At 37.9% G+C, this 72,089-nt stretch overlaps 1 pseudogene; it reads right to left on the bottom strand.

Annotated features, from left to right (window-relative positions):
* Positions 1-29,975: 29,975 nt before the first annotated feature.
* On the bottom strand, positions 29,976-51,095 carry LOC125171732 (tigger transposable element-derived protein 1-like; annotated as a pseudogene).
* Positions 51,096-72,089: the final 20,994 nt, after the last annotated feature.

Below are 72,089 nucleotides of genomic sequence, written 5' to 3'. Positions count from 1 at the left end.
CCTAGTGTAGTATTCACTAGCATATGAAGTTATTCATTACTTGGTCAGAAGCAGATTCTAATGCACAGACTGGAGGAGGAATATGTGTTTAACCTGCTTACTAGCAAAGGTGTATGCTTTACAGATGACATACCTGGATATCTTCTGTGAAAAATACTTTCCCATTTCATCTGGTCTTCTGCCCACATGCCTGCCTTTTCCTTTTAATTAGCCAAATTCCCATTCCTGACCTTTTCTCTTTTTGCTTTGTTTACCTACTCTAGATGCATCTTTTCTCTTGTGCTGCAATAAATCCTTGAAACTGCCTCCTAATTAACACATGGTAAATCTCCTCTATAAAAATATGTATTTACTAAATTATACACAGGCGTTTTGTTCTGTAAATCTCCAAGGTGGTAAAGGGTCTCTATTATCTGTCACTTATATATGACAGTACAGTTAATTACAGTTGCCCTATCACCTGTGGCATTGTTCTATCATTATTCGTTATTCATTTACACCCATGCTATAAATTTCTGTGGATAAGCCCATGTTGCTTTTCTTTCTGGAAAGGAAGGTGCCAGTACTCTGTTATTTCTCTTCCTGCTCCATCTTTCACCAATGTCTAATTGAGATAGAAATGAAAAGATAAAAAAAAAGTTCTTTGAATAAATCTATTAATTTAAAAGCATTTCTCCCAGTGGTTTTTTTTTTTTTCTTTCCTTCAGCAGTGGGTCATGCTAAACATTGATTTACAGAAAAACAGCTGTAACTGCATCTGTAACTGTTTTGCGCCATCATTTTGGCTCTGAAATTATAGCTTCCATATAAGTTAATTATTAATATGGCAGAAATTGAGATGATGTTGCTTAATTAGTGAATGTGGTATAAACTAGCTTAGTTTTCAGATACCAATACTTCTACGACATAGCAATGCATAGGCCAGTGAATATCCCCAACCAGTCTTTATATAAGCTTATTGCGGCAGCAATGTAAACGAATATAGCATAAATGGAATTTCACATCATATCTTCATGATCCATAATTCCATGGTTGCAGAAGCTTGGTTTCAGCATTATTCTTCTGTGTTGTTTTCTCTAACTTCCAAGGCATGAGTAACCCAAAATTAAATGGCAAGTGCCCAAGAACAGTGCAACCAAAATGAAAGAGGAAGGTGATTTCCATGTAGCAAACTCTGTAAGTGTGAAATTATATTATACATCTAGCTAGATATTTCTGTTGCCGAATTTATTCTCTCAAAGCTAAGCTCTTCACTCAATGACAGACTTACTTGCAGATATTACCCTACCTTGGAAAGTTCAGTTAAAGGTGTTAGGGCCTAAAACGAATACCTTGTGAAACTCAGAGCATGTTCCTTTTCTGGTTGGAAAACTTGTAGTGATTTATCCCATTCCTTATCTTTAATATAAAATATTGCAGTCCAGGCGCCTGGGTGGCTCAGTCGGTTAAGCGTCCAACTTCGGCTCAGGTCATGATCTCACAGTTGATGAGTTCAAGCCCCGCGCCAGGCTCTGTGCTGACAGCTCAGAGCCTGGCACCTACTTTGGATTCTGTGTCTCTCTACCCTCCCCTGCTCACGTACTCTCTCTCTCTCTCTCTTGCTCTCAAATATAAATCTTAAGAAAAAAATTCGAAAAAAATTGCCATCGAGTTTTAAATTTGGTTTAAAACATACATTTTTAGGACAAAAGATACATTTTAGCATGAAATAAATAACATTAACATTTGATAGGCATAAACATCCCATTTAAATTTTTTAAATTATTATTAAAATTACAGTATTTTTATTAAATAAAAAGTGGCAGAGGAAGCAATAGTGTGATGATAGCATATTAGCCAAAAAACAGTTTAGAAGTTTCTCCTTTGTGTGTAGTAATATAACAAATTCTAAATTTATATTCATTTTCTCATGGAATTACTTCCAAGTTACTTCTAATTAAGACAAAAACTAAACCTACAAAACAATTCAGAATAGGAATGTGAAATTATGTTGCAAAATTAAATGAATCTCTTGTAGGCCAATAAGTTTGCCATATAATTAGATTAAAAAATGAATACCAAATATACGATGTCTATTTTCAAGCAAAAATCCCAAGATAAATCATACAAACATAATTAAAATATGCATTGCCCAGAGTATACTGGAGGAAATTAAAATCTATTAGTTGTTAAGGATTTAAAGTGTTGTATAGCCCTGGAAAGGAAATTCCATAGTTTTGAATCTTTTAACACAATGATAAAAAGGACGTATGCATTGATAAAAGTTACTTGATACCAGAAACTTTCCCCAAAGAAGAATTTTATTAAATCAAGTGGATAATAAAGAGAGAGTCTTTGAAAATCCTGTGTGCCTCCTAACTCAGACAGCCAATAAAACTTACACATCATGGGATAAGCAAGGTTTGGTCTAATGTAATTACTGTTACTTTCATTTGGATGGAAAGTTAGTAGATAATAATGGTATTATCATTGGCAAAAACATATCTGAAAAGTTCCAAATTAATAAACTTGTTTTCTATAAAAAAATAAGTCATATATGGGGCACCTGGGTAGCTCAGTCAGTTGAGTGTCTGACTCATGGTTTCATTTCAGGTCACGATCTCGCAGTTTCGTGGGTTTGAGTCCCGCGTTGGGCTTTGCGCTGGCAGGACAGAGCCTGCTTGAGATTCTCTCCCTGTCGCTCTGCCCTTCCCCCACTCACTCTGTCTCTGTCTCTCTCAAAATGAATAAATAAATTAAAAAAAATAAGCCATATATATATATTTATAGCTATAGGTATATATGAAATTAATTTGTTTGCCATGGATGTTTGAATTAAATAATGTGTTTTCAAAATCTCATAAAATCCATTTTAACTTCTCCTTAACAAGTTTTTCTGAAAAGATGAAAAAAAAAAAAACCTCTTAAATACCTAAACTGTAAAAAAAAAAAAAAAAGATTTATATGTTAGAAAAGTTTGCTGTCTTTTATCAAGGCTGATTGATATTTGGATGCATGGGGTTTTCTTTTTATGAGCATGTGACTGAGTTTTGGAAAGCTCTGAAAAACTCCACAAATAATTACATAAGAATAATGAATAACGATGTGTTGCTCAGGTGCACATTTACCAAGCATCTACTCTGTACCAAACACGTTACCCCCTTCCAAGAATACAGGCAGTCACACACTTGTTGAACCATGTTCAAGACCAATATCTTTTGAAATCATTGTATGAAGATCAGTCTTCGGACACTGAAGTTATATTTAAGCACCCTCCTTTAATAATAGGAGATAGTTTTCAAATCAGATATTTTTATTGATATAGTTCATACGACATCTTTTTACTTAAAAAAAATTTTAACATTTATTTGCTTTTTGAGACACAAAGAGTGAGTGTGAGTGACGGAGTGGTAGGGAGAGAGAGGGAGACACAGAATTCAAAGCAGGCTCCAGGCTCCGAGCCACCAGCGCAGAGCCTGATGCAGGGCTTGAACCCATGAACCGTGAGATCATGACCTGAGCCAAAGTCAGATGCTCAACTGATTGAGCCACCGACATACCCTTTAAAAAAAAAAAAGAACATTTATTTATTTTTCATATATAGAGACAGAGCATGATACGGGGAGGGGCAGAAAGAGAGGGAGGGAGACACAGAATCCAAAGCAGACTCCAGTCTCTGAGCTGTTAGCACAGAGCCCAACGCGGGGCTCAAACTCACAAACCTGTGAGACTGTGACCTGAGCTGAAGTCGGAGGCTCAACTGACTGGGCCACCCAGGCGCCCCAACATCTTTTTACTTTTAAGAATTACTTATTTCTGTTAAGATTCTTAGGCAGCAGATCTAAAACCAAAGAAAGAAATCGTTCCCCTCTATGGACTGCAAAAGCATTAGATTTGGACTTAAGTGCTCTGAGTTAGTGATATACAACTGCCACCTACTCCTAAGCAATCTTAGGCAAACCACTTAAACTCTACTCCGGGTTCCTTGTCCTTCAAATGAAGATGTGTCATTTACCTCCCAGGGTTGTTGTGAAGAGTTAATGAGAACACATATATTAGAGCCTTTTTGCAAGCTGTAAAGAGGCTATTTGAATGTGAAATATTTTAAGTGTCTTGGTTGTAAAAATGTGAAAGATTCCCAACATTTGTGGAGAAAAGTGTTGACTTTTCTGAGATAAGGGTGTGTTGAGAAAGGAGTATGTGGCTTTGCCAGTTCTGTAACTGGAAACGTGGATTGTGAGCCAAGACTTCTGCGTAAGGGGGATGACAAATGTGAATGCAGCAACTGGCAAGAAAAAGACAAAATATAGTGATGAGATTTTATTTTATTGTTGATAGAATATTATTTACTTGGGAATTAGGTTCATATTCTCTCCATGAATGCCATACTCTCATAGAGCAGGTATTTATACAAATTGATTAAATTACAAAGACCTCATTCTGGACCATGAAAACTTAAACATGAGAAAGTTGGACAGATTTCTAAGGAGACACGTAAATACAATTAAAGGGCTTGGGCATGGGACCTGTGGGGAAAAGGTTCTGGGATTATTCAGTTTGCTAGGGACAAGGCTAAATGTAGAAATGTGGGAATGTGTAATATACTAAGGATAAAAGAACATCTGTTTTTTATGTCTAAGAAAGATCTAAAAGGAACTGGGCTTAAGCTATAGGATAACAAATTTAAATTAGCAACAAGAAAGAATTTCCTGACAGGGTTGTTGGGCATACAAGGACTTGCTGGAATCTCCTTTGCACATCTTTGAAAAAGTGTTTCCATTAAAATAGAATGGTATAGGTGTTCACCTTCCTGAATGTAGAACAATGAATCAGATAATTTTTTTTTTTTTTTTTAAAGTAGGCTTCATGCCCAGTGCAGAGCCCAACGCTGGGCTTGAACTCAAGACCCTGAGATCAAGACCTGAGCTGAGATCATGAGTCAGATGCTTAACCAACTGAGCCATCCAGGTGCCTGGATCAGATAATTTTAAAATAACATTTCTAATTCCCTGATTCTTAAGTATTGTTACTCTGGTAAAACAAAAGAGAACTCTGGCAAAAATTGTCCAAGATAAAATGTTTTTATTTGCATAGAACAAAGAGAAAATGTATTTTGATCACAGTTATCCTATATTATCTCATTGTAAAATGACTAAATTATTTCTTGGAATATTCTAGAATGTTTAAAAACATGTAATAGAAGACTCTTTAGAAATTCTGTGCATCTGGGGGTACCTGGGTGGCTCAGTTAGTTGAGCGTCCAACTTCGGCTCAGGTCATGATCTCATGGTTTGTGAGTTCAAGCCCTGCCTTGGGGCTGTCGGCTGTGTTGACAGCTTGGAGCCTGGAGCCCACTTTGGATTCTGTGCCTCCCTCTCTCTCTGCTCCTCTCCTGCTCATGCTCTGTCTTTCTCTCTCTCAACCATAAGTAAACATTAAAAAAAAAAAAGAAATTCTCTGCATCTGAATTCTTTCAACTCTGGAGTCACATGGAATAGGACATACAAAGTGTGGGAAAGATCTATTCATAAAATACTTATTTCTTATTTTTCCTGTGCTAGACTAAATTGCCCTCTTTTGATCTGATGTGTTACAGTATGTTCGAGTTCCAGCCAATGGAATGTGAATGGGATAGATGTTATGTGTGCCATTTTGGGGCCTTTTAAGGAAGGGTATGGCCACTTTCACTCTGTTTCCCTTTCTTCCAGCTGCAAGCAGACCATGATGAGCTACTAAGGGATGGCTGAGCCACAAGTTGGCAGGGGCCTGGGTCTCTGAGTTACCACATGGGGGCACCTGCTAACCTGGAACATCTGTCTCAGTCTGTTATGCAAATGAGAAAGAAACTTCTGTTTGAATCATTCTGCTTGTTTTAGATTTGTTTCTTCTGCAGACTTGAATGAGACATTGAGTAGCCAGGCCCATCTTATTGTAGTTATTTCTTCTCTGATCTTGGATAAAGACTTTTCTTCCCTGGTTTTGGGTTCTCTTCCATAAAACAGTGAGAACAGTGAACTCATTCTGTGTGTGTGTGTGTGTGTGTGTGTGTGTGTGTGTGTGTGTCTTGGAATAATGAATGATGTTTCATCTTGAATTGTAGTTTTGTTATTTAACCTAAAGTATGAAAAGATTTTTCTAGTAGATGAATAATATCAGAATGCATTTGTTATAATATGGTGATTTATAATTCACTTTGCTCTATCTTCAAAGAAAAACAAAGGAAAAAGCTTTAAAATTTAGGAAGAGGGCCAAAGATTTACTTCAAAGAATTGTTTGCAAATGAATTCTTCAAACTCTGTTAAAAATATGTTGTCTTTTTTACTGAAAAGATTTTCTTCAGTATTCAGGGACAATTTCAATTAATACCTTTACAGAGAAAAAACCATTTTAAGCATGATACTTAACTATGTTTCTGTGAAATTGAAATACAAACTACAGGAGATTTAGTGAATTTTCTAATTATTCTTCCTGTCTATAGACACTGGAGGTCACAACTATGTAGAAATATTTGTATGCTAATTAGTGGAATAAAATACTCTTCGGTGTCTTATTCTTCAGGATTTTGAAAACTGGTAACAGAAATTTAATAAATGTGGGTCTATATATCTAGTTCTAGATAATGATATAGGAACTTGTTTTAAGATTAAAGTATATAATAAATCATCTCTTAATCTCTTCTGGCTGCCTAGCTCTGTTTGAAATCAAATCATTCATTCATTTGGAGGTAATATTTTGTGTCATTTGGAGCTTGGGCTGTGGAGCTAGAATACCTGAGTTTAAATTCTGACTCTACTGTTTCCTGACTATTGGATCTACAGAAGCATTTCACTTCACCTGTCTGTTCTCAGGTCTTTATCTTTCAAATGAGAGCTATAATGGTACCTACTTTATATAGTGTTGTGTGAAATAACACCTTAGGGCCTGGTACACAGTAAATAATCAGGAAATTATAACTATTATTCAATAAATATGTATTGATTACCTGCTATAGTAAAAACTACAATATATTAAATCTCATTGGTCAGACAATGTACTTGACACTTTAAAAGTTGACTCAATAAAATCTAACAACTCCGCTGTGAGGTAGATATTATTATGTTAATTATACCCGTGGAATAACTAAGACTCTGAGAGGTTAAGTAACTTGCCCAGAATCACACAGTTAGCAAATGGCAAAGCCAGAATTTAAAATCAAGTATGCTAAACTCCAAAGTACTGTACATTGAATAACAGGAGTAGGTGCAAAGATAGAAATGATGTAGCCCAGAAGAAATTAGTTTAGTCATGGCAGAGATATTAAAAAGTATATATCTTGCTAAGTGTTAAAAATATCAATGATGTGCTATGGGAAGAAACCTATTTGTTTTTCCATTGCAATTATTACAAAGTGGTATATTCTCCTGACATTGGTTGGTTAGAGATTGTTGCTAATAAGATAATCGTTGGGACTTAAATCATTGACTGGTCTACTTTGTGTTCCTTGCGACCATTTTCTGTGCTTGCCCTAGCCCTTCCAATTGTTTCATGAGTATGTCTTGAATCCAAGAAGACCAATGTAGGTGTCTATGGGTGGGAATGAGCAAGGGCATCACTGCTATTGGAAAAGCCATTCGATATGGACAAGTATGTCAAGAGTTGAATACTCATGCATATAGACTTGTCACTTGTGACCCAAACCTGACATAGCTTTGGCTGGACTTTACACTGGGACTAACGTGGATTCTAGATCAAGATGACAGTTATCGGTCTCTGCTTACACACTCCTGGTGTGTACAAAAATTTCCTGCCACTTAATTTGATCCCTCTGCATGCAGATGAGCTAAGATAAATTTAGTCATTTCTTTAGCTAAATTATTCAGGGAGGTGAAAGTGCTGGTGGCATTAATCATAAAATTATGAAGTCAGAAGAGACCTCAGGAATTGTCTGATCCAGTGTCCTCACAGTGAGGGTCCTGAGACCTCGTGAGAGTCGATATATTAATTTGGGTCACACAGTCAGTTGTGTACAGAGCTGGATACAAAAGCTAGATCTTCTCATCATTTTGCTCATGTGCCATATCAAATTAGGCAACACGTCCAATTATTGATTCTATTTATTATTTCTGATATCCAAAACCTCTTCTACATTTTCATAGTCTCTGCTCTTGTTTTAGCTGCAACAGAAAAGCCAGTTGGGTGTGCGCTAGAGAGAACAGAAATGGCTAAAATTAGCAAGACTGTTTTTGTTTATAAAGTAACTCCAGTACTGGCTTCATCTTCAGCTGGCCTTAGTAAAGCAACTCCCTCTCCTATAGCAGTAAGACGTTTCTCCTTTGGATTGGAGCTGGGTCTTGGTTGTAGCTCCAGTCAGGTTCTGTGCTGGATCTGTTACCTCTATAAAAATTTGATGAGAGAAAGTGCTTTTGAGACAAGAGAAGGAAGATGGTGAGGAGAAGTTGAAACAAAATTTCAGAATTTAAAGCTATCAGGAACCCTAGCAATCAACTCATCTAGCGGTCTTATTTTACAGAGGATAAAATCAAGTCCTGGATAAGTTAAGTGACTTCTGAGGCTTTACAGAATATGGGCTAGAATTGGGTTCCTTATTCCTAGTGATTCCTTCAGTATAATAGAGCCATAGTTGGTAAATTTTTTGAGCACGTATTTTGTGCCTGACATTATGCTAATGCATGTGTTATACATTATGTAAGATGATATATATTACACCATATAGTAAGCACTAAACTCTTAAGGATGGTCCCACTGACAGTGGAGTATATTGAGGCTCAGAGAGTTTAAATAACCTTCTTAACATCACATAATTAGTAAAGAAAAGAACTAGGATTCCAATATGGGCCTTGTCAAGAGCTATGGAATCTGAGACTAACTTCCTTGCAAGCTAAACAAGTTAGCCTCTGTCATGGATGCTGACAGAAGACTTGAAACACTTGGATCAGAGACAGAGGCCTTTATTATTCATACTAATAATAGTACTCATAGTATCAGCATTTCCTTGAGCCCCAGTTCCTACAGAATGGTGAGAAGAGGGCCAGGTGTCACTTGCATATGCAATGAGCTGCATTATAGGACAGGAACCCTGAGCCGAGGAAACTGATCTTTTATAAAAGACAGTAAGGAGGGCTAGCCTTTATTCTGGAGAGAAATGCTATCTCAGTCTCCCAAGGATGTTTGCTATTTAATCATGCTTGCAAAGATAGCTCAGAACAAAGTCAGTCAGTACCATTGCTTGAAAGACGTGCAGAAATATGAGACACCCAGAGAGAATTGTCTCCCAATATACTTTGACTGTAAGACTCGTGTTATCAACCACTGTACCATGCTGACTCCGTCAGCAGGGAAATATATTGAAATGGTTTGCTGTTGAAATGGAAGCATTTCAGCAATATAAATTTCCCCCATTGAAGTGACATTGGTAATCAGGCCATTAAACCTTGAGATAAATCACACCGAGTGAGGTAAATGTAGAGCCACAGATGTATAATTGGGGCTGGGTTTTTAAACTTCTCCTGTGTTTAGGCATCTTTCCCCCTTACCTAGCAGCCTACTTGAAGGAAGGAAGAAAGAGAGAAGACAGACTCTAAGCTCGGTTTGAAAAGAATAGCATCTCTAGGCTTTGCATTGTGCGCAGGTATCATTGCATGTCAGTCTTCATAGCTTGTTGCTGAGGCCACTTGAGTCTGTTCATAACATCAAAAGGGATGTAGCTACCAAGGTGGAAAGGGCAGTTGGGTCTCCTGAGTTTAAATAAATTCTGCTTACTCGCTGGTGTCCTTGGATAAGTTTCACCCCTGTCTCTGGGAGTTTCATTAGCTCTAAGATGAGGGTGACCCTTGTCAAACTCATAGGACAGTACCTGGCCAGTCGTAAGCAATCAGTCAGCATTCGTTGTTATTATTAAAAGTAGCAGAAGTTTGACATGGCTAAAAGAAGTACTGAAAGATGCTTTTAATACCTGGAAACCCCACAAGAAATATCACTTTGAGCTAAAATCAGTACAAGGAGGAATTTTAAATTGACAAGGTGAATTTTTATTATTTAAAAATGTAGAAATAATATTTGTGATGATGATGTTAATGCTGCTGCCTTTAAATCCCAGAATGAAACTCAACTACCTTCATTTATGCATTCCCCCAAAAAGGAACTCTTTTGTTAAGCCTCACTTAGTCCGTCTTAAAGCACCTTTCAGTCAAAGAACAGCTTCTCATTAAGGGAAAAATGATTATTAACATCCTCATTTTGCTTCCTCTCGTGAATTATTTGCATTCAGAAATGGCATGGCATTAGTTTCAGGGTAAATGCAAATATTACAGCGGGATTTCTCACCAAGCTCTTTTTTATTATTAGCTCTTTTTATGTACTCCATTTATTATTCCCTCATCATTTTTCACATTGTATTAAAATGTTAGATTTCTTAAAATAACAGTATTTCTTTCATTTGGTAATTGTCTCGGCCCTGTCTACAACAGTCTACATCACAGAGTGCCCATCTATAATTTGGAGTGGCTTATACTGACTGTTCGTCTTTGCTTCGGGGAGGTCCCAGAATTAGCTATCACGGTAACTGAATCCCCTCTCTCCCACTGAGAATGTGATTACTCCAGGTGAGGTTCATGGGCTTGGGAAAGAGGGCGGTGGTGTGAGAAAGGCTTCTGCTGTGAGTGCTGGCAGTATATTTAGTCTGGGGCTTGAAGATAAATTAAGATTTCTTTCTCCTCAGCTTTGAGCAGTGTCCATCTCCAATGCTTTTTAAATACAATAGCTCACACTTTAGTTTTCTCTTGATGTCCTGAATTTGTTCTATGAGAAACCTTTGTTTGCTGCTTCCAATGGCCTCCCTATGAGGAGCGAATGAATTAGGAGACTAAGTATTCTTAATCCAGGGGCAGTGGTTATAGTTTGGCTGGAGTGGAATCAGGGAATCGAGTATACTTTTCCACCAGGGTCTGCCTTGATAAACTGATTATAATTATTCTGTTTTTCTCTGATCATAAAAAAAAGGTAATAGATCTGACTAATAAAACAAAACTAATAAAATCATTTGATCATTTTGATTCACAGCACTTCACTGTACAAAGCTTCCCTGTTGACTCACAAATTGTTGCTGTCAAATCATTTTATATTTGTTTCTTTTGGATATGACTTAACGTCTCCTTTTCTCTCCCCTTGTTACTGTCCATCATTTCCCTTCTTCCTTCCAGGGAGCAGGGTGATGATCAATGATGAAGTCTTAAAGCAGGCTATTCAGTAGATCATACAAATGTGTCAGTTTTTCAGATGGCTTGTGATGTAGCATGTAGCTATTTCTAAGGCTCTTACCATAGGATCTGCTTCTTGGTGCATCACAAACTAGAGAATATAGTGATTAGCTTCTCCACTTTTGTTGTGTGATATGCAAATTTTTACTTTGTAAAGGATGAGATGAAACAGTATTACCTTCCCTGTGACCTAGAAGTCGGTAACAGAAGCAAGCGTCCAACTCAGAATTCTGCTGGAACAGGCCTGCAGTTAGACTAGTTCTTCTACATATTTAATAATGCCAACCTGGCACCAATTTTATTAAAAATCCTCTAGCGAGTAGTGGGTTAGCATATACCAGTTGCATTTGGCGGAGGAAAAATGCGGACAGTGTTTCTCACAACTGCTAATGGGCTATTATTGGGCAGCATATATCATTCAGCCTAAAGCAGGTAATGTCAGTTTTGAGTGGTTATGATGTGCCCAGCACTTTGCTAAGTACCCCATGGACATTATTTTATTGGTTGAGAATCAAAGATGTTAATCAAAGTTGCCCAACTTTTTCATGTCATGGAACACCTAGAATGTTCTAGCAGTGTGGTGCACTGAGGAAGGTGGTTGAGGATGCTTGCTATTGGAGCCAATCAGCCAAAGGTTCCAGGCAGGCCTAGGTCTGGGCAAACCTGGAACCCATTCACAGCACAGCAAGGTGCATATGATGGGAATTTGCAGATCACCATTATTGATGAGATTTTTTCTTTTTGGGGGGGGGGGGTTGGCGGGGGCTATTTGTATTCTTTCTGAAATCATCAATTCATATGCTTGGCCTTTTTTTCTCCCTAAAGAGATGTTCATTTTTTTGTTCCCTAATTAATTCCGAAAACCAATTTTAGGGTTTAAAAAAGACAAGATGACAGATTTTGGATTCAAACTTCCTGGGTTCATGTACTGGGACTGTTCATGCACTCCTCTCATGTTCATGTTCTGTTTCTTGTTAACTGTGACTACTGGCAAGTTACTTACCCATTTTTCCTTTAAGTGATCATTGGAATAGAACTACCCCTTGGGTTTGTTATGAAATAGTAACCTGTAAACCACTGAGAACAGTGACTGTTACACAGGAAACACTCATAAATGTAAACTATTTATTGTATCATGAATCTTAGCATTTTGTTACAGATTTACAGATTTTTTTCCAATTTATTCTCTCCTTGTCAACTTTATTTGTGAGGTTTTTCATATATATAACTTTTGGTGATGAATGACTTTGAAACAAATCCACAAAAATTAAAAGTAACATTATCTATATTTTAAAGTTTATTCATTTATTTTGAGAGAGAGTGTGTGCAAGCAGGGGAGAAGCAGAGAGAATCCCAAACAGGCTTAGTGCTGTCATGGGGCGGGGATTGATCCCATGGCTGTGAGACCATGACCTGAGCCAGTATCAAGAGTCGGATGCTTAACTGACTGAGCTCCCAGGGTGCCCCAAAAGTAACTATAAAATGCTTGTTTAAAACAGGTATGCAGTTAACAGCAGGGATAAAAGTACGTTTGTAAAAAGACACAACTATTTTGATGACATTTCATTTTAGTCTTGTATCTATATATCCCAGTGATTCCCTACAATGGAAGAAGCAAATAATCCGTGTACATTTACCAGTTAATTTCTTCAGGCTTTCCCGTCCTATCTATGTTCATCTTTTGACAGTCTGAAATGGAAGAAGCATTTTTATCTCAGAGGAACTGCAGGGCTCGGGAATGTTTGACTTAGATGTTCTTACCGTAAAGGGACCAACTTCACTAAGAGGGACTCAGTGTCATCACTTAAGACCTTGGCCAATTGTATTAGGAATCCTGGAGCACAGGGGTTACAGCAACTATTTAACTGCCACCAGCCAACAACTCAGGGGGACTGGGTCACGAGATTGAGAGATGGAACTGTTGTTGAAGGATGGCCCCTCTATCAGTGTTGCTATATGTATTATATGAATGACAGGCTAATACAATTCCTCATCCACAGAGAGTTGGTGAGAACAATGTAGTGCAAATGGAACCAGTAAGAACCATCATTTGGTCAGAAGATAAATTACCATCATTTTTTAACCTGAAGTCATGGTCTGTTTCTGATTTTTTAATATATATGTATATATTTTTTGGAAGAATAATGCCTCAATTAAAAAGGCAGGCTTGACAGAATGGTCCTGTTGTTTTATAAGCCATACTATAGATGATAATTTTCCTATTTGGATTATCTGGTGTTTGACCACTGAGGAGAGGTCCAGTTCCCTTCTCCCTACTCCCCCAAAAGAAGGAACTCAGCAATGAAAAGCATAGATACCTCAGATCTCTGCAAGTGGTGATCATGTTGGCTTGAATTTTAGTAAAATAGTTTATTCTTTAGGGACCCCAGGGAACTTAAAAAGGCTCATATCACCACAGTGTCCAGTAAGGTACACATGATTTGTATTAACAACTATACATGACAATAAAGAAAGCTGTACATGCCCAAGTTTTACATGCCAATAAAGAAAATTACCACATTGGGACGATTTTAAAATATGCCCATAATAATTAAATGTAGCTAATCAACAAATACAGTTAATCAACGTTTGGAAGCCCAGGAAGTTATCCGTATGTTCTCAGTTCCCTAGGTGATTCTGGCATTATTGATCAAACTCTGGGCCAAAGATTCCTTCAAGTCACATGCATCTGCCAGACAGGAACTGGCAAGGATCTCCTCACTTTGTCATAGCCTGGCTGAGGACCAGTGTGAAAAGCTATATGGATTAACATATGAATAAATCTACTGTTTATACCAAAAAAGGGTAGCTACCATCAGTATAATTTTGGGCTCTAGGCAGTGCCTTAATAGTATGGCTGGTGTTCAGAAGAATATTTTGGCTGGTTGTGTGCTAAAATATAGTCATTTATATATTAAGAATGTAAGGGATATTATAATTATTGAAATAACTCAATAAACATTCATCTGGATTGATATTAAATGCTTACTGGTTTGTGCACATCTAAGTTAAATATAAACAGATCCCGAAACCTCTGAAAGCTTAATATGAACATGTGCATCAACAGATTAGAAGATACACGGACAAATGCCAATACCAACCAAAAAAGTAAATTGAACCAAATACTTATGCGATATACAATTGCTTGCACATTGCTTGGCAAGTGAAATTTGAGACACAAAATGTGCCTATCAGAACTGCTATTGAGGTGGAAATCATTTCATGAATTCCAGTTACTCAGAGAATTTTCTAAGGCGATAATGTCACTCTTCCCTTTTCTAAAAATAAATGTTTCTATTTTGAGGGGCTAAAATGGCATCGAGGCTGTAGTAGACGCTCAGTAAAATTTTTGTAGAAGGAATGAAAGAAAGATAAGTTTGAAAAGAGAGAGCGTTTCAGGTATGTGTAGGGAGAAGATTTAGGACGTAGGAAAAAGGGACAATTTGAAAGTCCTGAGAAAATATCTTGGTTAAACAAAACAAGCAAAAAGCCATGCAAATAAGAAGAACCATAGAGAGATGAGAGGTGGAATGGGAAAAGAAAATTCAATGTTAGTTAGATGCTTCTCAGACTTTGATAGCATACTTTTCAGGTTGATTGTATAAAAACTTGTATTTGACAAACATAATAATGATTAGTTGATTAATTATAATGGAAAACATGGAGTACTAATCTTTTTATTTTTAATTTTTTTTAAGTTCATTTATTTATTTTGGGAGAGAGAGAGAGTATGCAGGAGTAGGGGAGGGGCAGAGAGAGAGGTAGAGAGAGAGAATCCCAAGCTGGCTTCATGCCATCAGCACAGAGCCTAATGTGGGCCTTGAACTCACAAACTGAGACCTGAGCCAAAACCAAGAGTATTCCTAACCAACTGAGCCACCCAAGTGCCCCTAATTTAAAATTAAAGTGAATTCTCACTGGTTTGGAAAGCAAGAACCTTTTTGCTTAGGGTGATATAGGAGTGATCTCAGGACCTTTACATCCCCCTGTCTGATGTCATGCCTTTAGGAGAACCCATCAACAGGAGTCAAAGAGAGTGAGAACGATTAATTTTGTCAGTTTTTACCTTTGTTGTGATGTGTAAGAGCTTTGTTCCACACCGCTGGAATCATGCACCATCGGGTCAGAAGTTTGAATTCCAGCAGGATTGTGCTCAAAAGGAAGTGTGGCTAATCATAATGCCGGGGTTGTCTTGAGTGTGATGTTGACACATTCAATCTGGCCAGACAATAGGGACAGTGAAAGCTCTGAACTGTTTGGTAGGCTCCTTTCAAAGCCCTGAAGGGACATAGTAAAAAAAAAAAAAAAAAGGTGGAGGAAACCACCATAACCACTTAGAAGAAAGGAATCACAGAAACCACCCCATGACCCCAAACAAACAACAAAATCCCACTCCTCAAAGTAGTTATTTTGAAAACCATGTGTTTTATGATCTAATTTCTCACTTTCTGCTGCCTCTTAGATTAGGTTTTCAGTATTTTGTAAAGGAACTGACCATATAAGCTTTTCCCAACCCAAAAGAGCTTGTGACCTGCTCTAATTAAGAGAACATGGTCTTTGGATTCATATCTAAGTTTAAATTCTGGTTTTGTTTGTTACCAGCAATGTGACTTTAGGCAAAGCTACTTAAGAGTCTCACTTTCCTTTTATTTTTATTTTTTATGGATATGATAGGATCTATCAAACAGGATTATTGTGAGGATTATAAAATCACCTACGCTAGCACCTGCAAAATGTTAGGTTCCCCTCCAGTAAAGTGGGGAATAAAGAAGAGTCTATATTTGAGAGAAAGAACAGATTAAAGTTTCTATGCATTTTTATAGTTTCAGAAATACAGTGAAGCTGAATCATCTACCAAATCTGAAAATGCAGCCAAATGATACAATCATGATATTGTACAAATATATGTTGTTTGTAGTTTTGTTCATAATGGAGAAAATTAGAAATGATCTACACAGTCAACATGGGATTGCTTAAACAGAATATGGTAGACCCATTTGATGTAATAATAAGCAGCCATTAAAAATATCTCATATCTGGATACTTAAAGTTCTTAGATTATTTGCAGCATTTCACAAAACAAAACAAAACAAAACAAAAACCTAATTTCATCACTAGAGGAGTCCAGTTCTAAAATTGAAGATAATATATGCATTAATAAAACAGAAAGTAATACATCTACATACCTACGTGTAAAGCTGTTATGTTTTGGGGGTGATATTATGGGTGACTTTATTTCTTAATTTTTAAAAATATTTATTTATTTTTGGGAGTGCACAAATGGGGGAGGGGCAGCGAGGCAGGAGCAGAGGATCCTAAGTGGCTCTGTGCTGATAGGCTGACAGCAGTGAGCCAGATGTGGGGCTTGAACTCACCAACTGGGATATCATGACCTGAGCCAAGATAGGACCCTCAACCGACTGAGCCACCCAGTGCCCCTAATTCTTAATTTTTGGGGGGGTCATTTTTGATGTTTCCTGATCACCAATACTAAAAATTTAATTTTGTAATGGTAAAAAAATATTTAAAAATAATTAGTCTTTGGCTTATACTTTAAAATTTTTTTTTTTTAACGTTTATTTATTTTTGAGACAGAGAGAGACAGAGCATGAATGCGGGAGGGTCAGAGAGAGAGGGAGACACAGAATCTGAAACAGGCTCCAGGCTCCGAGCTGTCAGCACAGAGCCCGACGCGGGGCTTGAACTCACAGACGTGAGATTATGACCTGGGCCGAAGTCGGACGCTCAACCGACTGAGCCACCCAGGCGCCCCATGGCTTATACTTTAAATAGTAATACAACTGATTAGTGTCACAGTTCTTTGACACTTGTTGAGTCAAAAGATAATAGTGAAATAATTATTTAGTGGATTATATTTCAGCATATGTCTCAAGAAAAGCAGGTGAATCTGTAGAGTTGATGATATAATAATGATACCTGGCTTATTTCTGGTTTATACAGATATTTTTATGTTATACCTTTCAGTAAGCACAAACATTTTCATTTACATTAGAATTAAACTCTTCTAAATGGATCACTATAAAAAGCTTAGGTAAAATACTTCATTTTCATTTGATCATTTATACAGAGAGATATTTTGTTTTTTTGACCGAGAATGTTAAGAAAATAGGTATTGTTTTTATTTAGAAAATAAATTCATGTGAAATCTCCTAACACAGAGGCTAAATGATTATTAATGCATACTATTGAATATGACTTTAGTAAAAAATAATAGTGGTCTCTAAAATGCATTAATCTATCTACTCATTTACTTATCCTCTCATCAATTATACCTTTCTTCTATTCAAAAGTAGCTGAAGTTTAAAAGTATCTAATAGAACAATTAAAATATAGTTCTAAGTGTAATAAAATAATCTGGGAACAACAATGTTCCTACTATATTTCAGCCTCATTTTTAGACTAAGTCATACAACTAAAAGAAAAAAAACTAGCTATGCATTTGCTTAAAATTGATTCCGTTAATATTTTATACTAGTGGCCTTTGTTGTAGGGAAACTATTCCATTAGTCCTATTAGGATAACTAATAATTTGGAGAATTTAGGGGACCAGATTTCATTATGATACTAAAATTATAAGATCCATCTTTTAATTTGAATCTGGAGTTAGATGATATACAGCATTATTTGTTAGTATCACTGGGGCAATATGTCACATACTTTGCCAAAAAACTTGTCTTCACAAGTTGCTGAATTGATTATTTTTAGATACTTCTTTTCCTAGGCAATCTCATGATTCATTTCTGCAAAATCACTTTTACCAACTGTGAAATGGATCTGATATGTCCACTTGGAAGACTGAAAACAGATGAACATTTTGAAATTCAGTACATTGGTGTAGACCTTAAGAGTAAAGAAAGTGATTAGAAATGCACATGACCTTAAATAAGAGGCGGGGGCAACTGGGTGGCTCAGTCAGTTAAGTGACTGACTCTTGGTTTCGGCTCAGGTCGTGATCGCACAGTTTCATGAGGTCAAGCCCCTTGACAGCTCTGCATACTGACCACGAACGGAGCCTGTGTGGGATTCTCCTTCTCTTTCTCTCTGCCCCTCCCCTGCTCACACTCTCTCTCAAAATGATTAAATAAACTTAAAAAAAAAAATGCACGTGGGCACTTGAGTGGCTCAGTCTGTTGAATTTCCAACTCTGGATTTCTACATCATGATCCCAGGTCGTGGGATCGAGCCCCACATTGGGCTCCATGCTTGGAGCCTCTCTCTCGCTCTCTAAAAAAAAAAAAAAAAAAAGCAAAGCACAGCCAGGTATGTGGACATGGCCCCTAATAAATATCCTATCACATCATCCTTTGATAGTTGAAACAAAAAAAGAATTCATGGGGAACATAACTCTGACTACAGTTGATTTCAATAATCATAGATGTCTTGCTGCTGTCAGATGTTTAGTGGACAATTAAATGCATTCTAAAAATTACTGAATTTTATATATACTATATGTGTTTATATACAATAATTCATAACATTTATTAAAATTTAAAGTTTACTTTTGAGTTTTAAAACAAAATATTAATATTTGAGGAAAATGGAGAAATACAGTAAAGTATGAAAAAGAGAAAATATTAAAGGGAGAGAGTAATCATACAGAGGTAATCTATTAACATTTTGTGTGTGCCCTCAATCTCTCCCCCTGCAAGTAAATAAATAAACAAATAAATAAACATGCACATGCATGCAGATACACATATACTCATCAAACTCATATACACATTTTAAATAATTCAAGTTGAATAATTCAAGTTAAATAATTCAATATTCTATATAGAATAGTAATTCCTGTTTTTTATCCACATATTGTATCATTTGATCCACTATATATTATCAACCCATACTATTAAATATGTTATTTTTCACTAATTTTTAATGGCTGCATATTAGTCCATTATATGGATAAACTAAAATTTACTTAACTATTATAGTTTGATATCAGTTATTATTTGTTTTATTATTACATATAACATATTCTCTTTGACATAAATCTTTTAATATTTCTTTTTTAAAATTTTTCAACGTTTATTTATTTATTTATTTATTTATTATTTTTTTAAATTTTTTTTCAACGTTTATTTATTTTTTGGGGGACAGAGAGAGACAGAGCATGAACGGGGGAGGGGCAGAGAGAGAGAGGGAGACACAGAATCGGAAACAGGCTCCAGGCTCTGAGCCATCAGCCCAGAGCCTGACGCGGGGCTCGAACTCACAGACCGCGAGATCGTGACCTGGCTGAAGTCGGACGCTTAACCGACTGCGCCACCCAGGCGCCCCGATCTTTTAATATTTCTAATGATTTTTGCGTCAAATTTTTTATGTGTGTATAAATGTGTTCAAATACATTCTCAGGGTCTAAATTAATCTCTCTTTGAGGATGACCAACATGGGATATGTGTGAATCACTTTAAAATAATTTTTTAAAGTCATTTGTGTGTGAATCACTTTTAAATGTACTTTACGTGGAATGATCATGCTCCTTCATTCATTTAGATGTCTGTTGAGTACCTGCTGTGAGAAGAGTGTGTTAGCACTCTTCTGGATGCTGGAGATCCATCTGTGTTTTTTCAGGCCCAGTTTATCCTGAGGCTCTTGAGACTGCTTTGTCAAGGTCATTGTTTACCTATATGTTGCAAAGTCCAGTGATCAAATTTCATATTTTTAATGGACTTATCAATAGCATTAGAAACAATTACTTAACCACTTTTTTCGGAACACATTCTTTTCTTTGTATAGGAGACACCATTCACTCTTGCCCCTCCCTTTCATTGGAGATGGCTGCTCTTTCTTTGCTTATCTTCATTTTCCTGATCTATACATATTCAACTGACCTAGGGCTTATTCCTTAAACTCTTCTCTTCTCTAAGACATTCACAACCTAGATGATCTCATCTTCCCCATAGCTTTAAACACCATCTATTCGCTACTAAAAGACAAATGTATTCCCTATCTCTGATTTCCCTAAGTTCCAGACATATACTACCAACTTGATTGCTCCTCTTGAGTATCTTGTAGACAATTTAAATTTGCAGTGTCCAGAACTGCACTATTGCTTCACTCTCCCACTAACAAAACAAACAAACAACATACCTCTGCAGTTATTCCTAGTCCCCTTCAATAAATAGTAACTGTAGTTTCTCTGTTCAAAACCTTGGAGGCACTATATTTATTCAACAGTTATTGAAGGACCATTATATTTGCAGTCTCTATGAGAAACGCTGGAGATCAATAAGTTGGACACACACACATCCATATGTATACACCCTCTCAAAGTGGAGTTTATGTTCTAATGAACTTGATTTCTGTCTCTCTTAGCCTCATTATTCCATCAGCAAATTCTCTTGATTCTCTTTTCATAATCTATCCAAATCTGACCACTTTTCACAATCTTTCCACCCATTCCATGCCATCATCAGCCTTCTAACTGATCTTCTTTACTTCTGTCTTTGCCTCAGCAAAGATTCTTGTCAACACAGCATCCAGAATGATCTTTTAAAGCCAGATCATGTCAGTCTTCGATTTAAAATCCTTCCCATTTCCACCAGTTCAAAAAGCTATATGTGCCCCTAAGTTTATTGCAGCATTATTTACAATAGCCAAATTATGGAAGCAGCCCAAGTGTCCATTGATGAATTGATAAAGAATTTGTGGTGTGTGTATATATATATATATATATATATGCACACATATATATATACACACATATATATACATATATATATACACACATACATTATATATATGCTGTATATATGTATATGTATATACACACACACACATATATACACACACACACACATATATATATACACATATATATATATACACACATACATTATATATATGCTGTATATATGTATATGTATATACACACACACACACACACACACACATATATATACACACACACATGTATATATATATATATGCAGTGGAATATTACTCAGCCGTAAAAAGAATGTAGTCTTGCCATTTGCAATAGCATGGATGGATCTAGAAAGTATAATGCTAAGTGAAATGTCAGAAAAAGAAAATATCATACAATGTCAGTCGTATTAGAATTTAAGAAACAAAACAAACTAACAGAAAAAAAGACAAACCAAAAAACAGACTCTTAACTACAGAGAACAAACTGATGGTTACCAGAGGGGAGGTTGGTGGGGGGAAGAGTGAAATAGGTGAAGGGGATTAAGAGTACACTTATGATGAGCACTGAGTATAATATAATATAATATAATATAATATAATATAATATAATTGTTATATCACTATATTGTACACCTGAAACTAATGTAACATTATTAGCTATACAGGACTTTTTTTAAAAAAGCATAAAAAAAAAAATAAAATCCTTCCCATTTCAAACCAAAACCTAGAGTCCTTACCATAAAATCCGTGACCATAGTAGGAACTCAACAAATATCTAAGATGAAAGGCTGGATGTGAGGGTGAAAGGATTTGACCTGCGGGCCCTGTACAGACTGACTCTTCCCCCACCCCCAACTTCAAAAGCCAAGATTAAGCTTGTTAATATGGTTGTCTGTGGTGGAAGAGGTGGACTGCACGGACACAGAGGTCTGAGTATTTGATTGACAAATAGTCAATCTGGTTTTTGACAATTAAGACCAATCTGGTTAGACATGGCTATGGCTGCTCTAGGAAGAAGAAAATTCCCAAACTGAATCTTTTCAGTAGGAGGAGGGAGATTGATTTGACCTAAAGGTTTTACTCTTAGCCTTTTACCATCCTCTTTTATGTGGCATTGAAGAACTATGAATTCAGATGCTCAAGTTATGATTTAATCTATTCATATAAAATTCTTGATTTATTTGAATCATATGTATCTATTGCCCAATAGTTATGGGTATCAGTCCCTCTGCACCCACCTCATCTGTTATCGTTAACAGTAATCAGTTGACCAAGCTTGGCAAGCTACCCAGACTTTAATCCATAAGTGGAAACAAGGAAAAAAAAATCAATTCTTTTTGGTTTATATGTGTGAAATTAAAACACTTCTAGTTTAAAACTCTGCCTGGGCTAAAAGAACTAAGTTTGCCTCAGTATCGTTTTTTTAAATAGAACCATTTGTTACAACTTTCCTGTTAATGTGTTGATCAGTAGCAAATTTCTCTTAGTGGTATTCAAAATTAATTTTAGTAGCTAAAATTAGTGGCTTTCCTTACTAAGGGGCTATTTGCTGCTTTCTTTCTTTTAAAAAATGGGAGCAATTATTTGTGCTTATGAGAGCGATGGGAGCAACCAAACACTAAAAATAGAAATTATGAAATTAGCCACAGGCAAATTACAGAGCAGGGACAAGCCATGAATGTTCCCTCCGACTGGCCTGCTGCTGACCTCCCTCGTGAAGTGGACAGGCTATTTACTTGAATGGATGACATGTTGGAGAAGCATCATCTCTCACCTGGTTCCATGTCTGTTTAGCTCAAAATGCCAGTTGAGGGCTTAGTTTGATGCTGTATTTTGGTTCCAGAGACAAACCTATTAGAACCATAGCTGAGAGTAGAAAATGCATTATGTCAGGGCCACCTGTTAAATTTGAGCCATAACCTTTGGACTGGGTGGCAATTTTTTGGTTTTTAATTCTACTTTCATGTCTTTGAAGTTAAAGCTGTTTCTGTACAGAGTTACTCTCAGTTGATATATTTAATGCAGGAAAATGTTTTGAGGTGGAGAAGTGCTATTTGTTATTACTACCAAAAAATACATATATCCATCCCCCGCTCCCCTGCAAAATAGCCAACAAAAAGGAATCTGATTCATCTTTGGAGAAGAAAAAGAGAAAAAAATAATACATCAGGGGAAAGGCTCTAAGCAAAATCACATTTAGTGATCAGATTCTCTGTTTTCTTGGCTGCTGTTGCCAAGGCATCTGCAATTATTATCTTTTTTGTATCAGGATGAACACATGGAAGCAAATAGAACTTGCACGTAGCGAATGAAATATAAGAATCGTTTGGGTGTAGGTGGAAAGGAACTGATAGGGTTCAGAGGAACAGATGTTCTAAGAGTTATTAAAACTTTTCAAAATGAGATCTCATACCCTGTATCTAATTATTGCATTGCTCTTCTCGTATCCTGATGAGTCAGACCTGTTAAAAATCTTGGGGAGAGTGAAGAGTAATGCCACATGGAGATGAAAGCAACTTGCACCACACCACTGACAACTTTCAGCTCAAGCCGTGTTGACCCTCTCCTCAGCTGATCATCTGCAGTGGCGTAGCACTGCCCACAAAAATGCCAGAAAAGAGCCCTTCTGGCTGCAATGTTTTGCATTCTTCGAGTACATTATTTGAATTCCTTCTCCGAAACCCCCCTGTTACGTTATTGTTCTCAAAATAAGTGCTCTTTGATTTGTTTGACTTTGTGTTTGCAATACCCTAAAACAGATCTCATTTTGTTCTCCAGTTGCAAGTTATCTGAGCATGCATTTTCTTTCCATGCAAAATTAGGCTTTCTGCACCCATAGATTGGAAGCTAAATGCTTCATATTTATTATCTTTAAGGTGCTGTGTTAATGAAAGAATTTTAATCATTGACATTGCTCTGTGAATTATGTATTACAAAAACCCCTGCTGGTGAGTTAGACAAAATTAACCTACTGTAAGGGGCATTAAAAAAAATCACAGCTAATTAGTAAGCCAACAGGAACAAAGAAAATGTAAAACAAAGATGTTGAGAGTAAGACATTTAGGTAGTAACTGCTGTCTCCCTTTCAGATGTGGCTCTTTCATTCAGGCTGCATTTGTAATACTGCCTGCCATTGCTGGAATCCTCCTCCAATCTGATATGTTCCATTAGACTTGAGCATTTTTATGTTTTGTAATTAGTTTTCTAAGCTACAGTCTCTTCACTCTTTCAAACTGTGGAAATCCAAAGGCTCATAATAGAAAATGGAAGATATTTTTAAATGCTTTTAAATTATTTCCCAGGCGATCTATATTAGAGATGTAAGGCAATTCACGGGGATTATAATGGGAAATGATTTCCATTGCTTTTTTCCCCTTAAATTACTCTGTATGCTCATCATATATCCCGTATCCATTCCTGTATTCTAAAGTAGCAAAGCTTTGTCCAGGCTCCCTTCCTGATGCAATTCCATGCAGAGCGGACAAAAGCAGGCATGGGTTTAAATCACAGGCCGCTTGCCTCCTCAGTTCCTCCTCATGCTGACATCCAGGGGCCATGCATCACTCTGCTGGTGCGGGGAACTGGGGAGGAGACAGTTGACCCTGAGAGGCTGGCAGAGAGGTGCTCACGCTGGGGCCCATTTGTTTATAATTGCTCTTTCTAAGTTATAGGTGGAGATAAAGCAACCAAAATGGGGCAGGCAGAGGCAAGAGATGACACTAATGTCTATTTCAATGTTTCTCTGCTCAACAGAGGCCCCAAGCATTAAAAGCAGTAGGACGATTCTTTGACCTTTCATTTTCTTCTGGATTATTTCTTTTCATTTTCTCCATGTTAAAATTTCTCTCCTTGCCTGATAATATCCACGACCTTTGTTTTACTGATGAGAATCTGATCTGTTGTTCTTTAGGGAAAGCGTCATTAATCCTTCCTCTTCCACCCTCCTAGCTTACTGTTGGAGTAACCTCTGACTCTTGGAGGTTTTAAAAGAAAAAAAACAAATGGAATAAATAATTTTGTAAAAATCTTGGCTTTTTTTTTTTTTTTTTTTGGCAAAGGGAAATGGTCTAAGAATGCACAACGAGGAGGGGTTCCTTCTTTAGAAGTGACATAAAGCGTAAAGGATGCAGGATGTCAACCGCAGGATGTGAGAGCTTGATGTGGGGATTTTGGCTCCTGCTACGTTCAGCTTGGAGTAGCAGGCGTGTCTTTCATGTTATTCTTCTGGACTTTTCCCCCCTGGATTTAGAGAACTTAAAGGATTGTTCTACCTTCCAATTCAGATGAATTTTCTCTTTTATTATAAGCTCAGTGAAAACAGGTCGGGACACTGTAGTAAATTTGAATGTTCTTGAGAGTCTGAGAGAACCTTCTTTCCACAGTTTTCTACTTCCATATTCATGGCTAAAAAAGGAAGCCCTAGAAACACCTTCCCCACCACAGCCTCTCCATCACTGACTCCCTTGAACCCATCATACTTTTTCCCGATTATGTCAGTCACCTCAAAAGCCACCAGGGTGCAGGTCACCCCGTTCTAACCATACTGTAATCCCCACAAGGTTCACCTGTGTCCCACAGCGTTCCTGAAAACACCTGGCCTTCTTCCAGTGGGAATCTGATCTGATATTTGGGAAATACGCTGCGTTCCCAGCGTCATCTCTAAACATTCCCTTCACGGTTGCACTTGAATGGAAATCTGGTTCTGTTCTAAGGACAATGTTCCTTACATCCCTCTCACGGGGGAGCCCCCCCTTTTTTTCTCTCCAAAGCCCCCTTCCCACTGGCCTGCAGGTAGAATAGGTTCTCTTGCTCCTCTTCTGCCTGCCCACATCAGTCTGTCTCTCCTCCCCTCTAAAAATCCCATGTTTGATCTCATTTGTCGCCACTCATCCATTGTTGCTCACGTCAGCTAACCTCTGGGTGATCCCCTTCTTAGCACAATGATTCTCGCCCCTGGCTCATTGCCACTCCTTCCAGTATTACCTCCAACTTCATGACTTCATGATGATTTAAATGTGCACGGAGTTGATCTTCCTAACACCAGGCTCCTCAACACCTTGCCCCACTCTTGTTTTGTTGTATTCACTTGAGAAAAACCACAATTTTGATTCTGTACAACTTTTGGCTTACTTTCTGTCTTTACCCATACAGCTGAATACGTTTAGAGACAAGCAGAACATCACATAGAATGGTTTCACCTCAGACTTCTAATAAAGAACATCAAGTGGGTTTTTAGTGCTTCTGGTAAATAATACCATAATATTATAATACTGTGATACATTTCTAATATATTTACTTTCCCACTCTCTTGGGTGATTCACAGTCTCTTCCTCTGCTGTTTAATCTCATGCGTAAGTATTAAATTACATCAGACCCTTGGCCAGTTCATAAACATGTTACGATTTTTTAAGCTTTCCTGAGAGGTCTACCACCTTATAACTATATGATCTTGGACACGTTGCTTGGCTTCTTTGTATCTCAGCTTCCTCATCTATAAGGTAAATAAATATATTATACCTACAATCATTGGATTGTTGTGAGGATTAGTTGAAATAATACCTGTAAAGTTTGTTACTTGACACATCTTTGGGGCTGAAAAACAATTGGATACTATTATTACTACATTTAATCTTTCAGGCCAGTAATTTCCTTTTTCCTGCTTGCAGAAACTCCTACTTATCTTTAAAAGCCAGGGCATAATTTTCCCTTCTGATGAATGTGCCATGTCTTGTTCTGTATTACCATAGCACTCTGTGCTGGTCTTTTGCAGTAGTTATTATACTGCATTATAATTGTTTCTTACATGTCTGGCTCCTCAGCTAAAGTGATTCTTCCTTGATAACATTTCATATGTCTCATTTAAATTTGCATCTGGATGCTCTTGCCTAGTGACTGGCAAATATATATATATATATATATATATATATATATATATATTTATGTATATATATATAGACACACACACACACACACACACACACTAGTTGTGTGAATAAAAGAGGTAGTTAATATTTTAGTATAATATAATACTTCTCCTGTGTCTAGATATATTGCCAAAATTGTTCTTCAATTAAAAAATTCCTTTTTTTTTTTTTTAAATTTTTTTTTTTAAATGTTTTTTATTTATTTTTGGGACAGAGCGAGACAGAGCATGAACGGGGGAGGGGCAGAGAGAGAGGGAGACACAGAATCGGAAACAGGCTCCAGGCTCTGAGCCATCAGCCCAGAGCCCGACGCGGGGCTCGAACTCACGGACCGCGAGATCGTGACCTGGCTGAAGTTGGACGCTTAACCAACTGCGCCACCCAGGCGCCCCTAAAAAATTCCTTTTAACGAGAGTTATTTGAAAACAAAGACCACAGTGAAATTTGAATCCTGCTCAACATCCACACACAGAAAAATCACATGTAATTATTCAGATAGTTGCATGGGTATTATCAATTAAATATGCAACTGGTGCCCAGCTCTGAGGCAGGACCAAAGACTCTACTTTCTAACTGAAGGCCTGGTCAGACTGGCACAATCTTTTTTTTTGTTTGTTTTTAAGTTCTTTTAAAATTTATTTTGAGAGAGAGAAAGCATGAACAGGGGAGGGGCAGAGAGAAAGAGAGGGGAGAACCTCAGCAGGCTCCGTGCTGTCAGCACAGAGCCGGACCTAGGGCTCCATCTCAACGACTGCAAGATCAAGACCCGAACCAAAACCAAGAGTTGGATGCTTAACCGATTGAGCCATCTAGGCGCTCCAAGACTAGCACAGTCTTGAGCCTGTGGTTGCTGAGATGTGTCAGAGCTTAGCTGTTCCTAAGTTTATTCTGCAACAGACCCGACACACCAAGGCACAAATTCCTTCTCTACATAAACTCAATGTGGGACGTCAATGTGAGAGGTGTTATCTGTTTTTCTTTTGGGGTTCTGTGATGTTCTTTCCTTGAAAAACTCTTTTCCTCCTTCAGAGTCATCCAGGATTATAAGAAGCGAAGTAAATTAAAGGTTTAGTTTAAGTCTGGCTGGGAAAGCAGTGTCCTGCTGCTATTCTTTTTGATGCATTTGTCCTGTAAATTTTTATGTTTGCCTCTTTCTGAAGATTAATTAATAAAAGTCATAAGAATCAATGTTATTGTATGCATTTAGCTGATGAAATGTGAAAAAAAGAGTGGTATGTTGTTTGCCTTCACATGGAAGTAAGCCATCCTTAGGTCTGGGGTAGCTGTTCCAGAGCCTTGCCACACTTTACTTTGGTGTTTTGAATTTTCATCACTTGGGGCTTGACTCATGTAAAAAAGAACTACTATTTCAAATTTATGTTTGGACATATCACTTTTTTAAAGGGAAGGTGGGAGAACAGCGAACAAACTGTAGATGTTGTCACCATTTATAAACAGTTTTGCTGAGGGCATTACAAGGTGCGAAGAACTGTCAGCTGAAAGAAAATCTATTGGTTCTCTGGCTTTCCAGCATCTGGGAAAGAACTGAGCAGCCAGTTGAAACCTCATACCATGCAAAATTGTATTAGATTTTTCATAGTTAGCTCACTCCCGTTTCCCTTCTGAATAGAGAACCCCTACAGGGCCTTTTCCCACCCCCTCCACATGCAGCCTGATGGATCATCTGAAACTCTCCAGGGCTACTTCCTAAGGAATTACACAAAGAAATATTGTCCGAGTAAAAATGCTAGTAGGGGACCATGCAAATATCTGCACGCATGTCGGAACTTGAAAAGTTGGGGAAAGCTGCTGCCCAGACTTGAGTCTATTAAGTAAGTTTTAAGAAACTGACTAGTCCTTATGGTTGATCAGTTAATCTGTGTTTCCCAGTGAAAGCAGCCAAGGAGCAAGTAATTCTCTACCATGCAATCCTTTGTTACTTGTAAACTACTGTCTTTCACCTTGAAACTGCAGTCTGTGTACAGTGAACCACAGGGTGACGAAAAGACCGTGACTCCTAACATTGGCCAACAGAAATCCAGGGCGACATGCCACAGACTTCAGGCCACTCATCTCGACACAATGAGATTAACATTATTATTAGTGATCCCTGTTGTTTACTCACTTAGTTCCAAGTACCGGCCCCTGTGCTAAACAATTAAATGCACATAGTTATCTCATTTAATCTTTCCAAGAACCCTGAAAGGTTGCTCTCTGATTACTACTTTACAGAAGTGGAAATTGAAAACTCACAGAGATCAAGTCACTCGCTAAAGCCATGTAGAGAGTAAGGGTGTGTGATACTGACCCGAAAACTGTATTTGCAGCATTTTTCTCTTCCCATGTTTCAAATCTGTTCCCAAAGCTACAGAGTAGATATGCTCCGTGACCAGGAATGGATTTGGAGAGCCCAAAGCAGCAGGTACCCTCATGAGACTGTACTTACAAGATGGTAAACTTTAATGTCCACGAACATTGGGACAGAACCTATGTACTGGATACTGATCACAAGCCCAGTAATGTGGTAAACTTTGGATGAGATTAAGTGTTTATGGGTGTGGAGAAATTTGGATCACTCTATTACTGTCTTCAGTCCTCTGCCAAACAGCAAAGAATTCAGCTTCCCTCCCATCCCCAACCATCCGATAGTACATTTCCCATCCCCAAAGACCTAAGCATTTGTTTGGTAGGGGGACCACAAATTCCAGTGTTGCCTGGTGACACTGACTTACACCCTTTCTTTTGGCATATTTAATAGCACCTGTTCGCACTCTCAAGAGCGTCCTGACTTGGACAGTAAGTTACATAAGCATCCCAACTTTAGGTGTTTGTCCCTAACGTAGGGAAACAAAAAACTCAAATCAGCCTAGCAGTGTTTACTCTGAGGCAATGAGTTTTTCCCACACGTTGTCTTGTCCCTGGCAAACCATGTGGGGATGACGCTGTAGGTGTTTGAGGACTCATGGAGTCCCTGGACAGTCTGCCTTGCTGGGTCCTCTTCTGGCCCTGCACACTGTTCCCCCGGGGTTTACTCCCCCTGGGCCGATACGTAGGAGGGTGTAGGGAATCGCATGCCTTTTAGCTTTCAAAGATCTGTGGGAGACAGCTACTGCCCAGCTAAGGTGGGATATTTTCATTAAATAAAAGTTCAAAGTACAGTTTCTGATGAACCATGCAGGACTCCAAATCGACGCTGAGAACTCTTTTGAATTTGAAACTTTGGCAGCATCTGTGCTCGTAGAGACAAGCAAGCTAGTCCACATTCCACCCCTTCCGCAGAGCAGCTGACACCGCAGCTGGGAACACGCATCCTGCCTCGGCCTCCTGTGCCGGGCGGTGGCGGCAGATGGAAACACTTGTGGGGTTTTCGAGATACCTTTCTCCTTCCTTTCCCCGCTCGGCTATCCGCCCCTCGTTCTTCATAAAACTCTGAGGACGCTTGAAAGAGACAACAACTTCTTCTATTCAGAAGGAACATAGGATTTTGTACATTTAGAAATGACTGTCTGAATTAAAACTTAGTTTGTGAAACTCAAAATCGTCCTGGTTTTGCCAAAATGCCACCTTCCTCGGAGGCTTAGGCTGAAATGTCAGGATTCTGTTTGTAGTCCTGGTGCGTATTTTGAACTGTAACGAAATCACCCCTGTGACTGTTTCTAATGTGTTTTCGTAAAGCCTGGCAAAATTATATAAATAAAATGTCTTCAGATTTTCGTCTTTGCTCAGCTGTGTTGCAAAGGGGTAATCGGACCCCGCTACAAGTGCTATGGAAAAACACAGCTTAGCTGACAAATTAGTGGTATTTGGTGCTAATATTACTAATTCAACATTTGGAAGCGTTGCTCACTGGGGAAAAATAACATGTTCTATAAGTCACAGGAGAAACTAGGGAGATAGTTAATGGGTGTTGGCCCCACTGCACACATTGCTCACAATACTCTTCAAACTGCTGCTGACTTCCTGCCAATAGACGTGGAAGTAATTGTCAACAAGATTTATTGTTCCTTTCACATTTACCCAGTGAGGGAGGAAAGGTTGAAAGAGTTCTGTGAAGTTCAGTACCGACTTCTGCTGAACCATAGCAACGCTCCCTGATTATTGCTAATGTGTGCCACAGAAAGAATTTTGCGTCATTTGAAGCCTTAAAATCATTTCTTGTCGGGACCAAATTCCCCCATTGTCCTCAGTAATTTCTTCGAAGATCAATGAGCTGAGGGTCCGTTTTGTTTGTTTTGTTTTTTTTCCGTGGCAAAACAGTTGTTTTGCACGTGGTGAGGCAGTGTCCTTCAGCTACAGAATTAGGAGTTGGATTTAGAGTGTGACCAACTAACCCCACCCTCTGGAACCAACACAAAACCTAACTCAAGAAAGAGAAGGGGGATATTAATTTTGAAATGGAAGGTTTTGCTTGCCAATTTAGAAGATGTCCGTGAAGGAGTATACGTGGTTAAAGAAGCTGATGAATATTCAGGAGCTCATGTAGTAACCCCTTCTTTCCATTTCAGTTCTACTGTAGGGACACCTGGTTTGTGTGGACTTATGAAGGAGTTTCTCTTTCTTCAAGTGGCATCTAGCTCTATAAGAGTGAAGATTATGAGATTGCATTTCCTGTTACTTAGGTAGAGTTTTCTAAGAGCAAGAAGCAAGCCTATGAGGGTTAAGAAATGCATCAACTGAGTGTAGACTTCTCAAATCATGCATGCAATGAAACCCACACACACCACTAACACACACAGAAGATTATCTCTTCCTTGGATTTCAGATGGCATTTCCAGGCACAAGGGGCACCTGTCGGCAAAATTTCTCTCTGTAATGAAGGTCATCTGGATGGGAGACAACAGTAGGATGTGAGGACTCCAGTAAGTGGAGAGAGAGCCTCTAGGACTGATTGAGGCAGCAACTGCTGTGAGGACTGTTAACAACTGTGGGGGGAACAAATACATTGGACAAGGAGTCATCTATCTAAGCAGTATTTACACAGGCAGCAGGCATCCGAAAAGGAATGGATTTGGATTATGAAACCCCTTTTTTTTTCCTGTGCAAAAAATAGGCGTGATGCAGGAAATCTGAACCTCCTGGCATCCTCCTTGCCATTTGGACATTTACCATGGTGCTTGTTTTCATACCATTGAGTGCTTATCCCTTGATTACTTTTTGGAGAGGGAGGAGAACAGATATAAAAGGGACCTATCATTTTTAAATGCCACCTTTCAAAATGTAGATAAAAACGGGGCAGAAGCAGTGTTACGAATAATGCCAGTAATATTAGATGTCAGAGTAGAACATAGAGCTTGCTGTACTGAATCTATGATGCAGCCTATTCAGCTTTGTATTTTGTATCTTAGAGTGGCACAAAGAAGTATTTCCTGGGAGGCCACGGTAGCTTTGCACTACAGGAACCTTGATGTCGAAGTAAAACCCTCTGAGGATTAATTATCCAAGAATTCATGAACACTGTTGTTGTTTGAGTATATATATTTTTTTCTTACAGAGCTCCATACCTTTACTAGAAGATATTCATTAATTTATTTGACAAATATTTATTAAGCATCTGCTCTGTATCAAGAGCATTGTTCCAGGCACTGAGGAGACCAGGTAAAACTCTCTCTCCTTGGGCTTATATTCCAAAGGAAAGGTCATCATAACAAAAACATTAAAATAAATGGAGGTGAATGAGCTATGGGGCAAGTCAAGCAGGGAAGGTAGCATTTGGGGTATGGGGAGAGAGAGATGATGGTTCTACATTGGGTGGTCAGATTAAGCTTCATTGAAAAGGTGGCATTTGAGTAAAGCCCCAAGGAAGGTGAGGAGTAAGCCATGTATCATCTAGGGGAAGAATGTTCCAAGTTGAGGGAAGAGGAAATGCCAAGGTCCTGGTGATGGGGCAGGCCTGGTATTTTCAAGGAAAAGCAAGGAGGCTGCATGTAGTGGGAAGAAGTGGGAAGTAACTGGGGGCCTGTATGCAGCATCATGTTGGCCATTTAAAGGACTTTGGCTTTTGCTTTGCGCTGGAACTCATTTGAAGGTTTTAAGAAAAGAAAAGACTTGTTTTAAACAATTCACTTGCCATGTTGAGAAAAGTCTGTAAGGAGGCAAGATTGGCAGTAGAATGACAAATTTGGTTACTGAAATAACCCAGGTGAGAGATGATCATGACTTAGACAAGAATATTAACCATGGAGGTGGTAAAAAGTGGTTGGGTGCAGAGAATACTATAAAGGCAATGGGCCAACAAGATTTGCTGATGTATTGAATGTGGAGTGTTTACATAATGAATTGTCCTTAAATCATCCCTGTACAGCATCTACATGTGGACTCGTTTGCCTTTATCTATACTTTTCCTGATTTTGTAAGCTTTGATTGAATTTCCCACCAAGATCTTCACCTTTCTAGGCCAAAGACTTTGAACATTGTCCTCATACAGTGACCTTCTAACCTCACAGGCATTATGTCTGCCATCCTCTTGACTTCAAGTTTGTTACGATGGTGTTTAGGTGAAAGCAGTGTCCCACGTGAGCTATACTGTGTCTTGATGTGCAAACTCATATTACATTTATCTAGAAAAATTATTACTACTTCTCCTTCCTAGTTCTATGTTCCCTCCTCCCTCCAAGGCATAAGCAATGTATCTAAATGTAAAGCTAATCTGTCAGTCTCAGTACTGAATATGCGTTAGTTACTTAATGGATAGTGTGGGCACCTCTGTCAGTCAGGATTCCTTCAGTAATTCTAATAATAGTAATTTTAAATTATATTTAAAAAGGCCTAGTGGTAGCAAGGAACTGTTTGAGTGCATCATCCTTATCTTCTCATTGAATTTTCACAGCCTTTCTCTGAAGGAGGTACTAATGAGGAAACTGGGTTTTAGAGAGAGTAGGTGCTTTGCCTAAGGTCAGGCAGCTAGTAAGTTTTATCTCTGGGATCTGCAACTAATTCTATATCTACTACATTTCTGCCCTCAAGTTTGGTATCCTTGGTGTGATAGTTAATTTTATGTGTCATCTTGGAGGGTGTTTTTGGATCATATTAACATTTGGATCAGTGAACTTTGGGGAAAGCAAATTGCCCTCCATAATATGGCTGGCAGTCATTCAATCAGTTAAAAGCCTAAATAGAACAAGGTACTGGCCTCCCTGAGCAAAAGAAAATTCTCTAGCAGAACTGGAACATTGGCTCTCCTAGGTCTAGCCTATCTGCGTTTGGACTGGAACTGCACCATTTTCATAGGTCTCCAGCCTACTGGCCCATACAATAGACTTTAGACTTAACTAGAGTCTCTAATCAAGTGAGCCAATATGTAATTTCCGTGTATATTTTATATGCAAACACACACACACACACACACACACATCCTATTCATTCCATTTTTTTTTTTTTGGAGTTTTCTAATACACTTGGAGTTATTTTTAAATTTTGATTAGTTAAGAGTTACCTTCTAAAGTGCAATTATCACCAGAGGTTCAATTTAGGACTATTGAAGTCTAATGCATGGCATCAGCAACTTGCTGGGATATAGGATTTCTGCTCACATAAGAACAGTATCTGCCTCCTCTCCATCTTGTCCCTGTGCTAATTTGGGTCCAAATTATCAAGCTCTCACACCAAGTATGACACCATTTCCATCCTTTCTAATGGCGACCACTCTGCATAGCACCACTGTGTTAATTAAAAACAACCCATTTCCTTTTATTCCTTTTTCTGCTTAATGACCTATTATGCATTTCCCTTTTCATCAAGTTGATAGAACATTTTCTAATAGTTTTTTTGAAGAATAATAAAAGTGTGGCTAATTCACCATTCTGGAAGTGTTGTATAATGTTCCAGCTAGAAAACTTAAGCCATGGTTTGTAATTACTATTGGATATGAAACTGTAAAATTTCCCTTTACAAAATTTTTAGATAAAAACCAAATAAAACAAATCTCTACCCCCAGGGGCTATTATCCTTTCCACAGATAGGTATCTAGGTGAAGTTTCCAGGATATTGTTGCATCCCACCCACCACTAAAAAAAAAAATAGTTCAAGTCTAGATTTTCAAAGCAGATGTCTTTCAAAGGTGACCAACTCTGGGTTTCTCAAGAGAGATCAACAAGTATTGGAATAACAGAAATTAGTTGAGAGAGAAGGAGAAAATGCTAAGGTTCTGTATTGTTTAACAAATTTTTTTAATGTTTATTTTTGAGAGAGACATGTTTGTTTATTTTTGAGAGAGAGAGACAGAGCGTGAGTGAGGGAGGGTCAGAGAGAGAGGGAGACACAGAATCCGAAGCAGGCTCCACTGTCAGCACAAGCCCAACGTGGGGCTCAAGCCCACGAACTGTGAGATCATGACCTGAGCTGAAGTCGGATGCTTAACCAACTGAGCCACCCAAGCAACCCTATTTGTTTGTTTGTTTGTTTGTTTTAATGTTTATTTATTTTTGAGAGAGAGAGCATGTGAACAGTAGAGGGACAGAGAGAGAGGGAGACAGAGGATCTGAAGCAGGCTCTGCACTGACAGTGGATGCCCCGGTTCTGTGTTGCTTTAAAAAAGATTCTGTTGGGGCTCCTGGGTGGCTCAGTCAGTTAAGCATTTGACTTCGGCCCAGGTCATGATCTTGCAGTCCATGGGTTCGAGCCCCACATTGGGCTCTGTGCTTACAGCTCAGAGCCTGGAGCCTGCTTCGGATCCTGTTCTCCCTCTGTCTCTGCCCCTCCCCCCCTCACCCCCCCCCCCCGTCTCTCACTCTCTCAAATCAAATAAACATTTTAAAAATTAAAAAAAAAAGATTCTGTCACAGTTACAATTTTTATTTGCACAACTATGCAAGGAGAAAAAGCATTTTTTTGTAGTCATAGTTGATTAAATAATATAATGTCTATCAATAAATTAAACTTAATATCTATCAACTATATAATGAATAAACATACTATCAACTATATAATGAGTAAGCATACTTTACTACAACAAACAAATGAAACATACCTCATAGCTTTGAGATTAACAATATATAACATTGCAATTTAAGAAGTCAGAATGTCACAAGAGAATTATCTTTTAAATGTACTAGTTAGAATTTAATTTCATAATATTGAGACACAGATTAAGTATAAAACTGATGGAACAGGACTTTGCACCCAGCCTAGCTATTAATTATATCCTTATTGTTTTGAAGTATCAGACTGGCATGCTTTCTCCCATCTTCTTTTCTGTCCTCACAACACCATGTCAAAGGCCAGCTCAGTGCTCTGTATTCTAAGTATATTGGTCAATATGCCAGCCTTCCATTCTCTCAAAGTTACTGTTTCTGAAACCAATTATCTCCAATTATCTCTTACAACCCATTTAAATGAAAAATGTTTGAATCTTTTTTTTTTAATTACCATAAGAGCTCTGGCCTTGTGTATCAGGCAGAGTGAGATGCAGAATGAAAGCTCGTAAACAAACCCCTTGGGTCTGATTTTTTGCTAACTTCTCCATAACTTACTACATGTTTAAGTCTTGTCCAATTGGCCTACCCAAGCCCCCCTCCCAGCCCTTTTTTCTTCTATCTCTAAGGGTTGCTAGAGAACTAAATAAGATAATTTATGTTGGGATAAAATGGCAGGCAAATTGCAATGATTCAAAAACAATTTGGCTTGTAAGATCGTGGACTACTGTAAACCTAAGGATTGGCAAACCATAGCTTGGGATCCAAATCCCATCTGCTGCCTAAGTTTGTAAATAAAGTTTTATTGGAACACAGCCACAGCTAATTCACTTATGTATTGTCTATGGCAGCTTTCACCTCTTAAAAGCCAACTCGAGTAGCTGTAACAGAGACTGTCTGGCCAACAAAACCTAAACTATTTGGTATCTGACCCTTTATAGAAAAAGTTTTCTGATCTCCGCCAAAGCTGATCTTAAGATCACCATTAAGTAAATAGCTAGCATTCTCTTTCTAAATCATTTGAAGATTTTGCAAAGTTAGAAATATACATTGATATTTGAGAGAAATTCTGGTCCTGTTTCTATACAAACGGCAGGGAAAGACAGATAAAACAATAACAGCCAGTAATAAACTAAGTGCTCCCGCCCCCAAACTCTATGGCAGACTAGAACGTGGATGTTGCTAGAGGTAAGGGAACACCAAACTCACGAAGGTTGGAGCTGGCTGTTAAATTTGGCATCACTAATTTTCAAGTGGTTCCAAATGCAACAAAATGCTTTCTTCCATAATGATATATATGTGTCTCTTTGCCTGAACTGCATAATGCGTACTAATTAAGATACTTTTCTGCACAAACTTGTTTCTCAGGGAGGAAGTGAACACTCCCACAATCACTTCACTATCCTGAAATTTAAAAAGGAAGTGGATGAACATAAGGGTCAACAATCCATTTTATTAGATTTAAATCTGTTTTTTCCTGTACCTCAGACCAAAAAATCCTTCTCCCCCCCCCACTTTTTTTTTTTCTCTCAGTCTACCATAGCTGAAGTACAGAATAGCAGTTTTTACCCAACACTCTGGACACAACTATCCTGCTTCTGTCACTCCTAGCTGTGTGACCTTGGGAAGTCACCTAACATCTCTCATTCCCAGTTCCTCACTCATTAAAATGGGATCATAATGGTACTTTCTTTGTATGATTGTTGAAAGGATTCCATGAGTAAATACATGCAGAGTGCTTTTAACAGCATTTGGCTTGTAGAAAGCATCAAAATGCAATTTGCTGTTATTACCATCATTGTAGTGCCTAGTTTTCTTCAGGAGACATTTGCTCCAAAGCTCGAGATGCTTCAAGTTGTGTTCTCAGGTAAGATATGGCTCACACTTTTAGTAAGAGAAAAACAATTACACTCCTGTCAGTTGATACAAATTCAATTAAATGAATATCCATACAGCGGATATTATTTACTTAATACTGTACAAGATTGCTGGAGATAAAAAAAACGACACCATCCCTGCTTTCAAATAATTTACAGTCTAGTAGAAGAGATAAAACACACACACAGGAGACAATTAGAGGCCAACTCAGCAGTAGCATCATCCTCATTATCTCGTCATCCAACTTCTAGTTATTGATCACTTACTCTTGCCAGATTCCATATTTGCTGTTTTACATACATCACCTCTGTAAATTCTTACACACCAATCCTGCAGTGAGATGTTAGTTTTCCTGTTTAACACATGGAGGCATCGTAGTTCAGAGGAACTCTAGGACTTGCCCAAGGTCATACATACAGTGATACTCAGTACATATAGCCATTAAGCAGTATGATTTGAAAAATTCTGGGGCGCCTGGGTGGCGCAGTCGGTTAAGCGTCCGACTTCAGCCAGGTCACGATCTCGCGGTCAGTGAGTTCGAGCCCCGCGTCGGGCTCTGGGCTGATGGCTCAGAGCCTGGAGCCTGTTTCCGATTCTGTGTCTCCCTCTCTCTCTGCCCCTCGCCCGTTCATGCTCTGTCTCTCTCTGTCCCAAAAATAAATAAACGTTGAAAAAAAAAATTAAAAAAAAAAAAGCCTCTGACTCATTTAAAAAAAAAAAAAAAAGAAAAAAAAAAAAGAAAAATTCTTCCTCCCCAGGGATCTCAGCAGTGTTTTAAAAAACACTGTTAATTTTGTTTTAAAGATGATGCCTGTTTGTTTGAGTGTTGGTGAGGAGTACTGAAAACTGTCAAGGACGTGTAGCCCGTCCTTTTATATATAGACTTAGTATAAAACTGAATTTAGTCAGTTTCAAAATAAGTAATATGGGCTAATCCTATGAATTACATGCTTTGGAAGTTAAAAAATAAGAATATGGAAGGTTGGGAAAAATTGGTGAGCAGACTTTGTGAAGGTTTTAGTGATAATTTTTGTGATTATTTTCATTCAGCACCATTGCTTTTTTTGTGTGTTCAAAGACCTGCTCTTGAAGATCAGACATACATTTAAATATACCCGAAAGAGCCTGTAATGTCACTCTGTTATCCCATGTGGATATATTTTGCTTTATACAATAGACATCTTTTTAAAATAAATTGAAACATGATCTCTTGGCATATAGTGGGTGCTTAATAAATACTAGCTAATAAAAAGAATGAATGAATATATTTACATTGAATTTACATTCTAATTTCAGAGCTGCTTTATTTTCCTTTCTGATTGATATTTAATTGGTTGTGGCCTTGCCACTCTAACTTTAATTATGTCTGTCCCAACAGACTCTATAGCAAGTAGTATTAAGTGAATACACACTCACGTGTCTGAGAACTCAGTATTCAAATAACTCCAAAGGATATCGTTCCAAAAAATAAATACTTGTGTAAAAGACAAAACAAAACAAAACATGTCTTGATTGTCTGGTCCCTAACTTCAGTGTTTTCATGAGTTTTATTTTTTTAATATCTGTTTTCTATAATATTAGAGATAAGATTGAGCAGGCTTGCTATTAAAATGGGGAAAAACAGAAAGGCATATTTGTGCATGTGTGTGTAAGAGCACAATTTTCCCTGCTGTAAAAGATGTATATAAGGAGAAGATGTGAGATTTTAAAGAATCTTCAATCATTTTTGTAATGTTATTGAGAATTTGATATGAAATGGAAACACAGTAGCTGCAAGTGTTCCATTAGTCCTGTGCTTCTCCAAATGAGCTTGGAGACTTACCCCCATGGGGATCACCTGGGGCATCTATTAAAATGGGCCCTTCCTGGCCCCATCCTAGATATATCAAATCAAAATTTCTGGGGTCAGGCCAGAAAACATATTTTTAACACGCATGCCAGGATATCTTTATACACATTGTGAGTAAGACCACTTCTTCAGTCCTAAAGAAGGCTGTAAAACAGATTAGCCAGACTCATTAAATTTTCTGAAACTGACATTTAAATAATATGTTTACTAATAGGAACTTTTTATTATATAAATATATATATATATATATATATATATATATATATATATATCCAGAGCATCAGAAATCCTTCCTAATTAAACAGTTGACACATTAAATAGAATATGGGATAGTCAGTGAAGAATGAAGAACCTAATAGGAATGAGGACATAATGATTAACATTTATCTCAGAAATTAAGATATTGTCAAGTTTTGATTTGTGTGTCAGGATTTACATTGTCCTGGGGTAAACGTGAGGGGGTAAGGGATGAGAAATTTAGTTCTGGCAGGTGACAGAATTTGTAATCTCTAACTCCTATGAAAGCTGCTATATTACTTTCTTTTAAAAATCAAACATATTTGACTTCTGCCCAATATATTCATGATTATTATGCAAAATTTTAAAGATAAAAATGGTTGTACTGGTACAAGTAAGGTTGCAGGTCAGTGTCAGCATACTGTGTTCTTTCTTATAAGGCCCTACTTTGATGATTTTGTTTTGTTTTTTCCTCACTGACACTTAGAATAATTTTTGGCAACCTCCAAGAATTGAAAGAGACAATGATGCTATGTTTATGATGTTAATGTCATAAATACATATTGGGTACTTAATGTTGCATCAGCTTATCTGCTTTGCATATTTTTCCATTAATGCATATTTTTTTTCAATGACTTCTCAAAATCAGCTTCCAAGTAGCTATGACTACTAGGATAGCTGATGAAGAGATGGCTATTTAGAGAACTGAAATACCTCGTTTGATGTCACACAGTTCCTCAGAGGCAGAGTTGGGAAACAAATTCAGATACATCTGAATCCAGAGTGTGGGAGCTTTAAAATGCATCCTGCCACGTCTGATAACCTATTCATAATTTGGTAATAGGATAGCGGCATGGGACTTTAATGAGCTAAAGTAAAAAACCTATCTCCCCTTGTGCTTAGTCCCTTTGTCTGCTATTTTCACCTCATTAGTCTTCTTTGACCAACCTGGAAAAGTTGTCATATTTGACTTACATATTTGGAATCTTACATGCCTGGGGTTTGCAGACATGCAATGTGCATTTTTGTCATCTAGAACTATTTTAAGAAAGAATTGAAGACTAGGGCATTGACATTCATCAGGGCAAGCTGAGTAGACCATAAATGATTTTCAGGTCTGGGGTAGACTTTGGAATCTGTCTCTGCTACAAAAGTGCCTAAATTGTGGAAGGCTGAGCTTCATCAGAAGTGACAGAACGATTGTGGCACTAGGCCTAGTTCCTATGTCGTTCCTGCCTTGGACAGGCTCAGTGTTCTATTTCCTGTCACAGTGTTAAGAGGGAAAAAAAAATCTCTTTCTCAGGAGTGAAGTTTTCAACTGAGTATCTGAGTAATAATGATGACATTTTTCCAACTGGAATGAAAAGCTGACTGAACTCCAAGGGAGTCAGAAGCCAATTTGAGGGAGGAAGGTTAGAGGAGAGGAGCGGAGAAAAGTCATGATTTCTGGAATGGATAGGGTCAGGACAGGCAAATGTGGTAGCATAGCTCCACATCATGATGAAAACCAGCTGAGTGTGTGACCTGGAATGGGGTTCAGGGTATGTACAATTAAAATGAACATAATTGAATGATTAAGACAAGAACGATAGGTAAAATAATATCCAGAGTGACCCAATGGAAACAAAGAGAATGTTGCTTGAAAGAAGTTTTAAAACAAAACAAAACACCTCAGAAAAGACTCAAAGTCAGGTTTTTCTGAATCATCGCAGTGGGTAAAATGAGGTAGAAGCTTTCAGTGGCTTATGATAAAAAGGTTATATACTAACAGAAATTAAGTGTTGGTGGCTTTCCAATGGCATATAACTGTTAAGTTGTCATCTCCTAGGACTAATTTCTGTTTACCAGAGAATGTGAATTTCCTTTAATGACACCCAGCAAAGATAAGGTCTGTCCTTTGGAAGACCAAATGAGAGTTTTCATTTCATCAGGGCATTCCAGAGAGGCAGACATGTTTCTTTTCTTTCTTTCTTTCTTTCTTTCTTTCTTTCTTTCTTTCTTTCTTTCTTTTTTTATTAAATATAATTTATTGTCAAATTGGTTTCCATACAATACCCAGTGCTTATCCCAACATGTGCCTTCCTCAATGCCCATCACCCACTTTCCCCTCTCCCCCACCCCCCATCAACCCTCAGTTTGTTCTCAGTATTTAAGAGTCTCTTACGGTTTGCCGCCCTCCCTGTGTGTAACTTCCCCCCCCCTTCCCCTCCCCCATGGTTCTCTGTTAAGTTTCTCGAGAACCACATATGAGTGAAAACATATGTTATCTGTCTTTTTCTGCCTGACTTATTTCACTTAGCATAATACTCTCCAATTCCACCCACATTGCAACAAATGGCTAGATTTCATTCTTTCTCATTGCCAAGTAGTATTCCACTGTGTATATAAACCACATCTTCTTTATCCTTTCATCAGTTGGTGGACATTTAGGCCCTTTCCATAATTTGGCTATTGTTGAAAGTGCTGCTATAAACACTGGGGTACAAGTGCCCCTATGCATCAGCACTCCTGTATCCCTTGGGTAAATTCCTAACAGTGCTATTGCTGGGTCATAGGGTAGAGAGGCAGACATGTTTCTATCAACTTCTCTGATTAGATAGTAACTTTAGGTTCAGGAGGACAGTTTAACTGAAAGACCATGTGTGCCTAGCACAAGTAAAGAAATTATAGAAGAAGAAGAAAAGAAGAAGAAGAAGAAGAAGAAGAAGAAGAAGAAAGAAGGGGAGGAGAAGGGAGGGGGGAGGGGAAGGGAGGGGGAGGGGGAGGGGAAGAAAGGCACACAAACACATGGAAATATAGAAGAGAGGGGAATAGTAGACAATGAATTTGGGGGAGATAGAGGATTGAGGAGACAGAGTCTGATTTAAGTAAGGGGTAGCAGAGGATTCTGCAGAACTCCAGAATGGAGGAGAGACATGAAAGAGGCATGACAATGAACACAGAGGGTCTTCATGTGAAACAGTTAGGCTCTCTGGGTCACCTTGCCATCATAGTCCCATCCACTGACCTTGATTCTGACTCTCCATGCCCCGACCACACCTCTAGGCCAGCCTAAAATTTCTACTCATGACTAGAGGTTCAACCTCTTTCAAAACTGGACTAGAACATGTCTGATTTCAGGTACTCCAAACCCAGTTGAGGATAGGGTGATAAAAATAGGATGACAGATTGACATCTGCATATTAAAAGGTTGGATAGGGGTGCCTGGGTGGTTCAGTAAGCATCAGACTCTTGATTTTAGCTCAGGTCATGATCTCACGGTTCGTGAAATTGAGCCCCACATCATGCTCTGCGCAGTACAGAGCCTGCTTGGGATTCTCTCTCTCCCTATCTCTCTGTCCCTACCCCTTTCTCCCTCTCTCAATAAACATTTAAAAAAATAAAAGGTGGGGTAACTAGCTTGTGAATTTGTTCTGATGCTCTCTCAATCTCTTTCTCCTTCTTTCATCTTCTAGAATGCAGAGAGTCAAAAGGACATCTCCTCTTATTTCCTATCCCCAGGTAAAAATCTGGAGAGAATTTCTCTGAGGAAGCAGAATGGCTCTAAAAGAATAGATGATAATATTTAAATCTTGACACTGGTGGGACCTTCCACAAAAAAATTTAGCTTGTCACTCAAGGTTCAACACTTAACAAGACCTGCCCTAACACATAGAACTTCCATGAGTGTTTTAAGTATCTTACTCTTAAACATATAAAAATAGGGGCACCCGGGGGGGGGGGGGGTGTCTCAGTTGGTTAAGCATCAACTCTTGGTTTCGGCTCAGGTTGTGATCTCCCAGTTGGTGAGATTGAGCCCTGCGTTGGGCTCTGTACTGACAGTGTGGAGTCTGCTTGGGATTCTCTCTCCCCCTCTCTCTCTGCCCTGCTCCCTTTCTCTTTCTCTCTCCACCAAAATAAATAAACATTAAAAAAATGTGCAGATACGGTCAACAGCTAATGGAGGAAAGTCTCTGACGTGAAAGAAAAAAAATAATCTGTAAAGTAGAACTTTTAGGAAGCAAAACAGTAAAGGAAACAGAAAACACCTCAAAAGAGACTCTGCCATAATAGTCTCAGAAAAACAACCAAAGATATTCTCTTTGAAGCAAAATAGGATTCTAAAAATAAAACAATAAAAGAAAAGGAAAGAGATTTTAGATATATAACATTTAAAATAAAAGTTCATGGGCCACCGGGGTGGCTCAGTTGGTTAAGTGTCTGACTTTGGCTCAGGTCATGATCTCACGACTTGTGAGTTCAAGCCCCGCGTGGGGCTCTGTGCTGACAGCCCAGAGCCTGGAGCCTGCTTGGGATTCTGTGTCTCCTTCTCTCTCTCTCTCTGTCCCTCCCCTGATTACACTGTGTCTCTCTCTGTCTCTCAAAAATAAATAAGAACATTAAAATATTTTTTACATAAAAATTCAGTCGTCTGTAAAGATAAAATTGAGTACATTGCTCTGCAATTAGAACAAAAAGATAAAGATGGAAAATGGAGGGGGTGGATAACTAAGAAAATTGTAAGACCAATTAAGGAGATCCACCATCCAGTTCCAGAGAGAGAGAAACAGAAAATAGAGGGGAGGAAACTATAATATATAGTTTCCTATATATTATACACACATACACATACACAAAGATAGATTTCACTATTGTTAAAGAAATGTCTCCATCTTCAAAGGGTCTACCAAGTGCTTATAACAATGACCATGAATAAATTTATGAGGACAGAAATATTACTTAGGATGCTGTTTTTCTTTTCTTTTACTGCAAAGGCTAAAACAATAGTGGCTAAAATAAAATGGAAATTTATTTGTCTCTCATATATTAGTCCAAACACGAGCAGTATGCTGCTTCATGGTATGGAGAACTCAAGCTTCTTTTACCTTTTGCTCTGCCATCCTTAAAATGTGGTTTACTCTCTTGGTTTGATGACTGCTTGAGCCCTCACCATCACATCTATGTCACAACCAGCAGGAAGAAGAGAAAGGGAAAGTGAGGCCATTCCTGCCTCCCTCCCCCTTTTTAGGGTCCACTACAGAAACTGTATATAATTTCTGCTCACATCCAGTTGGCCCAAAGTTGGTCACAGGATCATCCCGCCTATACAGGAAGCATGGGAATTACAGTCCTCAGTTTGGGCTGCCCTGTGCCTGTTGAATATTTGAGCTCCTGCTACTCAATGGAGAACAGAAGACTGAATTTAATTAAGGAGGAGCTAGAGCCACTGCCACACCCAGAGATAAAGAAAAGAGCCTAGAAGCTCACACAGAGAAACAAGTGACATAAAGGATTAGGGAAAATAGTATTTGATTCCTCATTAGCAACACTTGAAGCTGGAAGATAATGGAGAAAAAAAATCTTTTGATGTATAGAAGGAAAAGAATTTTTGTCCCACATAAAAAGAAATAAACTAACAATCAGGTGTGAGAGTTGGAATGAAGACATTTTCAGGCCTGCAAATTCTCAGAAACAAATTCTGTAAGAAATATACTAAAAGCTGTTTCAGCTCAGTGATAGAAAAAAAAAAAAAAGTCACAGGATTTAGAAAACAGGGAAATCCAATACAGGAGAATCACGAAGTGAAATCCTAGCTGAACAGGAGGTCTAGAGAGTAATGAGTCCAGATTGGAGCAGGTCTGAACGTAGGCTTATTTTAAGCCTTAGGTGGCTACAACTCAAGATATGATGTAAGAGGAGTTCCCACTGCCTATGAGAATAGAGAGTTCCTAAGGCTGAGAGTTAGAGCCTTGAGCAAGGGAGAGATTTGGTGGGACTGGAGCTGGAACATGTTTAGGTTCTTCTGGGATCTGGGACTTCATAGGAGGGGATGGGAAGATAACAGCAAGGTAGAAACCTCAACAGGACTGAGAGAAAAATCTAAAGTAGAGAGGTCTTGTTTGGAATTTTGGAGAGACATACAGGAACATGAGAACAGTAGAAGAGTCAGAATTTCGTTTGTGTAGGCAAAGATAGGACTTGACTACCCCCAAATTTCCCTCCCATGGAGGGTAGAGTGGAAGAACACATAATTTTCATGCAATCCCTTTGAGGGATGCTGCAAATAGAGCTGGAGAGTGAATTTATCTAGAGGGCTTGGCAAGGCAAGGACTGAAGTCCTGTGTGCTTCATGGAGACTTCTCAGGCAGGGTCTTAACCAGAAACCACAGCCGGACCACAAAGTATCTCTTCAGATTGAGTCAGCAGGGAATTTGCTGAATTCCTAGAGTGTGTGGCTGAGTTCCCTGGCAGCAGTTATCAAAATTACCTTTTTAGAGAGAATCGACCTGCAGCTGAGTTTGTGAGAATTGTGTGTGTGTGTTTGTGTATAGGAGAGTGCATGTATATGGGAGAGAGAAATGACACTGAGAAATGACATGTTGAGAAATGATAGAAGTGGGGAGATGTGCTTTAACTTATTTGCCTTCATATTTCTAGTGCCTGCCATAGTGTCTGGACCATAAATATTTGTTAAGGAATGGGAAGATGCACAGAAGAGAGCCTAAGGAGAAGGACCTAGAAAGAATACTAAAGACGAGAGAAAATAGTTGGCCAACATATCCAGTTTATGATATTTTATGATTTTGTTAGTAAGAATGTATTATGATGTTGCATTTTTACAACATTAGGCATAAGTGGCAACATTACTATTTGATATTTGACCCACGAACTAGGTAAGTCCAGGCTTACCTGGATTCAACTTTTAAGAAGGTAATTTCCCATTCCTGCTGCATATATGCTAATTAGTTGAGAAAATGTTTCTACTTCAATGTGGATTAGTGGTCTGTGAAAAATTACATAAATTATCTGTCATTGGATTAAAAAAAGACAGTATTAAAAGATGGAAGGAAAAATTTTGTCTCAGGTGTGAAATACAGGCCCTACAAAGCTAGGATATAAGCCAGAAAAATACTAGTCTGTGTGTCAAAACAATAGTATTCTCTTGAAAGTTTAAAGACCACAAAATAGTGTTGTGATTGTTGACTGAAGCACAAATTTCAACAATGAGGGTTTGGAGAGAATAGAATTTAAGCTAATAATTCAGCCTAGGCAGTGATCTTAATCATATATGCCAGAAATAGAAAGAAAAATGTTATTACAGAATTTTTCTATCTGTGGAGACTAAAGAACCCTAAGGATTTTATGAGAAGTCTGAATTTTTTTTTTTTTTTTTTTTTTTGGTCTAAAGAGTTTGCAACTCCAACCCCTTGAGATTTGCTCATCAGTAGTTGTTAAGCCTTCAATATATTTTGACAATAGAACATAATAATAATTATTGTATTATATGTATTTGTAGCAGCCTCAACTCTGATATACAGACAATGGGGAAGAGAAGCAATCATTTTGTGCACTTTATTAACTCATTCATTATATGAGGTGACACTGGTTATATCAAGATTGTATAATAATAGTCTATTCTAAAGCATGGATTTTTTTTTCATAAAACAGCATGAGTGTATCATGCCAGAGTAATATGAATGTGAAAGAATATCCATCATAGAATAATAAAGGAAGGATGAAATCATTTTACAAAATGAGACACAGAATTCATTTGCTCAAGTAGCTGCCAGTTGGTTGTCTGATAAAAGAGCTAATGCATAAGAGTCAGGTTATAGACCTATGCATTAATAGTAAAGATGGCATTTCAGTCATTGTGGGTGGTATGCCACAGGCACTACACTGTGTGTGGAGGAGTGGACTGCTGAATATATTAGTTCTGCTTGCAGTACCGGATTCTAATTCCAGCAGCTTCGTTGTGTGATCTTGACTATTCCTAGCGTTTTACCTCTCTCAGCTATAATGAGCCATAGTTTCTTCATCTGTGAAATAAGGGGGCTGGACAGAATCTTCTCCCACTTTGAAAATACTATCCACCTATGATTTCAACTAAAGGAGAGACACAGTTAATAACCACAGCTCTATTGACTTGTCTGCTGATCAATTTCAGGAGCTCAATCTCTGCCTAACAGGAAATACTGTGGAAAATGCTTACAAATGATTGTGTAAAGGATGTCTGAGAAGGAAAAAAGAAACTCACAGTGTCTCTGACTGCTGGATATATGGAGATAATGGGGAGTATTTGAATCTATTGGTTAACCTTGGCAATGTTCTACTGTGTGGAGGTCACTTAGAAAGCTTTCCCTGGATTAAAGAAGCAAGCGGGAGAGGATCTTGTCGTAGAGAAAGCTGAGTGAGGGAATGAGAACCAGAGTGCAGAGTGTGTGTACATGTGTGTGTATGTGTGCATGCACACGCAGACAACTATCTTCCTGTGTACACATGTGCATTTCCCGCTGAGAGAGAGAGAGAGATCTAGCTAATCTACAGTTCCTTCGCTTTCCCAGTATTGCTTGGCAGAAGTTTTACTTGAGTATTCAAACTTGAAAAAAGTTCAGGATTTTTCTGGTGAAGCACAGATGCAGATAAAAGTTTCCTGTTGATTTCAGAGTACTGTTATAATTGCAGGATTTTAAAATCCTGGGTTTTAAGAATACAGTCTGAAATCTGTCGGTCTTTAAAAAAAAAAAATCATGTCTCTATGTCCTTTCTGCTACATTGGGCAGGTAAAGTATACAGTTAAAATGATAATACAGAAAGCATTTTTGAAAATAAATTATAGCCTGTAACAGTGGACGAAGTCAGATGGAAAATTTAACTCCTGAAAAATTAATTGGTCAGAGATACAGTGAGCTAAAGATTATGCATTTGAAGGAAGAGTTGTGGGTTTTGAGTTATTAACATAGAATTTGTGTCATTTAGATATAGTTTGAAATCTCTTCCTATCCCGTTACCAACTGTTTGACTTTAGGCTATTAATGTTTTTAAACCAAAGTTTTCCCATATGAGAAAAGAGGATTATATTTCCTATCTCATGTGTTGTGAAAAGTGAAAAGATTATGTATGGAATGCACTTAACACAGTGCCTGGCACATAGTAAGTGGCTGATAAATGTTGATTGCAATCTTTTTTTAACACTCATTGCCACACAACAGGTGCTCAAGAAGCATTTGTTTAATGAATATTCCTATAGTCCTGGATTCAGGAAACCAAAAATGTCATGCTTAATATTGGCATGGCTAATTGAAACTTCATAAAAATTTAGTCCCACACCAGTCCAACTGCATACAGCATACAGCATCATGCTTTCTTCCGTTTGGTCCTCTGGGGGTAAAGACAACTGTTATTCATGAAGTGCCTAAGAGTTATGGGAAGGAAAATTACAGGCATATCTCCAGAATATTGCAGGTTTAGTTCCAGACCACTGCAATAAAGCAAATATTGCAATAAAGTGAGTCAAATGAATTTTTTGGTTTGCCAGTGCATATAGAAATTATGTTTACAGTATATTATAGTCTATTAAATGTGCAATAGCATCATGCCTGAAAAAACAATGTTTATACCTTAACTAAAGAATACTTTATTACTAAAAAATACTAACCATCATCGGAGGCTTGCTTCAGAGAACCATAATCTTTTTGGAGGGAAGGGTCTTGCCTCAGTGTTAATGGCTGCTGACTGATGAAGGCAGTGGTTGCTGAAGGTTGGGGTGGCTGTTACAATTTCTTAAAATAAGAGAATTATTAAGTTTGCTATATTAATTGACTCTTCCTTTCAAAAATATTTTTTTGTCTAGCATGTGAGGCTGTTTGATAGCATTTTACCCACAGTAGAACTTCTTTCCAAATTGGAGTCAGTCTTCTCAAACCCTACCACTGCTTTATCACCTACATGTATATAATATTCTGAATCCTCTGTTGTCATTTCAGCAGGCTTCACAGCATCTTCAGCAGGAGTACATTCCATCTCAAGAAACCACTCTCTTTGTTCATCCATAAGAAGCAACTTCTTATCCACGTAAGTTTGATCATGAGATTGCAGCCATCCAGTCACATGCTCAGGCTCCACTTCTAGTTCTAGTTCTCTTGCTGTTTCCACCACATCTACACTTACTGTCTCTGCTGAAGTCTTGAACCCCCTCAAAGTCACCCAGGAGGGCTGGAATCAACTTCTCCCCAACTACTGTTAATGTTGATATTTTGACCTCTTTCCATGAATCACAGATGTTCTTAATGGCATCTATAATGGTGAATCCTTTCCAGACGGGTTGACTTTGCCAAGATCCATCAGAAGAATCACTATCTATGGCAGCTATAGACTTAAGAAATGTATTTCTTGGGTCTCCTGGGTGGCTCAGTCGGTAAGCGTCCGACTTCACCTCAGGTCATGATCTCGCAGTCTGTGAGTTCGAGCCTCTCATTGGGCTCTGTGCTGACAGCTCAGAGCCTGGAGCCTGTGTCAGATTCTGTGTCTCCCTCTCTCTCTACTCCTCCCCCACTCACACTCTGTCTCTCTCTCAAAAATAAACATTAAAAAAAAAAAAGAAATGTATTTCTTAAATAATAAGGCTTAAAAGTTGAAATGGATCCTTAATTCATGGGCTGCAGAATGGATGTTGTGTTAGCAGGCGTGGTGAAAACAACATTGGTCTTGTGCTACATCTCCATCAGAGCTTTTGGATGACTAGGTTCATTGTCAATGAACAGTAATATTTTGAAAGGAATCTTTTCTTCTGAGCAGTAGTTCTCAACAGTGGGCTTAACATTTTCAGTAAAGCATGTTGTAAACAGATGTGCTGTCATCCAGGCATTGTTGCTTCCTTTACAGAGCATAAGAAGAGTAGATTTAGCATAGCTCTTAAGGATTCTAGGATTTTCAGAATGGTAAATGATCATTGGCTTCAATTTAAAGTCATCAGCTGCATTAGTCCTAACAAGAGAGTCAACCTGTCCTTATGAAGCTTTGAAGCCAGGCATTGACTTCTCCTCTCTGGGTATGAAAAGTCCTAGATGGCATCTTATTCCAGCATAAGGCTATTTTGTATACATTGAACATCTGTTGTTTAGTGTAGCCACCTTCATTAATTAGCTAGATCTTCTGGATAACTTACTGCAGCTTTGACATCAGCACTTGCTGCTTCTCTTTGCATTGCTTCACAGAGGAAGCTTTTTTCCTTAAACCTCATGACTCAGCCTCTGCTGGCTTCCGACATTTTTTCTGCAGCTTCCTTACTTCTCTCAGCCTTCATGGAATCGAAGAGAGTTAGGCCCTTGCTCTGGATTAGGATTTGGCTTAAGGGAATGTTGTGGCTGGCTTCACCTATCTAGACCGCTAAAACTCTCTGCATATCAGCAGTAAGGCTGTTTTTCAATTCATGTGTTCGCTGGAGTAGCACTTTTGATTTCCTTCAAGAACTTCTCCTTAGCATTTATAACTTGACTGACTGGTGCAAGAGGCCGAGCTTTCAGCCTACCTTGGCTTTAGACATGCCTTCCTCACTAAGCTTACTCATATCCAGCTTTTGATTGAAAGTGAAAGGCATGCAACTCTTCCTCTCAGTTGAACACTTAGAGGCCATCGTAGAGGTATTAATTGGCTTAATTTCAGTATTATTGTGTCAAAAGGAATAGGAGGGCCTGAAGAGAGGGAGAGAGCTAGGGTAACAGCCAGTTAGTAGAATAGTCAAAACATACACAGTATTTATCAGTTAAGTTTTCTGTCTTACATGGGATGGTTGTGGAGCCCGGAAGCAATTACAATAGTAACGTCAAAGATCACTGATCACAGATCAGCATAGCAAATATAATAATAATGAAAACATTAGAAATATCATGAGAATTACCAATCTGTGACATGAGACACAAAGTGAGCCAATCTGTTGGAAAAGTTGTTGCTAGTGGATTTGTTGGATGCATGGTTGCCACAAACCTTCAATTTGTAAAAAACGCAGTGTCTGCAAAGCACAATACAGTGGGGTCTGCTCCTACAAGCAGAGGTCAGGGTATGGAGGCTTTGACAAAGAGCAGGCCTAGTGGGAGGTGGACGGTATGAGAGGGAGGCTTCAGAAGCAGTAGAGGCAGACATTGAGGAGAATGTAAAGATGACCAATCACAGAGCACCAGCTCAAGACCCATTCTTTCTCTTCTTTCTCTCCTTTCTCCTTCCTTGCCTTCCCCTTATCCTCCCTCCTTCCCTCCTTTCCTCCATACCCTCCCTCCTTCCCTCTCCCCTCCATACCTTTTTTTTCTCTCCCTTCCAGCTTCCTTTTCTTGGCCTTCCATTCTCCTTACTCCTGTTCTCAGCAAGTGATTGTACTTGGGATTTTACTTGGGAAATGTTGACAAACATTTTGACCATGTCTTCTAGTGGGCCAGGCATTTTTGAGATCTCGGTAACTTTCAAACTGCTTTCTGTGAAACCTGCATTTTCTACAAGATGCTTCTATTGAGTTTCACGTTTAATTCATCTAAAATTATACTTCATTATTTTAAAAGCTGTAGCCAAAACCACACCCAAAACCCAAAACAAAAACAACAGACTCTATCACGTATTTGCCAATTTTTAGCACTTTAGAGACTATCAATTTTTAGCATTTTAGAGACTATCAAACCATGTACACAGGGTTTAACTTGTTTTCATGAAGATTTTGTGCTCTGGTTCCTTTTGTTTATTTACACATATATTGGACCTTCCTCCAAACATGTAATTTACCAGGAAGGCTGGAGCTTTTCTCTGGTCTTTCCTTGAATGCAAGCCTGTACATGCCTGCTCATGTAAAATGATACGAGTGAGTTCACTAGTTCAGCACATGTGTGCTGTGCTCCAGTAAATGCCAGGCAAAGCTCAGGCACATCTGCTCCCTCACGCTCTTATCGTGGCTTATTAGACAATTGTGCAGTAACAGGTGAACTCTACACACTGCATCATGACCATATTTTACTAATAAAGTGTCAGATGTTACCTGCCTAAATTAAATATACACACAAGTGTAATTGTTAAAATTGGGGTGGGATAATTGCTGTTCAAACTAGACATCACTAATTAAAAACAGGAAGTTTCAAAAGAAAATAGAATTTCATGGTTAATTCCATGAAAATTATAAGGATCAGATGACACAAGTCAAGTTATACCAGCCCCAAATCTAGTGCCCTCTATACAAAGTCCTCATTGTGTTTGTGAAATTAAATTTTGCAAAGTTCTTTATTCTGTGGATTCTGACATGTTCTGAAGTTCTGGAATAAAGGTTGACTATAAACGTAAGTCTTCCAACATCTTTTAGTACGATTTGAACCACCATTTAATGTTCTTGAAAAAGTATGCTTGAAAATGTAAATCGGTCAATAAAAAAGTATTTATAGCACCATTTGAAGTTATCACGTAAGTAAGAGGAAAGGCACAAGATATCAGGAAAACACTCATTCAACTCTCTGCTATTGATTTTGCTACAGTCATGGTGAATGAGCAAGCAGTGAATATACACTTATTGCCATTCCTTTAAAATACTGTGTGAAAAAGATACTAAGAAGCTGCTCATGAAGAATTGTTTATTTCAAAAAGTGAATTATGTGAAACCATTACAATTCAACTGTTTAAAGGTATGAACACTATGCATTATACCAATTTTTTTTTTTTTTTTGTCAGTAAGATAGGACCAAATGAGTAAACACAAATGGTATATATTTACTGAGTAAAATCCTTGAAGGACATACAACAGGGAAAAGTGTTTAAGTTTTATTTTAATTTAAAAAGGCTCTATCAAATCAGTTGTCAAAAATGGATCAGTGTTGCAATTAGCATTGAGAAAGTAAGGGCGGGAAAAACTATAGGATTTGCAGTATAGGAGCAGTTGCCAAAATGAGTTCAAATAATTGTGGCATATTGAGTAGACAGTCATTTGCTATTAAGCAGATTAATGAGCATCTTTTAAAACAGTCTTTCATTTTCTGATAGAAATTGCCAAATTTTAGAGGTGTACTCTCTGCAATGCAGAATTTTTGGTATTATGTGTGGATATATATATCCACACATATATATATACATACATACATATACATATATGTGTGTGTATATATATTTTATATATATTATATACATTATATATAATGTATATATTATATACATTATATATAATGTATATAATATATAATATATTATATGTATATAAAATTGAAATTACTTGGTTCTGCCAAGGCCAAGTGCTGATACAAATCTTTCAAATGAGACAAGAAGTCTTTTTTTTTCCCTCCCTGGTAATAGCACCATTAATAAAGCCTCTCTTAAAATATGGTTTTGCTTGCTGTGTCTCTTGCTGTCGACATTTTTAATAAGCTAAAGAAACCCAAAATGACAATGCTAGCCTGCTATGTTAATCTCATTTACAACTACCTATAAAGTTTGCAATAAAATTGAAACTTAAAATTTGGATTCAACATAAAAAAAAGTAAATTTGCTTCGTATAAAACTCTGAGTAAATATGTGATAGAAATGGGCATTGAAATATATGAAATTAGTAACATTATTGAATGTCTCATATTTCAAGATATGTATATATGTATATATGCACATGTTTTCATATATGTCAATGAAATTTTAAACTTGTTGAGAAAACCATTCATCAAATGTTATTCTGAGATTTTACTAGTTATTCAAATTGCAAACACAAATTTCCTACTACTCTTTCAAGATTCTGTATGTATTTAATTGAAGATTTCTGAGTTTACAAAGAGAGATGTTAAAATAATTCATTCTTCATCTGTGTAAATCAGGATTTTCTGTAGCCTGTGCAACCAAAACAAATGCAGAAATAAATTGGATACTCATGCTGAAATCAGATTACAACCATCAATTGTGGTGCCTGGTTTCAGAGGTTCATGTATAGTCCAGTAATCTTATTTTCTTATCGATTGGCTTCCTGAGTTAGTATTATGGATTCAAACTTATAAAATAAATTCATACTGGAACATCATTTGTATATTTTTTATGTTGGAGTGATTTGCCCAATATTTCATTTTGTTTCATCTCGCTTTTTTATTTCTTTTCACTTCCATGGCTATGCTGTCTTTCATTTATATTCATTGAACATCTATTCTATGCCAGACAGTGTTCTAGGTTCTGGAGATTTAAGGGTGAACAAACCAGAAAAGATCCCTGATTATGTGGAGACTACATTTCTTTAGGAAAATAATAAAACTGCTATTCAAATTTTGAAAACTAGGTCCGTAGAGTTTCATTTCTGCAGCAAGGAGGATCCAACCTGAATCTGCAAGTTCTTCTTTTCCTATACATGCTGTATGGAGCAGACTTCCTAGAGCAGTTTGGAACTAAGCAGTGAGCCGACTTTAGAATAAAGGCAGGAAGAGCCCTGGATACATTTGGTTCAGAGTGAGTTGCTCAGAACCTCAGCTTTAAAGTCTGAGGTCTTCTGTGTGGGGCCAGAAGGAAATAACAAAATAAAACTGTATTATTTGCAAGCTCTGTAAGTTCCCAAAGCACACACACAGGTGCTGCCATTTGTAGTCTGTAGTAGCTTAAGAGTTCTGAACATGACCTAGAAGAACCAATCAACAAGTATTTATTAACCACCAGCACATTCCTAGGTATTCAGTGAGAAATAAATAAGAAATATTAGATATTTTCTCTATCCTTTAAGAAGTTTGACAACTAACACTAAAAGAAAACTAACCATTCATCATACCAGGCACAAATAGACAAAACTATCTGTGAAGCCACACTTAGAATGGAAAAATAAATCTGATGTTCCCTATCCTAGGGCTGGATGTAGTCAAGATTACTGTAATACAACCTAGAATATCATACGGCCATAAAATAAAGACTTTCAATCAGTGTGCCATTGACTTTAAAGCCATAGGTATTTCAAAAACAGAAGAAAATGAGGTATAAAGTGTAAGAAAATTCAGGAGAGGAAGAAGGACACCATTTGAGTCAGTGGTATGCTAGAGCTGGCTCATGCAATCTCCCAAAGGTATTTTTTTTTCCCAATTCTGCGTTAAGGATTGACATGTTGATTGCTGAATACTGGTCATGGTGGAAAATATTTATACTGTGGAAAATGGCAAATACTACAAATCATGTTTTTCTCTTCTTTCTTGATGTGCGTGTTTGTGTGTATGTGTGTATGTTTCTTTTAGTGGAGAGTTGCCTGACGAACATACCGCTGGTCTGTTTGCTTGCATAGTAGAAGGATGGGTAGTGACTGAGGAGTGGAGTTCCATTTGCTGAATAGGATCATGGATCCGTGTTTGCCACTGTTGCCTAATAAGGTTAGCAAATGCTTGTGCATGAAATGAATAACTTAGAAAAGTAATAGGAAAAGAAAGTCTTAAGGCCAGACCCACTCTGAGGAATTCGGTTTCCCATGGAGATATGCCGTTGTGCTTTTGTGTCCGTATAGTGCCTAAGAATAATCAAGAGCCATTGCTCCCAATCTATGCGTCACTCAGAGGTGCCTTCCCTTCACTCTCCCTCATCAGTTGACCCTTTCTGAGTCTCTTCCCCTAAAACATTTGTTTCATCACATCTTATCAACATGTCAGTAGCTTGTAGGGGCTCAATGTGGAAAGCATTTCCTTGGATTATACTTTAGGATCCAATAGATTTGGGCTCAATCCTGGCTCTCCTTCTCATTTACTCTAGGACTATGGGCAACTCGATAAGGTGACTTGGCTTCAGTTTCCTCATTTGTTAAGTAGAGTTAATAATATCTTCTTCATAAGATAAAGAGATATAGGGGCGCCTGGGTGGCGCAGTCGGTTAAGCGTCCGACTTCAGCCAGGTCACGATCTCGCGGTCCGGGAGTTCGAGCCCCGCGTCAGGCTCTGGGCTGATGGCTCAGAGCCTAGAGCCTGGAGCCTGTTTCCGATTCTGTGTCTCCCTCTCTCTCTGCCCCTCCCCCGTTCATACTCTGTCTCTCTCTGTCCCAAAAATAAATAAAAACGTTGAAAAAAAAATTTAAAAAAAAAAAAGGAAAAAAAAAGATAAAGAGATATAAATGAAATAATATATGGGTGTAGAGGACCTAATGGTATTCCTGGAGGAATGCAGGAACTCTCATTATTTTATTATATATAAGTATAAACATATAAACACATATTTCTAGTTCTTCTGGCTCCCTAGCTTTTTTCTTTTTTAGAATTGAGATATCATTAACATATAATATCAGTTTCAGGTGTAATGAATCAATATTTGTATATATTTTGAAATGATCACCACGTAAATCTAGTTAAGATTTATTACCACACATACAGTTTTTTTTCTTGTACTGAGAACTTTTCAGATTTACCCTCTTAGCAGCTTTCAAATATATATAATGCAATATTATTAGCTATAGTCACTATGCTGAACATGACGTTCCCAGGACTTATTTATTTTATAACTGGAAGTTTGCACCTTTTGACCCCTTCACCCATTTTGCCCACTACCCAACCGTGCCTCAGGCAACTACCAATCTGCTCTCCATATCTGAGTTTGGTGGTTTTGTTTGCTTGCTTGTTTTAGAGTACACATATAAATGGAATCATGTAGTATTTGTCTTTCTCAGTGTGACATTTCATTGAGCCTAATAGCTTTAAGGTCTATCCATGTTGTTACAAATAGTAAGATTTCCTTCTTTTTTATGGCTAAACAATTGTTTTTCACAGTGGGTGCACCAAGTTACATTTCCACCAACAGTGCACAAGTGTTCCCTTTTCTCTGCATTCTTGCCAACACTTATTATCTCTTGCCTTTTTAAAAAACTATTGTTTTAGAGACAGAGAGAGAGAGAGAGAGCGCGCATGAGCGGGAGAGAGGGGCAGAGAGAGAGAGAGAGAGGGAGAGAGAGAGAATCTTAAGCAGGCTCCATGCCCAGCATGGAACTCTAAGCAGGGCTCAATCCCATGACCCTGGGATCATGACCTGAGCTGAAATCAAGAGTCAGATGCTCAACGGACTGAGATACCTAGGCACCCTTTTGTCTTTTTGATATTAGCAATTCTACAGGGGACAGGTGATATTTTATTGTGGTTTTGATTTGCAGTGCCCTGATGATTAGTGATACTGAGCATCTTTTCATGTACCCATTGGGCATCTGTATGTCTTCTTTAGAAAAATGTCTATTTAGATTCTCTGCCCATTTTAAAATTGGGTTATCTTTTTTTTTTTTGCTATTGTGTTGTATGAGTTCTTCATATATTTTGGGTATTAACCATATATATATCTAGATATATGTATATATATATATAGTAGATAGTATATAGTAGATATATATATCTACATATATATATAGATACATATATATGTAGATATATATATGTACATATATATATACATATATCTATACATAGATATAGATATCTATATCTATATATATATCTACATAGATATAGATATCTATGTAGATATCTATATCTAGATATAGATATCTATATCTATATCTACATATATATAGATATAGATATCTATATCTATATATATCTACATATATATAGATATAGATATCTATATCTATATCTATATATATATAGATATAGATATATCTACATATATATAGATATAGATAGATATATATATAGCTTGCAAATATCTCCCACTTGATAGGTTGGCTAGCTCCCCAACTCTTAAGGAAGTGTTTATGCAAGTTTGTTATCTGGCTAAAGATTTCTTCTGTGTTATAAATATGACACAATGCCCTGTTTACCTCCATAGACTTTTGGAACAGCAGGAACAGTCTCATTTTTATTGAGATATATGTAGAGGGGGAGGCTGGTTGACAAAACATTTGCTTGACCAAAAAAAAAAAAAAGTAAAGAAGTTTAAAGGATAGTTTTTGAAATAGTTTTTCCAAGTTTGTGAGATAATATCTAGATAATGCCAAAGTGAGATAATATCCAGATTGAATGTGGTACTGATATAAGAGGGTGCTGTAGTTTCTATTTTTGTATACAGTCAGATTTATATAGATGCTTATACTTTGATGCTAGAGTTTAAGAGTGGTGCATGCACTGTAATCTGGCATCACTCAGAGCAGTAAAACATCATCATGCACATTAATGTAACTGTGATAGTACTTTTGTGATATTAAACCAATGTATTTGTCAGCCTAAATCATGTTTCCTTTTAGCATTCTATTCCTAAGCCTTTAGGGAATGAGAGAGAATGGTTCATTCCTGGAACCCATAAGGTCATTGATGTGCTTTGAATCTCAAGGCTGGCTGTTTTGAGTACAAGGCAGTAATAGTGATATCCAGACAATCTCAAAAGAGAAAAGCATTTTCCAAACTCCTTTGGCCCTTTTATTTACAAGATTCAGACATGGATTATTAGAGAGTAGAGGGTTTTTTTTGTTTGTTTCTTTGTTTTGAATATGTCTGGAGTAGATAAAATAACAGGATATAATAAAGAAATAGAAGATCTACCCCTTCCTGTGCTCATGAGTTATGGGAAAAGTAAGACCAAGGTAAAGCAAAGAATTACACTTTGTGTTTTCTTTTCCTTTTTTTGGAGAGGAAATTCAAAGGAGTATCAAAGAAGGATCTACATGTTGTTAAGGAGTCCAGGAACATGGCTGTGAGTTTATGTTTGTGTGTGTGTAGTAGCATAATTTTCTTGGGCATACAATTAAAGATTACAAACATTTAGAACAGGGATTAGCAAACTTTTCTTGTTAAAACTCAGATAATAAATATATTAGGCTTTGTGGGCCATGTGGGTTTTGTTGCAACTACTCAACTCTGCTGTTGTAGTACAAAAGCTGCCATAGACAATACATAAATGGATGGGTGTGGCTGTGTTTCAGCAAAACTTTATTTATAAAATCAAGTAGTAGGCTGGATTTGGCTTTCAGACTATAGATCACCAATTTCCACTCCAGGATACACTGCATATGTGGATATTTCCAACATGTCACAGGGTTTCTGTGAGGTTATGTAGGGGTGCTATGAGAACTGGTAGACCACCAGGGGACTGAAATCAAGACAGAGAGGCTACTGTTTTTGAGGGAATGATGACTGGAAATTAATGGCTGGGACCAGCATGCAACCCTCCAAAATGCCAGAATATGTCTTAGTCATCAGTAGTCAAAAGACAAGCAAAAGGGTCCAGAGGACACCAGGGTGTCTGAGGTCTCCTCCATCTACAGAACCTTGAGATCATATAAACTTCATCACAGCCTTGGCCACCCAAAGTATTCAGACATCATCCTGGCAAGAGGCAGGGGGAGAGGATGCAATTTGAAAAACTGAACTGTTACTGAACAGACTAAGTGGTCCAAATGGAATCAGACACAATTTACTGGGTTGCATTATATTTAGTTCTGTACCCTTTGTTACCCAGCAGAGAGAAAGTAATTATGAGAATTTGGTGATTTATGAAAAAGTTGATGTTAATAACAGAGAACTTAGGAGTCTATTCTCTTTGCATGGCTGAGTATAGTGCTAGTAAATTCTTGCCTTGCTTATGGTGTCTTGATGCTGAAAGAGGCCTGCTCCCCTTGATAGACATGGTCATCTTCTTCTTACCCTACTCCCATTCCCAAACCATACTTTAATACCCCCAGAGGAAGAGCATGGACAAGGAAGCACTAAAAATATCTTTCACTTATTCCCACCAATAATACTTTGATGAGGTTTACTTTTTATATTTAATATTGGAAAAATTTTTTTCATATTTCAAATATGAACACAGTTTTTTAAAACACACTTAGTTTTAATTCTGATACTCATCTGTAGGTATGTCTTTCTTCCATGATATGTAGTCCCTGCTCCTGACCACCTACTCTCCTCAGTGCTCAACTCATGGAGAATCACTGAGCTATCTGTATATTACTCAGTCAAGGGGAGGTGATGTTGCATAGTGGAAAAAGTAATTTTTCTGGGAAAAATACTTCTGTATGAATAGATCCTTAGCGTTTTTGAAAATAGTGTAATCCCTGTTACGGGTTGAACGTGTTCCCCACAAAAGATGTTTAAGTCTTAACCCCTGGTATTTCTGAATATGACCTTATTTGGAAATAGGGTCTTTGCCGATGATCAAATTAAGATGAGATTATGAGGGTGGGTTCTAATCCAATATGGTTGGTGTTCATATAAAGTGGGGAAGTTTTGACACAGACAAATAGCTACAGAAGGAAGACTATGTTGATACAGGGAATGCATCCCCCATAAGCCAAAGAATATATAAGATCATCAAAAGCTAGCAGGGAGGCATGGAGTAGATTCTTCCTCACAGTCCTCAAAGGGACTCAGCCCTTCTGGCAACTTGATTTTGGACTTCTAGACTCCACAACTGTGAGAGAATACATTTCTCTTCTTTAAGCCAACCCGATATGTGGTACTTTGTTAAGGCAGCCCCAGGAAACTAATATGGTCCCCTTCAATGTTTCCCTTTGGAGAATATTCAAAAGTTAAAGAGCCAATGCTTCCAAATGAGCACACATGGTTAAGATGTCACCCTAACTCACCCTGTAATTTCCAGTTAGTTCTTGCCAAGTATCTTATTGAACACACTGAACTAATTCTATAGATTTCCGTCTACCTCTAGATAAAAATACCTTTTTTTAATTGGACTCTTATGCAAGTGTATACAAATCACAATAGAACAGCGTCATCAAATGCCTTCTGGTGTTTTTCAAGCCAGGACCCCTGGTCCTCAATCTGGCCTTTTTTTTTTTTTTTTTTTTTTTTCTTTTCTGGCTAGATCTGGCTTTTTGATGCTGGCACCCAGGGTAATGCAGGAAGGTCCCAATCTTGATACTTTTTTTTTTTTTCTCTATTAAGTTCTTAGAATTTTTTCCTGCCATAAAACAAAGACTTTTTGTCTTTAGAGTAAAAGAGAAATACAAAGTAGGTAATTATCCTGTTAATTTTAAGGGCATAATTTTAAACCCCAAGGTGAATACTTTTTATTGGAATTATCCACTTTGGCTGGGTGGAGAAAGCCAAAGAAAACAAGCATGACAGACTTTGGTTTCAAATCTGTGGCTTCTGCCCTCTCAGAGAATGATTTGAGTTTTGAGGCTGAATTTCTTGTGTTGCCAGGTATTCTGTTGGTGTACAGGATATTTTTGTGCTGTTCTTTAGCTTGTGTGCAATAGTATTATGTAAGCTGTACCATAGGGAGAAAGACATGATTAAAAACATTTGTGGCTCATCGTTAAATATAGAAATCATTATAATTGGATTAATTTAGGAAATACACAATGATGCCTGAGTTTCCCCTTGAGAACAAAATATACATTGAAAGCTACATTTTCAAGAAAGCAATTGACTTTCTTGCATAAAAATTACAGATTCTTAACTCAGACTCCCTTAATCCCAGGCCTCACTTAAAGAAAATGTAACATCTGCATGCCATGTTAGGTGATATTTTTGCTTGAGTCAAATCCATTTCTTGAAATGGTGAATCTGGATTTTTGCAGGTGAATGTAGCACTGCTCCATGAAAATTTGGTCCTAGAGGTACAACCGGAATTTAGCAAATGCCACTGGAAGCAGTTACATCAATCCAAGTAGGAGAAAGGAGAGTAGCAGATGCAGAAAATGTAAGTGATGGAATAGTCATATAACAAAATACTTCCAGCATATCTTTTGTTATGTAATGTTACCCATGACATGCCTATCAGTAATATTGTCAGAGGCTGTAATTGAAGAGATATATTAATTATTATCAGTCACCTCCAGCACTCTTATGGCTGGTGGAGTGATGTCTTCATAAAATACTGACACTGGTATTGTCTGGTGTGTGGGAGGCTGTGGAGAGATTTTTTTTTTTTTTCTCTGTAGCTAAAGGTGCCTTGGGCTGGATTTCCTTTTAGCACCATTCCTAAACTCCTGGAGAGAAAAGCTACTGGAGATGCAATGTCCCATTTTCCTCTCTCTTCTCCCTCCTTTTGGTTCTGCTCTGGGAAGAGAAAAATTAAGAGCACAGTGTGGTTAACAAGCCTGGTGACATAGGCTGGAAGAACTAATGTAGGTTCCAGCTCTTGAGCTGGGACCCCCTTCGGTTTGTTTGAGGGGTTTAGCAGCCTGCTTGTCAGTCTTCTGCCGCTCTCCAGTTGTGTGTCAGTACAACACCTGGTTGTGAATCGTAAAGGCAGTTCGAAGCCCCTGTTGTTACCATGTTCCCACTGAGAAGCTGCAATTTTGTAGACGAAGGTGGGGGGTTGTTACCAGAAAGCAATAGATTTCTCACAAGTTGGAAAAGGCATATATGTTTATGTCTGTGTCTATGTTTATTAGTATATATGTTAGTCTGTTAGTATATACTACTATCATCAATATCATCTATATAACATTTTTTGTGTTTAAAAATTTTTTAAAAACATTTTTCAGTGTTTATTTTTGAGAGAGGGAGAGAGAGAGAGAGAGAGAGAGAGAGAGAGAGAGCATGAGGGGGGAGGGGCAGAGAGGGGGAGACACAGAATCCGAAGCAGGCTCCAGGTTCTGAGCTGTCGGCACAGAGCCTGATGTGGGGCTCGAACTCGTGAACTGAGAGATCATGACCTGAGCAGAAGCCAGACGCTCAACCAACTGAGCCACCCAGATGCCCCTATCTATATCTGTTTTTAATTGGAATTGGCAGAATATATTCAGAATAAAACCTGATTATTTTCAACTTCATTTTTACCCCAACAATTTGAGAGAGTGCCTGGAGTTATAATAAACTCTCGCATCCCCTGTATGGGTCAGAGTCTATTTGGCCAAAGTGGGAGTCAAAACAATTCTTTCAAACCTGCAGCAACAGTGTGACATGAGCACTGCTAGAACCATTTCCCAAAATTATGTGAAATGATTCTAGCAGGGTGGGATGAAAAACAGAAAAGACCTGCTTCTAGAAGGAGCGATCCCTGGAGCAAGGAATGGGAGGGCATGTTGATGGGAAAAATCTGTAAGTTTTCTTTAGCAGATCCTTTCTCTTTAAGTAGAAGTGGATTTTTCTGGAACCACATTTATGTCATTTTCTTGGGGTTGCTCCTGAAAATTTTCAGTTATTGAAAAATCAGATAAATACAATAAATAGATTGGAAGGTAAGTATTCACTTCTATCATATGAAAGGAGACTGGAGCCCCCTCCCCCCGCCCTCCCAAAAAATCAGCTAACAGTTAGCTCATGACTAGTTCTTGATAACAACTTTGTCCTGGTTAGATATTATCTGATTTCCCACTAATGGTACTTTTATTTTATTTGGTTATCACAATTACTAGTCTAAGTTGTTAATCTAATTATAAGATTATTATATCATTAAAATTTGATCTTCAACATTTCAGGCTATTTTGAACTGTCTGTCAGAACTATATTTCGAAAAACTCCAATTTCATTTATTTTTGAAGGAGTAATCTTTATACTGAAGATTATGTGTAAATGTTGGAGATTCACAGATATCTTAGCAGTCATCTGTGTGTCCACAGGTGATCTTTGCCTAGAAATGTCATTCCCCTCAGACAGCTTTCTCTTTCCTCTGTCTCTGCTATCTCCCCCACACTCGTATGCAAGAACATATTACCTACAAGGGATTGGCATGTTTTTCTAACTTTGGCCTATAAATTTGGCTTATAGTCTCCCTGGCTGTAAAATGTTTTCATGTTAAAGTTCATCATCAGAGAATGGAGAGTTCGAGCTTTTCCCAAGTATTTAGTATTGAGAAGTGTCTTTTGTACAGTCTTTAAATGTTCTAGTGAGATCTGTTCAGTATCATTAGAAATATTAATCCAGTACTATCTTTCATGTCTTCCAGAGGAATTTGAAAAGTACTTCTGGTCTTCAAAACTGCAGAACATTGCATGTTATAACTTTTATTTAAATCTTCACTGTAAAACTCAAGGAATTGAAAAATTAAGTTGCCTACGCTATTTTTTAAAACTTGTTTCCCCACATGAATGCCTCTTCTTTTCCACAGTACTCTTGCCTTTTATGGACTAATTCCTTCCAACACACAATTTGTCTTCACTTTATGTAACATGCCATTTGAAAAATTTTGAGCAATCAGAAATAGATGATTATAGGGATTCCTTCATTCTTCACTCTCAGCTCCCGGTTTCAGAATGTCACTGCCTTTCCACCTTCAAATTACATTATGACAATTCAGGAGGGCCAAGAGGGAGTATAGTGTAATGGTTAAGAAAATGGATTTTGAGGTTTTAAAGACCAATTTAGAAATGCTGCTCAGTTCATCTTAGGCAAATTATTTAATGTCTCTCTCTTTTTTTGTCATCTGTAAAAATGAGGATTCTAATACCCATCTCGTTGCCATGAGGTTTAAGTGAAATATCATGAGTAAAGTGTATCACGCACCAGCTGCACTCACCAATTGTAAAACATTAACAAGAGAATGGTTTATCACTAAAAAGGTGCTAGAGATTCTGTCCAAAACTAGAGATTTCTTTGTTGGACACAGTATTTTACTTTCCTACTATAGTTTACCATTTTATAACTATCATTCTAAATTATTCCACAGTTAATCTTGATTCCTGATATGTAACGGTATTTTCCAACTGTAATGGGGAAATTACAATGTGCCCAAAGGAAACTGAATTACAAGAGACATGAGAGATCTCTGAGGGCATATAAACATGTTTTTTTTGTGTGTGTGTGTGTACGTGTGTGTGTCTGTTTTAAGATTCTAACTCCAAATTCTGCAGTTAGCCTTTCATTCTTGAAGTGGGTGAGCAGAGACTTCTGAGACTGTTGGCACATGAGTCCGCACTAAGCCATCTTGCAGAAATGGGAGAGACCTCTGGAGCAGTGCAAGGCATACTGAGCTTAATTCAAATCCTAACCAGTCACTTACTCCATGTATGGGGACTTTGGGACAAATTATTTGACCTCTCAGAGTTTCAGTTCCTAAATTTATAGATCAAGTAACAATACGTACCTCATGGTTCTTTTTAGAATTAAATTAAGTAATATGCAAAACTGGTCAGAACCATATTTGGCATCAACAAGAACTTAATTGATAATAGTTAAAAAAAAAGAGTCTACTCCACAGGATCCATTGGTGAATTGCCTTATCTAAGATTTTACTAGTGAGAAGTGAAACTTGTAGCACTTTGTTGTGTGCAAACGCTTTGCAACTCATCTTTTTGGAACTCAGACTTGCCTTGTGTCATTCTGTGGGCATGGGCCTGCTTTGAATAAAGGGTATTCATATTTGGGTAGCTATTCAGAGAGTTCTTGTGTTAGGACTCTCTGCTGCTCACTCTGCCTTTGTCAGAGCCTGCAGATCTGTTTGGAAGATGTGGAGAAAGAATTTGACCCATGTGTGAATTGCTGTGCCAAGCTAAATTGATTAAAATTCATTTAATGGTTTAGTGGTGCCTGGGTGGTGCAGTCTGTTAAGCATCCGACTCTTTAAAAAAAAAAAAAATTTATGGGGCGCCTGGGTGGCTCAGTCGGTTAAGCGTCTGACTTCAGCTCAGGTCACGATCTCACGGTCCAGTGAGTTCGGGCCCCGCGTCGGGCTCTGGGCTCATGGCTCAGAGCCTGGAGCCTGCTTCTGATTCTGTGTCTCCCTCTCTCTCTGCCCCTCCCCTATTCATGCTCTGTCTCTCTCTGTTTCAAAAATAAATAAACGTTAAAAAAATAAAAAAATAAATTTTTTTTTTACATTTGTTTATTTTTGAGAGACAGAGAACAAGCTGGGTAGGGGCAGAGAGAGAGAGAGAGATGCGGAATCTGAGGCAGGCTTCAGGCTTTGAGCTGTCAGCACAGAGCCCGACATGGGGCTCAAACTCACAAACCCTGAGATCATGACCTGAGCTGAAGTCGGACCCTTAACCTACTGAGCCACCCAGGCGCCCCAAGTGTCTGACTCTTGATTTCAGCTCAGTTCATGATCTCACATTTATGGGATCCAGTCCCGCATCGGGCTCTGCACAGAGTGGAGCCTCCTTGGGATTCTCTCTCTCCTACACTCTCTCTCTCTCTCTCTCCTTCTCTCTCTCTGCCTCTCCTCCACTCTTTCTAAAAAATAAATAAATAAACTTAAAAAATTCATTTAATCATTTGGCACATTTTATCAAATCTAGGATGACTTTCATTTTAAAAAGACACCCTGATTTCAGAGAATATATATTGTAGACTCCATGAAATATGGTCAGTATCAATTTTCAAGGATTTATTCTCTCTGGGAACTGAATGTGCTTTGTAATTCAAGTTCTTCCTCTCTCCTCATCACCGGCCTAATGGGCTGATTGGCACTTGCAAGGATGGGAGAGCCTAGGAAACAAGCTTTGACAAATATTTGCTGATGCCTCTGTTGGCCGAGCCAAAAAAATTCGCATTATTTTCAAGGCAGCTATTTTAATACTACATTGAGATAATTTTACTTTTTAAAAAAGGACAGTATAGTAACCCCTTCTATTAAATGTAACTGGGTGTAGTAATTTTTAAAAAAAATTTTTTTTTTCAACGTTTATTTATTTTTGGGAAAGAGAGAGACAGAGCATGAACGGGGGAGGGGCAGAGAGAGAGGGAGACACAGAATCAGAAACAGGCTCCAGGCTTCGAGCCATCAGCCCAGAGCCTGACGCGGGGCTCGAACTCACGGACCGTGAGATCGTGACCTGGCTGAAGTCGGACGCTTAACCGACTGCGCCACCCAGGCGCCCCTAACTGGGTGTAGTAATTTTTGTGTGTGGTAGAGTGTAGAATGACTCAAAATAATTGATAATACACTTAATAAAAATGGACACATTGTTTATATACAAAAATTGTTATGAATGTAATAAGCTATTTGTATTATCTTTGGAGTGCTTTATTGCTTTTTATATTACCATTAAAACCTATTATTTATTATAATTTTAATCAAACGTATAATGAATTTAATATATATGGTATCTCTTAGCTAGCCTCATAAATGTATGAAAGTACATATATTTTTAACAGCTTAGTTTGATATGGATGAAAAATGCATAGCTTGTATGGAATCTGGGCCTTTGGTTTTCCCACTGCTTATTGGTTCCAGACCTGAAGCTCTTGTCATATAGAGTTCTTTCCAATTCGTGATAGAAATCTGAGCTGTGGATGCTTTGGCCCTCAAATTCTCTATTCAACTTTCTCTGATCTGCTGCTACATTTATAAATGAATCTGACAAATTGGCTAAAATCTGAAAAACAAATGCATAATGCATGGGGAATTAAACTTTTTTGTAGAATTATAAGTTAATTTATTGAAAATTATCAAAAAGGATAATACTTGGCTATATATAACTACATATATAATTATATAACTATAATTATATATATACATATATGTGTTTTCACACATAGCAAAAATATATTTAATATCATATGTCAAATATATAACTATTTTCAGAAAAATAAAATATTAAAACAACCTTCATAGAGAGGAATCCTGTCAGATGGGTGTTAAGGCGTAGCATAGAGAACCTTGTGCAGGCTTTAAGTCAGAGAGACCTACTGAAGAATCCTACCTCTTGTTGAGAATTAGCTATGATCTTGATCTTTCTGAATATCAAGTCACTTGATCTTTCTGAATATCAGTTTTCTCACATGTAGAAAATTAGTAAATACCCTTCTTACAAATTTGTTAAGAAGTTGATTGAGATGAAGCATGCGAAAACAATTAACAGCACATCTCAGACTACTCAAAACATTGCTTTTGCTTCCTTCCTTTCAGAATCACATTGATGATTGTGTAAAAACATCCACATACGTAAAAATGAAATGTACTTACTAGGATTCTCTCATCAAGAACATCAAACTGTAATTTTATGTACATAATGTGAGCCTTCCGTGCCCCTCCCATGTTTTATGTCTCCAACAACTGTAGTGAAGAGGGGACCACAGACCCCACCCACTCTCCAACTCTCGGTCACTCCAGTCTCACCACCATTACCTGCTCTGAGATCACAGATCAGATCAGGTTATACCTTTCATTTGTGTTAGGTTTGTCTCCATAAAAAGCCCTGGAATCCAAGGCTACCCTTCATCTCCTGTACTTTAACACCCTGTATTAATTAGTTCAGGAAATCCAGCCACAGGGTCCTGGGGAAATCATGGATAACCATCCACAGAATCCCCTGTACATTCAGCACCTTCTTGAATGATCACCTCACCTTCTTCCTCTCCCTGGACACCTGATTCTTGACAGGGCTGCTTCTGCAACTCTAAGTGGATGTTCATTTTTCTCCCACTCCACTTATATATCTGTATGGTAGGTATCCACCCTGTTCCTCAAGACTGTTTCCTTTTCTCCTTCCAGCTTTGAATCCCATGTTATCTGTCATTTACCACCTTCCTTGTTGAAGTCACCTACCAATCTCGCATTCACTCTCCTTCATTACTTAAAGACTTCTGCTTCTGGCTCATTACTTCTCAACCTAATGCCATCCTAAGTCTCAGTGACTTTAGTATTCTTATAGGTGGTCTTTCCCATAACATGGCCTCTCATTTTCTTAACCTCTTCCTTTACTGATTTTGTCTCCCACCTGACTGCAGCTATTCATTCACTCCCAGGGTCACATCCTAAACCTTCTTGTTAGCAAAAGCCTTTCCATAATCCCAACTTCATGTACCCCACACAGTAGGCATCACCTCCTATATTCTCAGCTCAATTCTTCTAGTATCTTTACTCCAACAATCTTTAAGTCCTGATAGAATTTATATCCACTGATTCTGCTGTCTTTACTGTCCATTACAAATCTCATGTTTTCACTTCCCTCCCTAGACAGCTTAAATTTCATGTTCGATTAATAAAATTATCTCCTTTAATTCACCATCAGCCTTTTCACTTTATGAAAGATTGAAAAGACTGGTCTGGTAGGCTTGAAGAGATATGTTGCTCAGATCCTCCTTTGAGAAAGAAATTGTCAAACAGTGGGGAATATGGTTGACTGATGGTCTCCAGCTTTTTACACTTTGGGGTCTTCTGTGAGTGAACTCCTTGGAGAGGTCCAGTGACTTCAGCCAATGACTGAGTAAATGGTGCTCTCAAGGTCTAGCCATTTGCATTTAATGCAAGACTCCTCTAATGGGTTTCCTATCCCACTAGTGGAGTTTGTCAGTCTGTATCAGGGTCTGCCGGCTGCCTCTTTCCAATCTTGCTTCCTCCTCTTTAATTTCAGAGGCATTATTTCCCAATAAACCTTTGCACTCCAAATTCTGTCTCAACATATGGCACAGCTGGAAAAAGTATAGCCATAGTTAAGCAGGTTTCTCAGCTGATTATACACCTACACATGGACTTTGCTCTCCGTCTCACTTTCAATTGATGATCAGGTAGATAAGTGAGTGCATTGTGTTGTTAGGCAGTTGTAGTAAATTTCCTTAGTCCATTTACTATTTAACTCTCTTACATCATTTCTTCATATTCTCTCTTTTTCTCCCACTATCTATATATTGACACCTCTCAAATTTGTATCTCTATCTCAGTTCTCATTCCCAAATTCTGGACTCCTTTATCTAACAGTCCACCTACCATCTCTACTGGAACTTTTTTTTTAAAATTTTTTTTCAACGTTTTTATTTATTTTTGGGACAGAGAGAGACAGAGCATGAACGGGGGAGGGGCAGAGAGAGAGGGAGACACAGAACTGGGAACAGGCTCCAGGCTCTGAGCCATCAGCCCAGAGCCTGACGCGGGGCTCGAACTCACGGACCGCGAGATCGTGACCTGGCTGAAGTCAGACGCTTAAACGACTGCGCCACCCAGGCGCCCCTCTACTGGAACTTTTAACAAGCATCTCAGTAGACCCAAAGTAGAACTGATTGCTCTTACTATCTGCTACAAACCTGCTGCTCCTGTAGTATTTCCCAGCTCAGCTAATGGCAACTTGACTATTCCAGTTGATTTACCAAAAATGTTATAGTCGTTCTCAGTGCTTCATTTTTTCTTATAATTTACATTCAAGCTGTTACTAAATGCTATACGGTTTTAGCTTCAAATAAATCCTGAATCTGTCTACTTCCTACCGTATCTTCTGCTGCCACCCTAGCATAAACCACCATACCTCTTTTCTGGATTATTGTTTCAATCCTTCTGCCTCTGCTGTGTACTTTTAGCACAGATGCCATAGTGATGCTCTAGAAGTGGGGGAAAGAATAGGTTAGATTATGACACTTCTCTGCTCAATTCCCTTCAGTGGCTCCCACTCAGAATAAAAAGCTCATAAAACCAATGGTCTAGGTGTTTGGCCGGATAGGGGCACCCATTACCTATCTGACTACTTTCCCCTTGCTTTCTTGACTCTCACACTAGGTCTTTTTGCTGTTCTTTGGGCACCCCTCTAATCTTTCCACTTTACAGTTTTGGCTTCTGCCCAGAATTTTCTTCCCTCAAAAGTTTACAGTGCTCACTCTTGAACTTCCTTCAGATTGTTGTCAAAATGTGTAGCTTTGTTGTCCACCATATTTCAAATTAATTGTCCCAGTCTGGCATTTCAAATTCACCTTTTATTTTTCACTTTACTTCATATGACTCATCACCGTCTAGCATTCTTTCTATTTTATTTATTTATCTTATTAGATGTCTTCCCCCTAAACTATCAGCTCAAAAAGAAAAGGAATTTTTGCCTATATTATTTACTACTCAATTTTCACTGCGCAGAACAGTGATGACATATAGCCGGTACTCAAAACATTTGATGAATATTAAAAAATAAGTGAATTATATATATATATATATATATATATATACACACACACACACACACACACACACATATATATATATATATATAAAATTCATTGCCCATTGTATGTCCATTAGAGGTTCCCATCATCCTATTCATAGTTCTAGGGTTTAAAAAAGAAATGCATATCTAGTTTATGCCTTTGATCTTTTTATTACCTAGCCAGACAATTTTATATTGCCTTTGCACATACAAGTGAATTCATATTTTATTATAGCCCCTATTAACATGGGTTTGGAGGTCATGAGTATGTTAGACTTACAGGCATATTGTCCACTTTTTATACCACAAAGCAACACTTATTCTTTACTGTCATGACTATTAGAACTCAGTAATGTTTAATTCAGCCTTTCAATTTATATGTTTTGTCATGATTATTTAATAGCTTCATGTGGGTAATTCTCAATTCCAAAACAATAGCATAATAGTCTAGTTGAAATCAAAACTGTGTGTCTTAATCTAGACCAAAGGATATTGCAGTTATCCAGATTCTTGAGTATTTGAGTTAATTAAAATGATTTTCTGTAGTAGCAACTCTGATTAAAGCAGAAGGTCTAAATAATTAGCTTTCAGCATGGAAGTTTACACAGAAAACAATTCACGAACTTCCTTATTGAGCTATTGCCATTTATATAATTATGACTTTGTAACCTTTCCTTCTAGCCCAGATCCCTTCTAAATGCCTGACTCAGACTCATATACTCTTCTACCTACTATATATTTTCATCTGAATGTCCTTTAACATCTCAAACATGTAGTCTAGCTCCACATGCCTGTGGCTCCCTTTATTTTAGTTTCACTGAATAGCATCATCATCTACTCAGTAGCCCAGGACAGAAATTGGGTGTCTTCATAGAATCATCTCCATGCATATAGTACTATGCTAGGTGCTGACAATGCAAAGTTGATTAAGATACAGATCCTGTCCTT

This window comes from Prionailurus viverrinus, chromosome C1 (genome assembly GCF_022837055.1).
Source record: "Prionailurus viverrinus isolate Anna chromosome C1, UM_Priviv_1.0, whole genome shotgun sequence".
Lineage (NCBI taxonomy): Eukaryota > Metazoa > Chordata > Mammalia > Carnivora > Felidae > Prionailurus > Prionailurus viverrinus.
This window is presented reverse-complemented; position numbering and strand designations above follow the sequence as displayed.